This window comes from Suncus etruscus, chromosome 10 (genome assembly GCF_024139225.1).
Source record: "Suncus etruscus isolate mSunEtr1 chromosome 10, mSunEtr1.pri.cur, whole genome shotgun sequence".
NCBI lineage: Eukaryota > Metazoa > Chordata > Mammalia > Eulipotyphla > Soricidae > Suncus > Suncus etruscus.
Genome location: NC_064857.1, coordinates 74,942,284 through 75,014,372, shown reverse-complemented (window position 1 = coordinate 75,014,372; position 72,089 = coordinate 74,942,284). Strand labels below are relative to the sequence as shown.

Sequence of the window (72,089 nt, the reverse complement as noted above, 5' to 3'; positions counted from 1 at the left end):
GTTGACTGCATGCCAAGACAAATGCTCTACCACTGTGCTATCTCTCCAGCCCTTCCTTGGTAATTTTTTAAGAATGCAAGTGTCTATTGCAACTTGTATTTTGACATGAATATCTTCTGTGGTGTGTGCTCAATTATAAAATCAGTATCCTAGGGTATTGTCTGGAAAGGAAATTTATTTTAGTCGTAATATTGGTTCAGAGATGGGTAATCTTAATTATCACTAAGTGATGACTTCTTGCCAATAAAACTGGAAATCAACATTCTAAAAAGCAGCACATCAGTTTTATTTGCTGAGAATAAAAAAAGAATTTATAGCTTATTCTGCCAAATCATTATTTCACAATCTCAGCAACCATAGCTTGCATGTGAATGTTGTAACTTGTTTGTCTATTCTATATCTTTTCTGACTCCTTCCTCAAAAATATTTGTCACATCTTCTATGCTAGCATACCATATTTTGAAACAAGTGCAGCAACTGGCCAGAATGTGGAGAAAGCAGTGGAAACCCTCCTGGACTTAATAATGAAGCGAATGGAACAATGTGTTGAGAAAACTCAAGTCCCTGACACAGTTAATGGTGGGAACACTGGAAAACTTGATGGAGAAAAACCAACAGAGAAAAAATGTGCCTGCTAAGCTCTAACTAGGAAAAATTCATCCAGAAGTTCACCCAGATACTGCTTTCCTAAGGAGAAACCACAAAATTATTGTTGAGTTGAACATGCACAATGGCATGTCTTTCTTTTTCTGCCAGAAGTTTATTTTAAGAAGCCAGACTAGTAAAGAATGTTCAAAAGAGTTGACCGGTTAACTCTGAGACCTCTCCAAAAAGAGCAAAGCTTTCTTTCCTATTGGGATCTCACCATTATGGATTCCCAACAAGATCATCTTATAAAGAAGATAAGTATATAAAAATCTATACAAGAAGAAGTAGCAGTTTTAAATAAGAAAAATTACCTAGCTACATTGAGAAATGGATAATGTAGACATATTATGTATGTGAATAGTTATTTTTAAGATTTTATTTTCTAGTTATATAAAATTTGATCTATATGTTTAGGTTTGCATTGGGGAGAATGATAAAATAAAAATGGATCTATAGTATAGAATACTTTTTGGCTAATTAAGAATGATATCAACACATGTATCCAATAAGATGTATTTGAGTGACTAAATTCTTTTTATGGTTATGAGAAAATGAGTGCCAGACTTCTGCTTAAATATTGAAGATTGAATGATCATGCCATTTTTATATTTTATTGACAGGTAGACAAGTATCAGACTATGTGAATATGTAAATGGCATATTATAAGAGAAAAAACTCGGAAAAATGGAATTTGGGGAGTATGGCCTTTGGACTATTGAATGAAATATATCTGCTACACAGATGTCTAGTTTCTTAGCCAAATATCACTCAACCTAATTAGAACTTGACATTATCAACTGGGATTAAGAGATAATTCCAATTGATAATTTTGGGAAATGGAGCTTTCCATTTCAAAACAAACTGTAAAAATAGTTCCATGTTCAGTTTCACTTTTATTTCTTTTGGTCAATGGTGAGTCACAACTAAACATTAAAGTAGCTATTTATTAAATAGCTCTCAAACAATATAGTTAGTCATTTAGATGAAGAAAGTGACTTAGCCTTAATTTTTTAAAAGAAAAATGGGTTGGTGGCATAAGATTAAGTGTCTACTAGCTGTGTGTTTCTTCATGATTTACAAAAGTATTTTTGAAATTCTTAAAAGCATATTTCTGCTCTCCAATCCTCATGCACCCATGGTTTAAAATTACTTGTAAAATGCAGATGTTTGTTTATAAATAAACAAAAATGATAAAACACAATAATGATGGATCAATTTTATGATCATTCTGAATTTCCATGTTATAATTAGTCATATAATAGTTGATGACATACTATATCACACATATTCATTTTTATCTTTGTTTCATAAAGTAAAATATTTCTGGTTGAGCTATATATAATCTATATATACATATATAAATATATATAAAATGTTTGTGTACTGTTTCTTATTTTACCAAAAGTGTAATCACTTTATATTTTCACATAAAGATTGCTTTTTCTTTCTAAAAATGATCACAATAGTATTTTTATTGACCTGTTTTTATTGTGTCTAATCTAATAACCTATTAGTTTTGATATTAATTTCTGATAAACATAAGTCACCCTCAGCAAACTTTGTCAATAAAAAGCATTGTACTTTAAGTTTCCTCTTTTTGTAAGTATTTAATTTTCAGTTTAAAAGTTTCTCATAAGTTTTTGCCAATCAACTACATTTTTATACTCTGCAGATTTATATACATATTTAAAACCCTATATTCCAATATCTCCTTTTACTTTTTCTTACTACCCCTCTGGAATTGAATTACTTTATGAATATAAGACCAGGGGCTTATCTATTTATAATATTCTAACAAATACTATGACCAAGCAATGTGCCATGAATCAGAGCAGTTTGGAAGTTTTGATTAAATTAACACTGTGTAATTCTCAGCATAAAGGGCTCAATTCCTGAGTTTCTACTGTTCCATGCCAGTATCTAAGATGGATCAGGTTTGGGGTCAGCTTCCAGTGGTGTTTTGTGACCAGGTGCCAGTTCCATGAAGATGAAAAGCTATTAGATAACTTTAAAGGTTTTTCTCCTTAAAAAGGAAAAGGCTGAGGATATGGCTTAGTGTCTGAGCTTGCCTTGGAAGCATGAAGCCCTGGGTTCCACCCCTAGCTCTGCAAAAATGAAAGCAAAATCACTAAAAGAACAACGAACAGTAACAAAATGGTTTAAACCATGCAGCATTAGGTAACTCAAGGGAATTTCACAAGACTCAAATTTTGATGCTCCCCATATTTCCATAATAGGTATTTTTAAAGCCTTTATAAAAAAAAACCCTAGAGGTATTCTATTTTGAATTTGTATTTTATTTCTATTTATTTTTCAGTTATTCGATTTACTGTTGCTAAGATTATGTAATTGTAAGCTATAGAATAAGTATTTATTGGGAATATATTTGTTTTTTAAAATAGCTTGAGCCTAAAGCAGATAGTATTGATGGCCCATAATTATAGAAAAAGCTTCTATTAAACAATCGTGTTAAGTTATAATCTTTGAAATAATGAAATTTAAGAGAGAGAAGAAAATTAATTTACAGTAGTGTTCTATTCTCTTTCGTTTGTATTTTGGTTGCTTTTCTTCTGCAGAGAGATACTATAGGGAATTAAGCATTTGCTTTGCATGTGGACAACCTTGGCTTGATCCCTGGTGTATGTGATACACATATACAGCATATGGTCCCTCAGCACCACTTAGCGTGACCCTGAGCACAGAGCATGGAATAATCTTTGAGCACTTTTGGGTGTGATCCAAAACAAAAATCTTTGATTATGATGATACATACCCATTCTAGATAACCCCAAATTTTATGAGCCATTATTGGAAATTCGTCCTCTAATTAATTTGGAGTCAATTTTCCTATATAATTCAATTTTCCATTTTATATTGTATTGGTGCCATGAATATATGTATTACTTTAAACCACTACTGCATGTATCTAATAAAGATGTGCTTGATAATTTCCAAAATACTTTAATAATCATACATTTCTTGTAGAAATATTTTTAAATGTATATGAAATTTTTCGCTGATATCCAAACCATTTTTGGAGTGTTTACACTGGTTTGATGTTTACATTGTTCTAACAGTGCCTCGGATATTTCTGTGATCAAATTTGTCTCTAATCATATAGTTTATTTCCTATAATGTGTCAAAGCTTCCCAGAGACATTAACACAACTCAAGTTCTTCTGATGTCAACAAAGAATTTAATTTTAAGGATATCACTAACATTTTCTGATATGAATAGATATAAGGTTGCCTTTTAATGTAAAAAATTAAAAAATCTTTAACTATAATAAAAATAAAGAAAAAACAATGTTTGTCTTGGAATGATGAATGTGTATAAAATAAATTATCAAGAAAATACGGTATATTGGGAATTAATTTTGTGGGTCTCTAGATAACACTTGTAAAAATTTTACAAATCATATCTATAAACAGTTTCCATCACCACTATGTTACTAGGCATATTTCAAAGAAAACTAAAACTTTAGGGCCAGAATAATAATACAGCAAGTAGGGGACTTACCTGGTTACCTGGTCTGTGATAAACCTGGGTTGGTCAACCCAGCATCCTATATGAGCCTGTTAGGAGTGATTCCTGAGCATGAAGTCAAGTAACTCCTGAACAATACCAGATGTGAGCCCTCTGCCTCAAAGAACCAGCGTTTTATACAGCAAATAGTTTATCTGTTGTTTTTAACCAGATGGGCCATTGTATATATCAGTGGTGTCTTTGTTGTAATGCTAGTAAGTTTTTTTTTTCTTCATTGAACAAGAGCTTTATGGTCTCACAGGGAGAGAATTTGATCACAGAGGAAATAACTATGTTACCAAATAAATAAACATTCCTTAAAATTTAAATAGATTCCACTAGGAATCAGTAAGTTTTATGAAGTTTAAATGTATTTTCAATACCGGAGTAAATATAGAAATTAAAGTGAAACAGTATGTATAATAGCTACTGTCCATAGTTGAAGATAATATAAAGCCCAGAACCTTATTCTAAGATTGTTCACCATTCTATATCTAGTCACTTTAAAGAGGGATGTATATGCTTTTTGGTGTGTGTCACAGACACTTTCAACATAAATCTAAAACCTTAACTGTTAAAAATAAAATTGAAGTTTTGGCTTCCTAAAATACTCTTTAAAAGAAATATCTGAATACTGATATTAACCAAACTGACAGAAAAGTTGTCTTTCATCATCTACTACCAGACTTAAAAGCAAATATTTGAAATATTTTAGGAAAAAATTCGTCATTTTTAAAAATGACAAATGCTATTATATCAGGAATAGTATGGAAGAATTAACAATATGTTCTATTTTCTTCTTGATCTTTGTACAATATATATAAACATATATGGGAAGTGTTGCATTCTTAAATATGGAATATAATTGTAGAATATTATCTGAGATGATAATATTTCAATATTTTATAAAACCATGAAGATTTTTATCTTATAAAATATAACTGAAAAACTCATTGCTAAACATATAGGGAATTTTATAAATTACCTTAGAATTTTGGTTGGAAACTGACCACAAAGGAATTCGTAAGCAAGAACTATAGAATTGTTATAAGTTGTCTAAATAGAGTTCTTATCAAAGGCAGAACAAGATTTATTTTTAGGTAGAAAAATAAAAAAGAATGATTGGGACTAGAGAGATAGCACAATGGATGTTTGCCTAGCACATGCCAACTGATGTTCAATCCCAGCATCCCAAATGGTCCCCCCAAGCCTGCCAGGAGTTATTTCTGAGCACAGAACCAGGAATAAAAACCAAAAATATTTATTAAGGGAAGTGATTTTTGTAACTTGAAATGATTCATGTCAAGTATCATTGTATCATTCCCATTATTTTTTATTTACTAAATGGAAGTTTATACATTTAAAATAAAGCTAATAAATTATATAAATTATAGAAACACCAAATACAACATCAAAATTGGGGTAATAGAAAAATTGTATTTATGCTATTAGATAAATTTTTCTCATAAATTTCTTTTTGAGGAATTTTTCCTGGGATAGCATCAAGTTTCTGGGCAGTGTTATGTTTGCCAAGTTTAATCTATGAATTAGAAAATATATAGAAATAATTTTATATAGAGAGAAAAAATAGACACTATTTCTTCAAACTATATAGAAACAGAACAAAAGAATTAGACCAAAATAGTGGAATTATATAAAAGGTGTCATTAGGGTGAGAAATACACAAAGGAGTTGTCATTGTATTGGGTCATTTCAGTTTGTTTCTTGGCTCCTTTTATTTTTCCCAGAGGGTCATAGAAGTCATGATGAATATCCTTCAGTCATCAGCATTCAAGTATCAAATTAGCAAGTTCTTTATGAGCCTGTCTTTAACCTAACAGATCCCTTATTTAACCAGTGAATAAGTCTATTGGCACACAAAAATAGTTTAGCAAAGTATTAAAACATGCTTATTTTTACTCTTCTATTCTCCAGGAATTTGCCAAATGCTCCAGGAGAGAAAGCTTGTATTGTAGAAATACTGTAAATAGAAAGAACAATTAAGAGACCAAAGATATTTTACCAAATATCTTAGTGGCTTTCTCTAATTTGGACTTTTTAAGCCTTTCAGTGCCCAATAAGGTCATTGCCAAGCTCAAAGAAAAAATATGTAAAAAATTGGTTTGTAAATCATGTGCTACTTCATAAACAGATACGAATTGTAAGCTAAGAATTTATTAAAAATCATAGTCATATTTAAATCACTTGTGAAAAGAAGTGTCATAGTGAGAATTGAACACTAATTTTGGTAGAAATCTTAAAAGGTTTAAAAGAATATAATCAACTTGAAATCATAGTATTTGACTGGACAACATTTAATATATGTCAAATGATTGGCAAAAATAAGTTGTTTCATTTTGTATGTCATTTGTTTTTCTTTCAAGACAGTATATTAAATGTATATTCTAAACAGAATAGTAAAACTTGGGTCAAAAATCCCTTTTGTACAAGTAGGACTGTTGTGTCCAGACTCTTAATTTTAAAAACTGTATCTGAAATTATTTAAGAAAAGGAAGTAATCTAGCTTTATGTGTCAAAGTTATACAGAGTTCAAATTTAACACTCAATCAAGTGCTGCACTGTATTCTGATATTTTAAGTGATTTTATCCTAAGCACGTTTGATTGTTTTGTCTGTCATCCACATTGCTGTTTTGTTAGTGCTGTAAATGTAACCTGAAACATTAAACATGAAACCTTCATTCTATGTGCCCCTGAATGAACTGGGGTGTCTGGCAAACACTGTCAAGACATTCTTTTCTTGTACCAAAGTTCTAGTGTTTTTAGAAATTATAGCATCCAATGATTTTGTGGTGTTTGGGGTTTAAATATCATGATTGAGAACTGTACTTCAAATATTGCTTCTGCACACTTTTCAAATAAAAATTCATTTTTATTAAGTATACTGTATCCTGAAGACAACCTTATTTCTGGGACGAACATGGGGAAAAGAAGAACATTCCATGTGCATCAACATGGAACTAGTGGCACATTTCAAGATGTCTCCATTAGGAAATGAGAAATAAGTGATTTAGATTCAGCCCAACAATTTTCATTCATCTCTCCAGACCTTCTTATTTGTTTTATATTTAATAACTAGAATTTCTAAGAACATTTTCTAATAATTTTGAATAATACATTTATTAAATTAGCAATTAACATCTTAACAATGGTTCACGGTACATAACCATCTCCACGTAGAAGTTACTTCTTCCCCATAACGAGATGTTGAGGCAAGGAATGGATATCTGCTTTACTCATGGCCTGGTGAAAGGATCAATGCTCAAGGCCAATTCATGACCTCATGATATTCTTTGTGAAGTTCATTTGCAAAGCTGCTTTGCTCCCAGTCACTCTCCCACCATATGCTCTGTAGATAGCCTTTTCCAAAATAATAATGCTTTCCATATAGAGACAAACAACTCTCCCACTGCAAGCAAGTCAGTTTTTGGAACTGTTATCTGGACTTTCCTCTTGGTAGCAGTAGTGGATTTCACATAGCCAAAGTATTCTGCCCCTTGGATTCATCTGAAATGATTCAAGGTAAGTCACTAGAATTTGCCTTTCTTAGTGGTTTCTTGGAACTTTCAAGTGGTCTCAAAATGTTCCACATAGAGAAAAAAATAAAACCATTTGAATGTCATGGCATGTAATAATAGGATCATCTTCTTAAAACTGCATGTTGTTTATTTTGTTCACAATTCTCTAGACCAAAGAGGTTTTTTGTTTTTTTTTAACATGGATTCCTACTTATATAGAAAGAATAGCTGTAACAAGAGCATGAACACTGCTGTTCTCTGAGAAGTTCATTTAGTGATTTGTGCTATTATTTAGGAAACCAATCCACTAATAATTAATCCCTTGGCTAATATCTAGTATGTGATAGGTTCTAGAAACCTGTGATAGTAATTTGATTCTTAGAATGCTGCTAGATTTAGACCATCAGTCAGATCTCTGAGAGAATAACTCATTTAGACACAACTACCAAACGGGTTTGCATAGCCTGTGATTGCATTTACCTGGACCCATTTCCATTTTGAAACACTTCTGGTCACTTACCCAACATTCTTCCTATCTTTGGTCAAATGTTACCTTCAGAGAGAGATCTAATTTAAAATTACTATCCAAATTAAATGTCCATTTTATAGGTACCTTAACTGAACTGCTAACCCAATTGATTTTTCTATTGCAACCATAGTCTTGCAACCCAAGTAAATCCCAAGCCCTGTTTTTTGCCTTATTTTCCTTCACAGTTCATAGAATGTTTCTGAGATTATACTCTATGCATAATAATGGAATGTATTTTCATAAAACTAGATAGTTATTAGTCCTGGCATCTAGAACAGTGTCTTACAAGTAGAATGAACCCATAAATATTTGTTGAAAGAAATGATTGACTCCTGTATTCAAAATTGCCATGTTGATTTAGAATAACAGTGGTAAACTAAAATGTTATTGATACTTTATGAAGCAAATATTAAAGTTGCACATGTTATTATTATTTATTTGAGGGACATTCCAAAAGGTGCTCAGTAGTTCCAGGGCCTGTCCCTGATTCAAAGCTTTGAATACTATATTCAAGGATACAGTGATATTCAGATCCAGATTGTTGGAAACTATCCAGGTCACCACACCCTTTCCAGGGGCCTCTAGAATCACACCTGGCAGTGCATGGGGGCTTCTGAGAGACTACCTAGTGATGCTTAGGAGACTCTGCAGTGCAAGGATCAAGCAGAAATTGGTTGCACTCAAGGCACATGCCTTAACCTTGTACTATATCTTTACCTCCATAAATCATACAATTTGATTAATGTCATGGGGCATATCCATGATACCATGATACCACTGATCCCTTTCACCCTTTCACTAAGTAAACTTATTCATTGAAGTGTATATAGTATTTGACTGTGGTTTGTTTATTATGCAATTGTATTCCAATACTTGACTATACTGTGTTCACTTATTCCTTTGGAGATGGGCATACCTAGCAGTGCTCATAAACTATTCCTGTCTCTGTGCTCTGGAGTTATCCTGGCATTGCCTAGGAGAACCAAATGTGGTGCCTGGGGTTTGAACCAGGGTCAGTTGGATACAAGGAAAGCATTTTAGCCCTTTCTATCACTCAGGCCCTACTGACATACTTATTTTAATCAGTATTTGTATTTTGATTTGGCTGGTACAAATAAAGGTGACTTAAGAATTCATGTGTGAATCTTTTTTTTCTTTTTAAAAACTATATTTTTTATTTAACCAACTTTATTACATACATGATTGTATTTGGGTTTCAGTCATGTAAAGAACACCACCCATCACCAGTGCAACATTCCCATCACCAATGTCCCAAATCTCCCTCCTCCTGAATATTTATGTGAAGCTATTATATTATATCTTATCTGTGAAATCGATAAATGGAATGTATAGGTCATAAGGGAGACATATTTAACTTTAAGATGTTGCCTGTTTATTTTTATATTTTTCAAAATAGTGTTAGCAGGGCAAGAGATAACACATCAGATAAGATGTTTACCTTGAATTTTTGATGGCTGACCCAGTTTTGATCCCTAGGATTCCATATGGTTCTACAAGCATCTCCTGAAGTGATCCCTGAATGAAAAGCCTGGAATTAAAGCCTGAACACAACTGAAAATGGCCCAAAATAAATCAAAAGAAACAAACAAGGAAAATAGTAGTAACATTTTTGAATATTTACCTGTGGATATGAGAAGTCAATTGCTCCAAACTCAGTATAGACAAATTTTTAAGACTGTGATTGCCTTTACCTGGACCCATTTATACAATTATGAGGCATCCTTCTATGATTTTAATATTTACCTAATAGCAAAATATTAAGTATGTGTAGTTTGTATATATATCTTATTTTGTGAAAGGACTCTCCAATCATTTTGCTCCTACATTTTGTTGATCATGCTAAGGAAGAAGAGAAGTAAACTGGTAAAGATAACAAACTGCTTTTTCCTAGAAATTTTAGTTTTAGTGTCTTGTATGTAACATACTAAAGTATATTGTAATAATTGATGCTAGGATATTTTCCACCATATTGGCATATTGCCCATTTTAATGAATTATTGCTTATCATGTGAAGAAAGAACTGATGTTCATTATTTCTCATGTAAACATTTCTAGTATTTCTGATACCATTTGGAACATTTTTCTTCCCCCATTAAATACCCTTGAGTCCATCTGCTGGAATTATTTCTATTTATTATAGCTGTGTTTATCTTTTCTTAAAAGTCACATTGAAAATATGTTGATTTTGATCATTTTTAAAGGACCAGTTTAACTTTCTTTTCATTTTATATTGGCCTTTGGGCCATTACTCGCTATGCACTGAGCTAATTCCCTGAAATGCTTGGGGGACTATCCTGGCTGTTCCTGCCTATAAAATATGCACTCAGTCCATTGAGCTACTTTTCCAGTCCCTGTTTTTTTTTTTTTTGTTGTTGTTGTTGTTGTTTATATTTCATTTTTATTTGTGGGGGTCACCTCCAGCACAGTTCAGAGCTTATCCTAGGCTCTATACTTAGGGATCACTCCTGACACAACTCAGGGGACTATATGGGATGCCAGGGATTGAAATTGTGTTCATTATATACAAAAAAAGTGCCCTACAGACTATACTATCTCATGGTCCCAGGTTTCATAGTTTAACCTTTTAATTTTTACCTTATTATCTTTTATTAATATTTTTGAAAAATTTTATCAATATTCTCTACATCAATAATTATATGAAAATTAAATAAAAAAGAGAGATTTTTGTTTTAATTAGTCTTTCTGTCACTATTTTGGCCATATTTCTCCAATACAATGCTTAAGTGCTAAAAGTAGACATATTTATCTTGTCCCTGATATTAGCCAGAAAGGAATTATTACTTTTTTTTACCAGGAGTTACAATAACAATTCTTTTCTTATAAATGTTATTTATCAGGAAGACCAAGCATTACTCCTAAATTTTTATCAGGAACAAGTTTTGAATTTTGTTAGGTAAGTTTTGTTTATCAAAATGATCACACACTTTTTCTTTATTATCTTAACTTTATAATAGCAATTGATTTTCATATCAAAAGTCTTACATTGAATCCTAACTTCTATAATTATACTAAAATTTAATCACTTGTGAGTATGTACTTTAATAACAAAAAAGATTAGATATGATTGTTTAAATATTTATTTTATCCTTAGTAAGTCCATTCAAAAACTAATAAAAAGGAAGAATGAAAGAAGAAAGGAAGGGAGAAAAAAGAGTTCTAATGATTATTTTATTAATTGAAGAAATTTTCAGTTATAGATAAATTTGCCTCAACAGTGATGAGTTTATTGTTTCTAGATCAGAGGAAAGGATATACTTTTCATGTGAAGAACTAGAAAGAAATTTTAGAAGTGCATATGTTGTCAATTTTGCAATGTTAAATTTTTTTTCAAATTTAGAATTAAAACATAGTAGATTATTTTGTTAATTTGGACTGTGAGAAATACAGCAGTGTCATAGACTTTTAAATTTACATTATTCTGCTTTTGGGCCACATGCTGTTGAAGAAACCAGTGCTTTCTCTTGAATACATACAACTCTCTTTCCCTCTCATTTCTCGTTTTTGTTTTTTGTTTGTTTGCTTGTTTGTTTTTGGGCCACATCCAGTGGTGCTCAGGCGTTTCTCCTGGGTCAGCTGCATGCAAGGCAAATGCCATACTGCTGTAGCATGGCTCGGGCCTTGGTTCTCACATTTCTCTAAGAAAATTTCTTTAAACTTTCTACTTCACTAACATAATTTTGTCGCACATTGGTCTGATGAAAATCCCTTAGGTTTATAGGTGTACTACATGAGGCCATTCAAAGTTTCATATTATTATATGGCATGATGATTTTAAAGGAAACTAAGAGATCATTAAGTGAATGGTGAACTTTCCTACTAATTACAAATGTTTAATGCTGAGTTTGTGACCTAATTTCCCAACAAATGTGCCAAAAATATTCTACCAAAAGTCCTCAAGGTAGCAGAGTTATAAAAACAATAAACATAAAATCATTAGATTCTTATCAGGGAAACTTTTCTTAACTAATTTTGCATAAGAGTGGTTCAACAGGTGAAAAGTCAATTCATCTCAGCAAAATATTTACTTCCTTTTTTGTGGGTAGTGGTTGGTTCTTTTATTAATGGTTTTAAAAGTTGAATCATCATAATATACCCTTGCAAAGTTGTTCATGATTGAACTGTAGTCATACAATGTTCCAACACCCATCTTTTCACCAGTGTACATTTCCCACCATCAATGTCCAGTTTTCCTTCTACAACCTTTTTTCCCCCAGCCTTTCGCTATGGCAGAAATCTTTATTATCTCTATTTCTCTCTCTTCCTTTTTTCCTTTAGGCATTGTGATTTGAAATGTTACTAAAGGGATATCATGCATACAACTTTACCTCCATTCAGTACCCAGTTCTTGTCCAGAGTGATCATTTCCAACTCATTGTTGCAGTGGTCCCTTCTTTATCCTAACTACACACTTTATGGCAAGCTTCCTACCAAGAACCCAGTTCTTCTGTCCCTCATCTTTATTGTCCTTTCAGTATTATTGCCAAACTATGTTGTTTTTATACATATCCCACAAGTGAGTGTGATCATTTTATGTCTGTTCCTCTCCCTCTGATTCATTTCACTTAGCATAATTCTCTCCATATCAATGTCCATCCAAATGCAAGTAGATTTCATAACTTCTTTTATTCTAATAGCTGAAGAGAATTCCTTTGTTTAGATATACATGGTTTCTTTATCCACTCATCTGTTCTCATTAGGTTGTTTCCAGATTCTGTCTATTGTGAACAGTGCTGTAATGAACATAGGTGTGCAAGGTTCCTTTTCTAACTTGTGTCCTTGGAGCTCTTTAGTATCCCAGGATGGTTTTGATAGGTCATATGGAAGCTAGTTTTTTGATAAATGTCCTTACTGTTTTCCAAAAAAGCTGGACCAGTTTACATTCCCACCAGCAAAAGTCCCTTCCTCCTCATATCTGCACCAGCACTGAATGTGAATGTTCTTGTTCTTTGTGTGCCAGTCTCTGTGGTATAAGGAGATATCTCATTATTGTTTTCATTTACATCTCCTTAATAACTAATAATGTGGAACATTTTTCTTGTGCTCTTTGGCAATCTATATTTCATTTTTGAGGGAATGTTCATCTCTTCCCCACATTTTTGATAGGATTGAATACTTTTTCTTGTTAAGCTCTACCAGTGCCTTATATATCTTAGATATTGACCTCTTTTTTTATTTTGTTTGTTTGTTTTGTTTTGTTTTGTTTTGGGGGGGGTTACAGCTGGCACCACTCAGAGCTTACTCCTTGCTCTATGCTCAAAAATCGCTCCTGGCAGGCTCTGGGGACCATACGGTATGCCCGGATTCGAACCACCGTCCTTCTGCATGCAAGGCAAATGCCTTGCCTCCATTCTATCTCTCCGGCCCCAGATATTGACCTCTTATCATATGAGTAGTGGATATATGATCTTTTCCATTTCATGGGCAATTTTTGTATACTGGTAATCTTTTCCTTTGAGATATAGAAGTTTCTTATTTAATGTAGTACCATTTGTCTATGTTTGATTCCACTAGCTTGGTCATTAGTATTTCATCCTTGAAGATGTCTTTAGCTTCAATATCTGGAGAGTTCTGTCTTCGCTTTCTTCTATGTAGATTATGAATTATGTAGATTATGGATTATGATATCAAGGTTTTTAATCTAATTTGATTTTTGTGCATGACATTAAAAAGAGGTCTGAGTTCTTTTTCTTTCTTTTCCCCCTTTATTTTGGCTTCTGATTTTAACAGGATAATGCAGAGACCTATCAGGGAAATTTTTAATTAAACTGTCAAAGGAGTGTTTTAATAGACAGGAAATAGCACATTAAATGCCAAGTAAGGAGATGGTAGATAGATCAATAGCCATATCAAAAGACTGAAGTGCTTGTTCCACCATTATCAGATAAGCAAATAACAACCAATTACAGTATCCACTCTGTACTTGGAAATCATAATAAGATGATCTGCTTTGGAGGGTTGTTGGGAGGATTAAAGTAATTGACACAGGAAAAATAACCTTAAAATTATTACTTATCAAAGCCAGCTGCCTTAAACACTATTAGATTCTGTTCCTTAAAAACTAATAAGCAATAAAACATAAAGCAAAAAATCCAGTTACACAGCATTTAAGTAATATGGTACTTTAATAAATTTATAGATGCTTTAATTTAATAGCTAATTGTATTTCAATAGTTCATAGACAATAGTAATATTAATGTACAACATTGTAAAGCTTGAAACATCTTTCTGGAGAAAAATTTTTAGGTTTACAGCAGATAGGAAGATCAGAAACCTAAAGGTGGGCCCGGAGAGATAGCACAGCAGCGTTTGCCTTGCAAGCAGCCGATCCAGGACCAAAGGTGGTTGGCTCAAATCCCGGTGTCCTATATGGTCCCCCGTGCCTGCCAGGAGCTATTTCTGAGCAGACAGCCAGGAGAAACCCCTGAGCACCGCCGGATGTGGCCCAAAAACCAAACCAAAACAAAAAACCCTAAAGGTAATTTTTCTTTAGAATGATGAAAGTATCCCATATTTATTTATAATCAATGATTCCAAATCAATGATTCACCTGAAACATGTTCCATTTCCTGAGTATGTTTACATTTCTACAAGTTAGAGTTTGGTACTATTTACAGCAGTCACAAATTCTACCTGCAATAAAGGCATGTATAAGCACCAAAGCCCCTGTTATATAATTATTATTTTAAGCATTCAAATCTTTCTGGTTGAAGAAGCCAAAGCAATACGATAGTGGGTAATGTCTTATTGAACAAGGATGACCTGGGTTCATTACCCAGAATTTCATATGATGCCTAGGCTCTCTGAGAGTGATTCTCAGAAATCCTAAAATAAACCCTGGGCACTACTGGATGTGGCATCCCCAAAAAAATTAAAAATAAAAACCAAAATTCAAATCACCCAAAATAACTTTCTGCCTAAAGTTAGCAGCTACTACTGTTTTGAACACATTTTTTGTGTATATTTATGTGTTTTGTGTGTGTGTGTGTGTGTGTATGTGTGTGTGTAATTCATGGAAACAAATAGCTGACAATATTTTCTTTCTTCTTTGTCAATATTTGACCTACATAATTGAATATAAAGAAAAGTAAGTCACTCATCGAGTAATTACACCTATTTATGAGATATAAAAATAAGATAGTGGGGCCGGAGAGATAGCACGGAGGCAAGGCGCTTGCCTTTCATGCAGAAGGATGGTGGTTCAAATCCTGGCATCCCACATGGTCCCCTGTGCCTGCCAGGGGCGATTGGGTGTGACCCCCCCAAAAAAATACCATAAAAAAATAAGATAGTATGGTAACAGTATTGAGACAATAGAGATGAGGGTCAGGAAAACCATTTTGTAGCAGAAATCTTGTCACAAATAGTGGGGGAGTGCACTTAAGGCAGAAAAGGGGCCACTTTGATCATGGTAGTTGAAAATGACCACTCGACAAGAACTGAGTGCTAAAAGGAGATAAACTGATAGGCATAATACCACTCAATAACACAAACCAGAGTGTCTAAAAGGAAAACAGGAAGAGAGAGAAAAAAAGAGAGAAAAAAAAATGTCTTTCTCAGAGGCAAGCAAAGGAGTGGGCAGAGGGGAGAGGAGAAGGAAACTGGGGACATTGGTGGTGGGAAATATACACTGGTGAAGGGTGTTGTACATTGTATGACTAAAACTCAATCATGAACAACTTTGTAACTGTGAACAAAAACAACTGTATTATAAACAACCTTATAGCCATGGTATCTAAATAAATAAATTTAAAACAATAATAAAATAGTAGAGCACTAGAAAAACAAAAATAAACATTAGTCACTAAGGCAGAGTCATAAAGTACATGATGTTTGTTTATGTAAGGGTTACCTCCAGCATCAAGTGTTCAATCCCAGAGCAACTGAAGACCCACAGATTCCTAAAGTTAGTGAGAGTGATAATAGTCTAACCTTTAAACTGTTTTGTGGGTTGGAGAAATAGCAAAAAGAAACTACTTCACTGTACATGATTCATAAAGTATAACTCTCACTAATAATGAGTCAGTCAATGTACTTATTATGGTAAGGTCTTATTATTCAGAGGTGAACTTTAAAATATATCATTTATTCATATATATAGTTTCCCTTTGTATGCATAAACATAAAACACTATAAAAATGTCAAAGTTAATATTTCTTACCCAGTCTCTTCAGAAAAATATTACAAAAACATTTCAAATTTTGACTTTTAAGTGTAAGCAAAAATCATCTCCTATCATGAGAAAACACCTGGTTTCTTCATCCATTTAAAAATGTTGGAAGAAAAGATTTCTCCTTTTTGAATATATATATATTCTTCTGATATTTTTTGAAGTTATTTTCCTGGAAAACTACTTATCATAGTAATTATCTTTACATACTGGCATCAAGCCATGTTGACATCTAAGTTCAGGCAGTGTTTCAGGGAATACATAAGATGTACAGAGTGATCTTTCCCATTCATATATCAGCCAGTCAATTCATTTCCGTAGCTTGATCATCATTGAATAGGGGGAAGAGTTTTCAGTCCTCAATCCACTGTGGAAAAGAGCATACAATGACAAAAACCCAGCAGCACTTCTACCCGAGAGACATAGTAGAATAATGCATTCAGCGAGCTACACTGAGACAAAATGCAGAAAGCAAGAGAATGTGTGCCTATGTTTGCCATTCCACTCAGTGAAGGGGTGGGTACACCCGAACATCTTGGAAGTGAGAAACAAATAATCTATTCTCTTGGTATGCATTAAATCCCTAGGTTTCTCATAGCTTGAGTTTACCTTCTTGCTGTGTATGCTTCTAATGTTTAAAACTCAATGTGTGTGCATACACAGGCATGTAGAATCATCGATATACACACCTCAGTATATGTATATGTGTGTTCTGTTGTCATTGTTGTTTAGTAATGTCCTATCTCTAGCATGATCAACTTCTTCTGATCAATGAAAGAAATATCTAATGTTCTAATGCAGAGGAATATAAAGTTTACCTCAGAGTCTAGAGATATAAGTTATAAGTATATATATATATAAGTTATATGTATACATAACTTATATATATATGAGTTATAAGTAACTTAAGATTTGTTACGATTAATTTTTTGTTGGTTTTTGGGCCACACCCAGTGACGCTCAGAGGTTAATCCTGACTATGCACTCAGAAATCACTCCTGGCTTGGGGGGGGGGGGGCATATGGAATGCCGAGGGATCGAACCACAGTCTGTCCTAGTTCAGCCACATGCAAGGCACACGCCCTACCACTGTGCCACCACTCTGGCCTCTGTTAAGATTAATTTTTAAGTGTACATCGGGTACCTTATAGAAGATTTTTATATTCTAATGTCCTCAGAGTACCACTGTGTATCAGATAATCTAAAGATACCAAATCATACCACAATTTACATAATCAAAGCAGCTACCAGACCAAATTTCATTATATCAATCCAGGAATTTCTATCCAAAAAAGTCACATACCAAAGATTATATTTTCAAAAGTCTATTACTTCAAGAAATGTCTTCAATTTACTTTCCCCAAGTCATTGAGAGGGGCAAAGGTCTTTAAAACCAGTAGATCGGGGCCAGGAAGGTGGCGCTAGAGGTAAGGTGTCTGCCTTGCAGGCGCTAGCTAAGGAAGGACCTTGGTTCGGCGTCCCATATGGTCCCCCCAAGCCAGGGGCGATTTCTGAGCGCATAGCCAGGAGTAACCCCTGAGCATCAAATGGGTGTGGCCCCAAAACCAAAAAAAAAAACAACAAAATAAAACCAGTAGATCATGAACTGTTAATTAATGGCAGCTAAAAAATTAGCCTCAGAGCCAAATAATACTGTGCATAAGGTACTTGCCTTGCACACAATTGTTATGTAGTACCACGTAAGATCCCCTGATGAACACAAGAAGTGATCCCTAAGTGCAGAGCCAAAAATATTCCCTAAGCATAGTAAGGTATGGCTCCAGAATAAAATAAATTTAAAATATTGGCCAAAAGTGATTATCTTCAACATGGACCATTCTGTCTCAACCAATATAAGTATCCAGTGCTGCCATAATTATAGTACTGACACACTCCCTTCTTCGCTTCACTTATACTTCATTTTCTTTAGAGTTAAAAAAGACTGAGAGTGGTTATAATATCTCTCACACACTAGGGAAACAATAGCTGGTTGGGAAACAAAAAGTATAATGGAATCAGAGATATAGTACAGCAAGCAAAGTGCTCGCCTTGCACAGAGCCAACAAGGTTTGATCCCTAGCATGATCCCCCAGTATGGTTCTCTGAGACTTCCAGGAGTGATCCCTAAATGGAGAGCCAGAAATAAGCACTGAGCACAACCAGGTGTGCTCCCAAAACAACAAAAAGAATGACCATCTTATTAACTCTTATGAAGTCATATTTGCCTATGCTAAATTTTCTACATACTCCACAAAATTATATTATTTCTCTTGCTTTTAACTATGATCACTTCACTTCTTTAATACTTCTGGGGCTTAATTACTCTCCTTTTTTGTTTTTTGAGGGGGCCATACCCAGCTGCACTCAGAGATCTGTGCTCAGAATTCACTTCTGACAGGCTCAAGGGATCATATGGGATTCTGGGGACAGAACCCGGGTAGGCCATGTGCAAGGCAAATGCTTTATTCGCTGTATAATTGCTTAGCTTCCCTAATTTCTCTTCTTGATTAAAAGCTGAAATATGAGTGACCCTACAACTGAAAACTTATCATGTGGGAGTTTGAAGATATTGGAAGATTCATGCCTGATAGTTGTCTCTCAGTGTCCCTCTATACATCACAAAATGAAGCACTGTTGCAGAAAATTTTGAAGAATATGAATTTCTGGACTATTGCTTAGACATAGTGGGCCTGATTCTCCACCGCAGGCACTATGCCGAAGTCAGTTCCAGAAAATGGTTTCTGCTCTAGTGGGACTATACTGGGTAATTAAAAAGCTGCTGGAACAGTAAGTTTTTAATCACTTTTTAAATGATTCATGTAATTACAGACTATGTTTTTTTAAGTGTTCATTTTATAGGGAATTATGGAAATCAGATTTGTGTTCAGGATCTTCTTTTTTAATGAAATGTCACTTCAAATTCTGCCAACATTAAAATGTGACTTTGATGGTTTCAACTACCATTTCTATTGCTTTAGTGGGTCATTATCATTGCTTAATTCATTCATTATTAGGTAGTTATTGAGAACACTTGTTCTTAGCAATGCAGAAAATAAAGTCAAACTCAAGAAACTACTCCTGCCCTCTTGACATTTCCAACATTTATGACATATTTGATTTGAGATACAGATATGAGAATTTAAATAGATATAATTTATGATTTAAATGCCCATAATGGCACAGAAAATATGAAAATAAAAAAGCAAGGACAATAGAGGAGATGGTCTGTTTGGAGAAAGCAATAAAGCCAAGATCAGGCTTGTTTTAAGGCAATAAAGAAGGAAAATATAGGTATAAATTTGTTCCTTCACTTGTTTGTTAGATTTTGAGGATTTAATGGTAAACCAAATCAATACAATTCCTTTATTTACTTGTTTTGTCTTTTGGATCACACTCAGTGGTCTTCAAGGGTTACTCCTAGCTCTGCACTCAGGAATCACTCTTGGTGGGCTCAGGGGACTATCTGGGATGCCAGGGATTTAACCAGGGTTAGCCACATGAAAGGCAAACACCTTACCTACTATACTATTGCTCTGGTCCAACACAGTTCCTATTCTTAACAAACTGAGAGACTGTAAACAAATGAAGTCCTAAGTATTCATCCTATTTCTCAAGAGTGATGCATGTCAATGTTTGTAAAATTTCAAAAAGAACATAAAAGCAGAGGGCGAAGTAAAAGTCCCTTACCGTGTTGAGACAGCCTTTGAAACTGTAGTTTTAGGAGTTTCACACCAAAGGGCCACCTTGGACTTTAATTCTTTATTCTAAAGTTGAAAAAAAAGTTCAGAGATCACATAGCTAGTAATTTATTAACCACAATCTTAATGCTTCTGATCAGCCCACTTCCTGCATCAATTCTTGGCAGTATATTTGTTGTTCCCAGTCATTTTTCTAGGATACAGAATATAGCCATATGAGAGTTACTGTTATCTTTAAAATTAAATACACACCTTAAAGCATGCATATTTCACCAAGGAATTCGTCTTTTTTAGTCTATGAGGTTCAGCACTTAAATAATCTATATTCTGTTTTATGGTTTTATGTAGGATAAAAAAATTCTATGAGAGAACTACATTAAAGAATCTTTTAAAAGATATCTATAATATTGAATATATGTTTATCTTTCTGCTTCAATCTCTTAATTAAAGGTTTTTGCTAAAAAAAATAGTTAATTATGAAGACATAGCCTATACCAGGACTTTTGCCAAGAACTTTCCCAGCATTCTTTTCTTCACTAAAAATTAAACTCTGCAGGAACTTTGATTGTCATAAAAGAAATGAGGCTGATGAAACTCAAATTAATTAGATAAACTGTCTCAAATACCTCACTTACAGAATTGATATACATTGGTATGTAAACACAGTATATGAAAGACTGAATGAGAAATTTATGACCTTTTTACTGCAAAATGGTTTTTTAGCTTTAGGAACTAGTCAAGATGACTTATATTCTATAAATAAGCAAATGGTAAACTCCAGTAATTCAGTGATTTCCAAAGGTTCCAGATAATAGAAGAAAAAAAATTGCTATGAAATTTGTCAACAGTTATTCTATCCAGCCATTGATGCATCATACACCCAATGAATGATACAACTTTTCCATGATGACAACACAAAGCCAGGGGCAGAAGAAATTTGATGAAGAACAATAAATTATAGAATTGTGACTGGAGCAATAAATAGTACAGTGGGTAGGATATTTGTTTTGCATGAGACAGACCCAGATCTGATCCTAGGTATCCCATATGGTTCTTCGAGCCTGCCAGGAGTGAATTCTAACAGAGCCAGAAGTAATCCCCGAGTGCCACTGGTTGTGGCTCAACCCCCAACAACAACAACAACAACAACAAGATTATATAATCTTCATTTTATAGTATACAAGAGAAAAATCACTGTGAAGGTGATGAAAGACACATGTAAAATAAGATTTTTTAAATAGTAAGGGAGGGAAGAAAAGATATAAGAAAGTAAATAATGAAGAAAAATGCAAGGGAGCCATAATTCAGTAGGTAGCTATTTATTACTAAGGTGTATATTCACTGTGATTGATTTATTTGTGATATTCATAAGCATAAGGTGACTTAATCTAAACTTTAAAGGAAAGGAGATTCTTATCATATAGAAAATAGTCAGAAGGGAATTAATCTGAACTTTGAAGAAAAGGTAATTCTTATCATATAGAAGAGTCAGAAGGGAAAACCAAGGGAACAATTAGTTAAGTATGATCCTGGAATAAATCCATATCAAAATCTGGGAAGTTGTTGGACTTACTAAACCTTAATACTCCACCTAACCAACTGAATCAGAAACCTCAATTATCATCATAATATTTTTAAGATACTTAACAGATGATTGTTATCTGCTTGAGTTATAGAAGCATTGGACTTAAGTAGTAACTTTCATTTTAGATTTAGTATTGGAGTTACTTGAGAGCATTTAAAATCTAGAGTCCTACCCCTAGAGATTCATTTTAAGTTAGTTGTAGTCTGAATTTAGGAGCTTTCAATAGGCAATTTGAATGACAATGAAGATGGAACACACTGGTGTAGAGAAAGTAGGGCCAACATGTGGATTTCTCTCCTTACTCCTCACCATCAATTCTGAATAATACCTAAATGGTGGGGCAAAAGTTTTCACACAAATTATTTTACTGTGACAGTACTGTGACAGTACAAGAGCTAAACACTAAGCTTTTGTGCAGGAAGTGTGTACTTCAAACTTGGCTAGATACTCCAAGAATAATATAGTAAATTGTGTCAAGGGTGAATTTAATACGTAATCCAAACAAGGGCAGGCACATATCAGAGGCTAACTATTTTGCTTAAAAAAAAAAAAAACAACTCTGTTCTATAGTAAGTTTGAAGTGAAGAAGCAACTTTAAACATATTGGTGTACTCACAATGAATATATTGAAATTAAAAAATGGTATGTAGCTGAATAATTATATGAAAACTGTTTCCATTTTTTTCCAAAATAAGCTCCTAGTTTCCCCCGAAGATTATGATACCAAGCAATACAAGAGTATAGTAGTCATGTTAGACTGCCTTCACTTTGATTTATTTCAATTTCCACTTTCATGTATTTCATATATAGGATTTATGTATTTATTCTTTATTCATGGCTCTTTTAGTTTTTCACTGTCTATTCTACCTATATGCATGAATTTTATATAACATCATTAATTCACAAAACCACAAAAGCATATCAGAACATGTCTGCCATAATTATGACTATCCGAGTATAATTTATTGACAGTTTTCCAAAAGAAGATAACTTTTACACATAATTTGCTATCAATATAGATTTGGAATTAAATTAAAATTTAGGGATAAGAGTGATTATCTAAAGTAGCATAAACTTAGAAGCTTTAAAAAGAAGTAATTTCTGAAGATGCACTTCTGTCTAAGCAAGTCATGAGTGAAGAAGCTAGTAAGGCATAAAAACTCAGATGAATTGCAGAGTTGCAGATCAAGATAATGAAAGCAATGGAAAGTCAGGGGGAAACTAATTTTGGTGACAGTAAGTGAAATTTTCTGGTAATAAATAAAAAGAGATTTAAAAACTATTTTAATAAATTGGGCTGGGTCAGAGTAGTGGTGCAAACAATAAGGCATTTGCCTTGCCCACGCTAGCCTAGGATGGATCGTGGTTCGATCCCCTGGCATCCCATATGGTTCCTCAAGCCAGGAGTGATTTCTGAGCACATAGCCAGGAGTAATCCCTGAACACCACTGGGTGTGGCCAAAAACAACAACAACAACAACAAAAAAAATGGGGCTGGAAAGAGTGCATGTGTATAAGGAACTTGATGCAGATGACTCCTGTTTGTTATCCCCAGCACCACATAAGGTCATGGAATGAAGTGATTCTTGAGCATGACTGTATATGGGTCCAATTCCCCCCAAATTAAAATTTTCCTTCTAATAAAAATTATATAGTTAATCAAAACATTTCATCTTACTTATGAAGGGAAGGGAAAAACACTGCTAGGCTTGAGAGAAAATCACAAGAAAAAGCTTTTGTTTCTATGACAAAACAGAAAATAAGGAACATTTTAATATAACAATTTTGACCAAAAATAAAAAAATTATATATATTATGCTGAAGACTTACACGCTATAAACACTGTTTTCTAAATACACACATTTATATATTTCACAAACACATATATTCCCCCAAATACATACACATACTTATTTCATCAAACATAAGTAGATAATGGGGGACTGGAGTGGGGGACATATATTTCAAAATCAATTAAAAGCAAATGAATTTGAGTGATCTTGAATACATTTCTTAACTTCTTTGAATCTAAGTTTTCTATCTTATGCAATGTAGTAAAAAATAACCTCCTCCCAGTGAAGAATTGAGGATTAAACAAAATAAAATATTTAGAGACTGGAGTAATAGCGCAGTGGTAAGGCATTTGTCTTGCATGTTGCTGACCCAGGACAGACCTGGTTTGATCCCTTGCATCCCATATGGTCCCCCAAGCCAGGAGCGATTTCTGAGCACATAGCCAGGAGTAACCCCTGAGTGCCACTGGGTGTGGACCAAAAAACAAACATACATATATAAACCAAATATACATATATATTTATATGTAAATATATATTCAAATATATAATTTAAATGTATATAAATATATATATATACACATATATATTTAGTATGCCCTAAAACTCTGCTAGCTGCCTGATTTTAAAAAGGGATTTTAAAAAAAGGGTTGTTCAAGTTTCGGTGATAGTTTTTCATAAACTAAATCAGTTCTCCCAGCTATTTGATGAATTTCAAAAATGGCAGTCAGTAGCATCCCCTGAAGATATTATCCCACTGTTAGAGCTTCATAATGAAGCATTGACTAGGGAGAGGCTAGACCTAGGCTTGCCTTCTGATGCAAACACTTTTCTGGCTCTACTATTACCAGGTCAAAGAGAATCTCAAAGAAGCCTTTCCTGACTTCCAACTGTGTCACTTTGTTCTACCCTTCTCAGAGTACTTATTTCTCCTTTGATATTTACTTACTTGTTAATGTGTCATTTCTTCAAGTTGTCTTCAATAAAAGTATAAGAGAGAAGAGTTCAGGAACACTCTGTTCTGTTCTTCACATAGACCACTCACTTATAAGACTTCCTGGATTATAATAAACACTCAACACTAATTTTTTTAAAAAAAAATTATATGGTATAAATTATGCAAATGTGGCTAAACAGTAATAACTTGCTAACTTGTGGACCATATACTGAAAATGATTACTCTGTTCTGATCTGCAGCCCTACATGGCTAGAATTGAGTTCTAATAAGAATGATTATGAGCAAATTTCAATTTCAGTCCACATAGAAAGACATTGGCATATGTCTCCTCAAGAAGCAAGTTGTTTTTTTTTTGTTTTTTTTTTTTGGTTTTTGGGTCACACCCAGCCACGCTCAGGAGTTACTCCTGGCTCTATGCTCAGAAATCACTCCTGGCAGGCTCAGGGGACCATATGGGATGTCAGGATTCAAACCACTGACCTTCTGCATGAAAGGCAAACACCCTACCTCCATGCTATCTCTCCGGCCCCAAGAAGCAAGTATTCTTAAAAAATGTGATGAACTAGAAGTTTTACTGAGTATTTAATAAGATGTAACAACATCAAATTTAATTAATTTCCCCCCAATCAAGAATTGCTCATTCCCAAAAGGATGTATGCTTATACACTTACATTCATTCACATATATATCTGAATTTCAGTTACACAGATAATACACCTACTTAAACACACTCGTAAATGTTGTTACTTGAAGACTCACATTGACTGTACACACACAAATATATGAATATCCACTCTTACATAAACTATGCAGTAGATTTACTCCTTACCTGGGCTTCAAGTATGCTAACTTTTTCTTTCAGATTCTCAATTTTTTTATCTTGTTCTTTTAAATTACTTTTTAATCCTTCCATCTAAGAATTAGGAAACACAATTGAAAATCATGTCAGACAGCAGGGAGTAGTTTGGTAAGTCAGAAATTTTGTATGTTTTTGTGGTCAAATATGTTTATCAAATAAAAACTAGTAAATCCTAAAGCATTAGCAGACTTGGGAGAGTACAGAAAACAGCAGGACACAATGGCATCTGGGGATGAGAGCATGCAGGTGATGCTATTAAATATTTAATCTTTTTGAAAAAAATCTGTTAAAAGCATATTCACTAGAGAGTATTCTGCTGAAAGTTCCCTGTCTACTTCTTAGGCTCATTTTTCTACCACTTTTATCCTATAAAAGCAGAGGCAGTGGATAGGACAAAAGACCCTTGTCATAGAGAGAAGCTCCTTAAGACAGACATCTGGTCAGCCAGCTGCATAATGAGGTAAGGACACTTTGCTTTGGAAGAAAGTATCTGCCAAGAAGCAAGTAAAATTGGAAAGGAAGATTGATGAGATAAAGAACAATGTAGAAAGAGAGAGACACATTGATCTATGGCCAAGTGTGGCCCTATCAGCTCTGTCATTGAATATTTGTGTACCTCAGTTTTCTCATTGACAAAGGCAGAATATGCAGACCGCCTAGGTACTTCCTTGTGCTCTGGGGCTATCACTATCCTTGGACCTTTCGGTGACAATCATAGACAATCAAGCACAAATATGACAGTCAGTAAGGCATTGAAGTGTTTAAAAGGATTCAATAGAGCTGTGGTGAGCAAAAGAGAAGGAAGATGCATGTTGATGGAGAAACAGAGGACTGAGGTGAGGGATATGAGTACTGTGGTAGGAGTAGCGTGGTAACATCCTTGGAAAAGATATGATATATTGTAAACCATATTATAAAATGTTCCACAAAACACTGCATTACTTATTGCCCTCAGAGAAAAACTATGGTTTAAAAATTGGTGAATGAGGTATAATTTTAAATCTTTGGAGAATTCCTAGCTGAGATCAATACATATCTTGAAGCAGAGAATATGAATGTAAAAATCCACATCCATTTGGTTGCTTTTGCAGTCACCTCTTCTCTTTCACTTGTTGTGATGTTCTCCCAGAAGAATACATTTATTTTTTATAATAAAACAGTTCATCTCTCTTAGAGAGTGGGCAGTAGCTCTTTATCCGTAACATTTTTTAATTGTCAATAAAAATCAGTGAATATTAACTGAGTTAGAACACTTGAAAAAACAATCATGGAAACATCTACAGTATGGCTCAACACTATGTCCCACTTGTCCTCATTGAGAACAGGATCAACTGTGACAGAGAGACAGGGAGGGCACTGAAAACAAAGAGATCCATAAGATCTCAAAGGGAAATATAAATGGGGCAGGAGTCTCTGTGCTTGTGAATCCAGATAAGCTGCTCCTATGGGTCTTCCCAACTCTCATCTACCTGAGTCACACACTTAACAAATCTCACCTCCTGGATGATGCTGCGCAGGTTCTGGTGCTGGGAATGAATCACAAACTGCAGGTGAGAGATCTGCTCATGGAGGAGGGAAATCTCTGCCTGAAGATTACGGCAACTGGAAAGGCCCAGAGAAAGAGAAGAGAGCTTGCTAATGTGTTACTTGATGACTGTGCCACCATGCTCTCCTCATGTACCAGCCTGACTCTTGTGAGTGAAACACCCTTGTCCCACTAGGAAATGCATACTATGAACTTGACTGACAGCAATACAATTCAAAAGCACCCTCTGGACACTTGTGACTTTCCCTTTCACTTCCTCCCACAAAGGGTCAAGTTTATTATTCAGCTGAAGTTTTTACATGTCAAAGCTGTCTTGCCGGGGCCGGTGTCTGCCTTGCAAGTGCTAGCCAAGGAAGGACCATGGTTCGATCCCCCGGCGTCCCATATGGTCCCCCCAAGCCAGGAGCGATTTCTGAGCTCAAGGCCAGGAGTAACCTCTGAGCGTCAAACGGATGTAGCCCCCCCCAAAAAAAAAGCTGTCTTGCCTCTAAACATCTAAACACCTACCACCCATTGGAATGCAAAGAGAATTACAAGGATATAGAAAAATTATATCAGAGGGTAAAAGACAGAGACTACACATATATACTCTCTCTGTCTCTCTCTGTCTCTGTCTCTCTGTCTCTCTCTCTCTCTCTCTCTCTCTCACACACACACACACACACACACACACACATACACACACACACACACACACACACATTTCCAGTGATATGAATTAGGATTTTTCAGTATATCATCTGTGTCATTTTTTTCTTCCTACTTTGGCCAAGCAAGAAAAATTAAGAACATTAATTCCCCACTAATATTTTGAGTCAGTATCTACTATTGTTTACAATGTTAAATAAATCCTAAGTCAGTCAGTCATTCCAAAAGTCCACATAGCTAGACTGTTTCTACTCTTGCACAAATTCTGAGTGCTAAGAGGCAGTGTTCATTGTGATGAAGTCACCAAATTTGGAAGCACCTGACTTAAAAAAAAGTCATACCAGCTGTCTTAGCTTAAGTGTAATAGAATTTTTCTACCTGTATTACTTTAAAAGATTATATTGTCAAAAGCTGTGTTTAAAAAAATATTAAAGCATGTTGGGTTATTAGTCAAAATTTGCTAAATATAGATGAGAGCATTAAATTTTCTCATTTGTGGATTTCATAAGCTTCTTTTCCAAGTGATAGAAAATCCATTGATTGGATTTATCAGGCAATTACATGTCCAAGCAAATCTTACTTTGTTGGCATGTTTTACCTCCATTTGATTAGAATGTATGTCATATATGTTCTTATTGCCTTTTAGATGTTCTTTTGTTTGTTCTTTTGTTTTTGTTTTTGGGTCACACCCATTTGACGCTCAGGGGTTACTCCTGGCTAAGCGCTCAGAAATCGCTCCTGGCTTGGAGGGACCATATGGGATGCAGGGGGCATCGAACCATGGTCCGTCCTATGCTCGCGCTTGCAAGGCAGACACCTTACCTCTAGCACCACCTTCCCGGCCCCTAGATGTTTCTTCTGGAACCACTTCCTGCTGCATTTTTAACGACTTACATGAAATAATGTGTTTCTCTTCAATAGAATCGTAGCTTCTAGGGGCCAGCGAGGTGGCGCTACAGGTAAGGTGTCTGCCTTGCAAGTGCTAGCCAAGGAAGGACCGCAGTTCGATCCCCCAATCCCCCGGCGTCCCATATGGACCCCACCAAGCCAGGAGCTATTTCTGAGCGCTTAGCCAGGAGTAACCCCTGAGCATCAAATGGGTGTGGCCTGAAAAACCAAAAAAAAAAAAAAAAAAAAAGAATCGTAGCTTCTAATTGTGGCAAACTAGAAACTTAAAGAGATAAAGTGAATGTACTTTTGTAAAATAAGCTTTATACAAGGTAACATGTTAATATTACTTCAGCTCACTCACTGTTTCAAACAATCCATAGCCAATATATCCCAGGCAAGTCTGATTTTAAGTGTGCAAATATAAAAGTTTGAGAGTTCATACAAAACTATAGATCATGTCCTCATAAGGAAAAATAATTTACCCATCATTTTATTTCACCTGAATTACAATAAACTCATTCCACAGATTGCTATTAAAAAGCTGGTCTCGGGGCCGAAGAGATAGAATGTAGGTAAGGCATTTGCCTTGCATGCAAAAGGTTGGTGGTTCAAATTCCAGCATGCATATGATCCCCTGAGCCTGTCAGAAGTGATTTCTGAGTGTAAAGCCAGGCGTAACCCCTAAGCACTGCTGGATGTGACAAAAAAAAAAAAAAAAAAAAAAAAAAGCTGGTCTCTTCAGCAAATGATTCTGATTAAGGTAAAGATTCATATAAAGCAGAAAGTTTATTCTACTCTCACCTCATAATACCTATAGATTACACTTACACTGTGACTAAAATTCAAGACCTGAAAAGTACAAGAAGAATCTTGGTGAATTTGGACTAGAAATAGTTTTAATATAATGTGAGACAAAATTATAAAGAAGAATAAATTTGACTAGAAACAGTATTTTAACTTTTAGAAATCAATGAATGTGAAAAGAAATTTTTCATATTATTAGTTACACAAAGAACAAATGAAGACATTATATTTTAAATATATAAGGAGGAGCTGGAGCAGTGGTGCAAGTGGTAGGGTGTTTGCCATGCACATGCTGACCTAGGACAAGCTACGGTTCGATCCCCTGGCATCCCAAATGGCTCCCAAGCCAGAAGTGATTTCTGAGTGCATAGCCAAAAATAACCCCTGAGTGTCACTGGGTGTGGCCCAAAAAACAAAAAAAATATTAAAAAAAATATATAAGAAATATATATATATATATATATGTGTGATCAAATAGGACAGAGAAGCAGTAAAAAAATAACTTCGAAAGTGACTTCAAAAAGCACATCATCATAAAAAAAAGCTACTCAAATAGATGGTAAATATACAAAGATGCTGAACAGCATTAAAATTCCAAGTACTGTAAATTAAAAATCACACATACATACCACCAAACAACCATAAAAATAGATAAAATTTGACAAGACTGAAAATGCCAAGTCTTGGCAAAGATTTAGAGCAACAGTAACATTATATTTATGAAAATCAATCAATGTGATATACTACATTAACGGAATGAAAGCCAAGAGCACATGATCATCTAACAGATGCAGAAGCAGCATTTAACAAAATTCAATGACATTCCATTGATACTCTCAACAAAATAAGTATCAAATAACTTATTTCAACACTTTTAAAGCCAGATAGGGCAATATATAGGCAACCTTTTAATCAATGGGGAAAACAAACTTTTCTTCTAAAGTCTGAAACCAAGTAAAGAGGCTCATAGAGCTACTCAACATACTCCTGAAAGTCCTAACTAGGAAACAAGAAAAAGAAAAAAAAGACATCCAAATTGAAAGTGAAGAAATAAATTATCTCTATTTGCTTATGATATGAACACAGGAACTCTAAAAACAGCACTAAAAATATTGGAATTTATGTAGTTAGTAGAGCTTTATGTTTCAAAGGAAGACACAATAATTAGCAACATTTTAATAGCTTGATAACAAAAAAAGGAAATTTAAAAAGGAAATTAAGAAAAGATCTTATTTAAATTATGTCACAATAAAATATACTTAGGAATTTGCTTAACCAAAGGAGAGAAAGACATAAATAAAATTATAAAGCACTAATTAAGGAATTTAAAATTAAATTTTCTTTATCTAAAAAAAGAAAAAATAAAATAAAAACTACCATAGTTTAGGTAATAGTGTTTATATTTATAATATTGATGTGCAACATTACTGTACACAACCACCACCATTAATGTACTCAGAGTCCCTGTCTACTGTTCTTATGTCAACTGTAGTTCTATAAAGGATGAAAGTTTTAGAAAAAGAAACAAATCTAAAGACATCTGTATTTGTGAGTTGGATAACTTCATAGTTAAAATGAGCCAAATCTCCAAAGCAGCCTACAGATACAATGCAATCTCAATACAATCTTCTACAGAAATAAAAATAAATCATAAATTACATGTGCAATCACAAGAGGTCTCCAGCACAAAGCTGAAGACACAACATTTTCTAACTTTTAAGTACAAGATAAAGTTGTATGGATCAAAGAGTTTGGAACTGGCATAAAAATGAACATATTTGTCAATAGAGCAGAAGAAAGAATTTAGAAATACACTCAATAATTTAAATCATTAAGACCCAAACATGAAGTTAAGTGATCTTTAACAAAGATACCAAGAACAAAATTGGAAATATTAGTCATATATACATTGCAATAGGAGAGGCTGAAACGATAGTACAGCAGGTAGAGCATTTGCACCAGCCAATCCAGGTTGGATCTCCGGCATCCCATATGGTCCCCTGAGCACCACAAGGATTAATTCCTAAGCAGAGAGCCAAGAATATCTCCTGAGCACTGTTGGGTGTGTCCCAAGAAACAATATGTATATATAAATACAAATGTATATATATATATGTATATATATAATTGGATATCTCTTACCAACTCTCCCACCAAATAATACAAAATATCAATTAAAAATAAATTAGGGACTTAAAGAGAAAACTTGAGATTATAAAATTCCTAGAAGAAAATAAGGAGAAAGTTGCTTGGCACTGGTCTTAGCAATGAGTTTTGGATATGACACTGAGTATACAAGGCAACAAAGGCAAAAATCAACAAATAAAATAATTTCACTTGAAAATTTTTCTGTAAGGAAGCAGTCAGCAAAGTGAAACAAAACCTATGAAATGAGGAAAATATCTACAAATTTATTTCTCCAATAAGATTTCATATACTGTATTTGTGACTGATTCATTTAATCAGTACCAAAGTACTAAATAAATCCAATTGAATGCATATAAGGAGATACTTAAAAGAAAAAATTCAAATAGCCAACAGATATGTGAAAAGGTGCAGAATATTTCTAATCAACAGAGAAATGCAATTTAAACTTAGAATAAGATGATTTGATCTCACACCACTTAAAATGTTTACTTTCAAAAAGATAAGAATCAGCACAGCAGTAGGCAGTAGGGAATTTGCCTTGCACACCACTGACCCATGATGGACCCAGGTTCGATTCCCTGCACCCCATAAGGTCCCTCAGCCTGCCAGCCTGCCAGGAGCGACTTTTGAGTGCAGTCAGGAGGAACCCTTAAGCACAGCCAGATGTGGCCCAAAAATCAAAACATATATATATATATATATATATATATATATATATATATATATATATATGAATTAGCAAGACTTTGGAGAGAAAAGAAACTTGTGCACCACTGGTGGGAACATAAATTGGCGAACATATGAACATCCCTCAAAAAATGTTTTAGAATGCTTGCCTTGCATGTGGCTAACCCAGGTATAATCCCAGTACTTCATCTGGTTCTCTGAGACCCACTACAAATGATCCCTAAGTACAGAGCCAAAAGTAAGCCCAAAGCACCACCACATGTGTTCCCACACATACCCAAAATTAAATTTATCATTTGACCTAGCAAACCCCCTTCAAGATAAGTATTAAAGGAATACTTCTCAGAGCTGCAAAAAGATTCCGTTATCCTTATGTTTACTACAGCATTATTCACATAGAGAAATTATGAAAATAAAGGTCCTTTGATACAGAATGTCCATTCTGGTGATGCTAATTTAAATTGTATTGTATTTTTGAAATTTTCTATGGAGATAAATCTCATCATATAACAATAACAACAATGACAACCACCCTAAGGAACAAGATTTTCTGGGTCATCCTAAAACAAAAGATCTTTTTTTACTTTACTGACTAATAGTATTTTTATATTTTATGAATATTCAGGGCCAGCCTGCCTCTGCAAAGCTTTCCAAATTCTTCCTTATTGTTTCCAGGAAATTTCCAAGTCAGACTTGGACTATTTTTGCTTCATTCTGCTTTTCTCCTTCTCTTTTTTAGTGAACAAATTTTGAATTTTAGCTCTGGCTGAGGACTAGATTCATGTCTACCGTCAGTCCTCTGTCCTGAACTCATCTTTCCCTAGTCTGGTAAGGTTATTTTTCAGAGACAGCCCATTTCTTCAATCCTCTAAAAGTTCTCCATTTTCCTGCCCTCTACAGATGTTTCCTTTGCTCTGTGGATTTTCATTGTGGATTCAAAGTCCCTTTTGAACTTGACCTGGAGTGCTTGAAAATGGTTATGACAGAAACTCCTTTACAAAAATAAAAGAAAGAAGGGAACGGAGCAATAGCACAGCAGTATGTTGGCCTTAATGCAGCTGACCCTGGACAGGCCTGGATTCGATTCCCGGCATCCCATATGGTACCCTGAGCCTGCCAGGAGCAATTTCTAAGTGCAGAGTCAGGAGTAACCCCTGAGAGCCACCAGGTGTGGCCCAAAAACCAAAAAGAAAAAAAAAAAAAGAAAAGCAATGTAGTAATACAGTTCAGATAGCATCATTAATAGCAAAGAAAGACACAGAGGACATGTTAACACATTACTGAACCTTAAAAGAATTAATGCTCCTACCAGTCTCCCTATAACCCAGCAAGATCTGCCCTGTTACCCTACCACAGCAACATGAGGAAGAGGGTCAATAAGGAAAGCTAAAGTGTAAGAGGGAGCATCATGGCTATTACTCCTACATCTCCTTCCTCCTGAATTTTTACTTGGCCAGTTTTGATGCCTGGGTATGGGAAGTTTCTAAGAGTGGGGAAGTACATTTGCTTTGGGAAAAATCTTGCAAACCTTTTAGCATTTGTGGTGTTAGGCTTGAGTTGCAGTAACTGCTTCTCCAAAGTCAATTTTCTTTCTAGCAGTGATCTTTTTTCCTAAGAAGAAAAAAAAAATTCAATTTTTGCTTATTTTTCACATTCCCCCACCTCCACCACATGCGTGTAAGACATTCTTGAAAACTGTTCATAAAGATGCCTCTTGTAATATAAAAAAATATGCTTGAACTAAAGAACTAAATTTATATGACGCTGTTAAAACCATCCCAGGTTGAATCCTGCCCCAGCATTCTCCTGCAAAGTTTCAAGTAGTTCAGAGACATGTCAAGACAAGTTGACGTTTCTCTTCTTATCCTCAGAGAATTCTTACTGCTCTTCCAGTCCACTGCTGAAATATAATCAGATCAGTAAAATTCCACCCACCTCTCTTTATCCTGCTCCAAATACAAAGTGCCTGCTCAAGGCATTAGCTGCACCCATACATAGGACACCTCCTTTTTTCCTCTATGACACCAAATGGTTGATATCTAAAGACACTAGAGCAATTGATCATATGCTTACATGACATCTATTACATAGAAAAGAAGTAAATGTATTTCACAGAGCATCTGTCTATATGTGATAAAATCACTTCATAATTAGACTACACAAAAAATATATAGCTAAACAAAGGGTAGAGAGATAGATACAGTTGGGAGGGGTTTTGCCCTGTACATGGTTAACTTGGCTTTAATCCCTGACATCCCAAATGGTCCCTGAAACCACTCTTTTCAATTTGATAAGAGACATGTTGATGTGTTTGAAAGGTTATTTAAAGGTATTCCTGCTGCAATATTTATAGAGTACTATACATGGCAGTGTTATGCAGCAAAAACATCAGGACGATTTTGCATATGGAGTGACCTACTTTGAGAACTCGTGACTGCATAGCTTTTGCCAAGATTTTAATTTCACTGAACCTTATCACTATGAAGAAAAATGAAGACCAGGAATGCAGCTCAACAAAAAATAATAGGTCTGTCATGTGTGAAGCCTCGGGTTTGAGCCTCAGCATTATAAAAATAAAACCTGGAATTCAAAACAATGGCTTGTGTTTTTAATGGCATATGAGCACAAATGTCATTTATATGTCTTGTGGCAATATAACCATGTCTTTTTAATGACATATTAGAAAACATAATTTAATGACATACTAGGGGCAAAAGACTGTATATAGTCTTTATAAAGTTTTGGAGATACATATCTATGGACCTGCTCTTGGTGAGCAAATCTTCACAATGAGATTCATACAGGCCACACAAGTTAAGTATTCTGCCGTGGCTACATCTCCAGTAACTAGCCTGAAATCTTATAACCTTTAAACGATAGAAAGCAACAATATACCAACTTCTCTGGGACAGTGTTTTCTGGAAATAATACTCCACCCAGTGAGTGAACCTAACCTCTATGGAACTAGGGTTCTCCTACCTGTGGGTCATCTTGGAATCCACACTATGTCAAGCTAGGGCCAATCATGTTAACAACCAGAATGATTAAGAATGAGGATGTTGTTTATGTCTACCAGCAGAGGCACTAAGAGCATACTACAAAGGATTGTGGACTGGTAACTAGAGGACTATGGAATGATCCTTGTTCCCACTGTCCTCGTTTCTAAAATGAGGAGCAGGAACAAGGTGGTCTCAAAAGCACATTTGAGCTCCACACTACTAAAATCAATGGCACTCTAACACAACTAAGATGACACAGAATTGCAGTGCTGGTAAAAGGAACATATGCCACATGTACATGCTCTTACTGGGTGTTTTTGCTGGCTTATCACTGTCTCTGGAATTCATTCTCACTGCATTCCTGATTAAAGTGGGCCAGATGGTGAAGGTTTTAAGTAATGTGTTCATTACCAGACCTCATACCACTAATGGCTATTTACTGGAGCAGTGGCTTGTTCAAGTGAGTAGAAAATGAATCCTTCTCCAGGGGGCACCCACAACCAGGGCAATATTTATCAACATTTGTTATGGATGTTCGTTTTAAATTTTCATTGACCTTATAGAGCAGGTCTTTCGCCTATGTAATCAAAAGTCTAGGACTCCTTCTCTGTCAGTCTATGACATACTGTCCACCTTCGCCAAAGATATTTTTAAAAAAATCCTTATCATACCCTGTATTTTTGGATCTCCTTCAGCCACAATGCTGCTAAGATTAACCTCTTGCAATTTTATTTGATTGTGTTTATGTTCCATAAGTGGAAAGAAACTACAATTGTGTACATTGCTTCTCCATTGTGTCCCCATATGCCTCTACTGAAAGACTCACTCTAGGAAGTCACTAAACTGGATAGAATATTCTAGAAGGTTATTCTAAGATTTGCAGCACTGTGGGCATCTTAATTACTCTGTCACAGAGGCCCTAGATGTAGACCATCATTATGGCTCAATATCATGACGAATACTCGGGCACTACTTCTTAACTCTATCCTAAATCACTTTCTGGGAGTACATTCCTATACAATAAATATGGGGCCCTGTAGGAAAGGAAAGAATATAAGGAAGAGTTGTTTGAATGCCACATAATCTATATATGCCACACTTAAATTTCTAGGAAAGGGGAAAATGTGTTTACAAATTTCTCTCTAGACCTGCCTGACATAAGAGAGTTGGCCAAGGAACTAACTGGTCTGACAATTAGACTTTAGAATTCTGAGCTGATCTCACCTTTAACAAGGGTTCCTAGAGTCGCACAGACAATGAAATGGATATACAGTCAAATTCACTGCTCATTTGTCATTTCAGGAACTAAGAGCTGTCCACTCAATCTGACCCAGTGTTACTGGATTTGAAGTGATCAGAAACCAAGCTTAAATTGGGTTATTTGTTTAAACAACTCAATTTACTGTCCTGAAATGTGATTTTGAATCACATTTCATGTTTATCTTGGTTTGTTATTTATTGGAAGATAATTCTTTGGGCCAGAAAAATAGTAAAGAGGTTAAGGATCATTGCAAGCTTGCAAATGCCGCCAGATTGACACCCCTCGTTCCAAATGGCCCTGCTGAGCATCATCAAAGATGCAGTCCTGGAAGTATGCAAGTGCCACTCAGTGTGTGTGTGATCCTAGAGACTCCAAGTACCACTAAGGTAGCCCAGTAATTTTCAGCAGCTCAGGCCCGAGCATTTGAGTACCTGAGTATTGTTATGCCCCTGTATTAAACTTCTGGATCAGCTAGCTGAGTCACCGGAAGAGATCCTAAGCCTCCTGAGTACTATTTGAAAGACTCCTCACCCTACTCTCAAGAAAAATCTTTATTTTTTTAATTATTTTTTTTAATTTTTATTTTGACCATATTGGCTTACATATCTTTCACAGTAGTATTTTATGTACATATTAGCATTGAATCAGGGAATTTCCATGACCAAATTTGTCCTCCCTCCAACCCCATTCCCTTCCTGCCACCCATATCCCACACCATCATCCCCACCCCCCAACCCCCCCCCCCCCGGCTGCTAGAGTAAGTGGTCCCCTCTGTGTCTAGCTTACTATTAGTGATCATATATGTGTTTGGTCCTGGTAATCTCCCATGTTTCCCCCTCTATTTGAGAGGCAGAGTTAGATAGTTCAAGTTATGTGGTTTTGTTTGAATGAAAGAAAAGCAATAGAATGGGGTAAAAAAATCAAATAAGCTGAAAATGGGCAGAGTCCTTCTAGAGGTTTTCAACCTCAGTTTGAGAGAGGACAGGAAAAAATTAATTGAAACACCGCAACAATACAGAAAGAAATATCAAATAAAATATCCAGTGAGCACTACAGCAATAAAGACAAGCACCACACATTAGTCTCGGAAGAAGAAAAAAGAAAAAAAGCACAAAATAATCCTTTTCCACTTATATATTTATTGATTGATTTTTTTGACTTCTTTATTTTGGTGTAAATATTGAAGAATTAATTTTTAATACTATAAATTATTCATCAAAATTTTATGGATTATTTAAAACATCAATCATTAAAATAAATTGCCACTTCTGGCCTAGAGAACTTTCTAGCTCAAGGGTTAGTATACAAAAGTATACTACTCAGGGCTGGAGTGATAGCACAGTGGGTTATTTGTTTGCCTTGCATGTGACTGACCCAGGTTTGATCCCAGACATCCCATATGGTCTCCCAGGACTACCAGGAATGATTTCTGAGCACCACTGAGTGTGGCCCAAAAACAAACAAGCAAGCAAACAAAAAACCCTCTGTGATCCACTGTATTCCTCAGAGATAGGTATATACTATTATTGCTGGGTTCAATTATGTTTTGGCTTATCTAATTTCCATAGGTTACTAATAGGATCTTTATCAAGATTACCAATTCATCCAATAAATTAAATCTTGGGAAATATTTTAAATGAACCTAATTAATTTTGACAAGAAGCTGAATATTAAAATGTTATACTGCTATAGTAACATTCTAGAATACTTTTATCCAGACATTCTCATAAAACAAAATAAAAGCACAGAGACACATTGGATATTTATATTAATTACCTAATTGATATTTAAAATATTCATATTGGCTACTATATTAATTCATTAAATTTAAATTACCTATATATTAAATTTATTTATTAATTTTTAAATGTGGGTAAATGAGTAAAATGCCTACATTGGTATTATATTAATACATTAAATTTCTTGGGCAATATTTACAATGCCTACAGAATCTACCAATTTATACTTGCTTTGCTACTAAAACTGCTATTACTCAATTTTAATTCCAAATTCCAAGACAATTATATTTATGTATTCACCTTTTATATACATATATAGTGTCAATTATTTAAAGAATGCATGAAAAACTTAATAATTTTATTCTATTACTTTTTTTCTAAAGTTTTGCTTTTGCTTTCTGGGGAGTGTATTAATGTGGAAACCACATCAGGAAGTGTTCAGGGCTTTTTGCTTTCCTGGCTTTATGCTCAGAGATTGCTTTTGGCAGGGCTTAAAGGATCAAATGTGGTGACAGAAATAAAACCAGGGGTAGCATTATGAAAGGCAAGTTCCTTAACCGATGTACTCTCTCTTCACTCCATTTTTAAGGTTTTCATTGATTTAACATCTTCTAATGTGAACTTTGCCTGTCCCTGCAGCCATATAAATTTAAATTTAAAAATATAGATTTCAATTTGAAGATATAAATGTAAATTTTTAAATATAACTTTAAGTTCTTACAAATCTAAAATATAACTTTAAATTCTTACAAATTTAAAATGGATCTGGGTGGCCAAGAATGGAAATTTCATGTATATATAGAAATATATAAATGTTATAACTCTTCTGCTTCCATTTTCATGGCTCTCCTTTCTAAGCTACATTGGCTAAGGGGAAAGGTGTCAGACAATGCTTATGTTGTAGAACTCGTAGAGAAATATCAGGAACCACATTAAAAATCACTATCAATGTGTAAAGGTAAAACTAACATTTAGGAGAAGTAAATAATATATTTGTTCAATGTTATATTATTTATTTTAAATTTGTTCTCTTCACTTCCTGCCCTTACCCTGTTATGAAGGAATACTTTTAATTATCAGAGACTTACCTTTTCCATTCTCTGTACAAGGTTCTCTAATTCTGTGATTTGATTATGTTTTTCTTCAAGCTTTTGAGCAACTTGATTCAGACTTTCAACGTGCTGTTCCAATTTCTGTTCTTTTTCAAGTTTGATAACCTTTGGTTAGAAATACAATCGTCAACTATTGTTTCTATGAGACCTATATGGATACTATTGCCCTGTAAACACTTTTGAGTGGCTCAAACTTAAGTAACACACACGTTTAGAATTGCTTTTTCTGAATTAAGTGTTTCCTTCTAAATAAACCTGATGAACAACAACTATATAAAAATCAATGAATAATGAGCAAAATATAAATATTATTCCAAGACTTTACATGTGTTATCATAAAGCTTGTCACTTGAATTGGTATTAGAGAGTCACTAAACTAGAAGAACAGCATTTTACTTTTCTAAACAAAAGAGATTTAGAATCAAATTAAATTCTTATATGATCAAAGAAACATTTTTTAACCAAAACATATAAGCATAATAATGATCTCCATCTTCCAGGCCATATGGCAGACATTGTGCTAAAGGTTTATGTCAGAGGTATAAGAGAATGGCTCAAAGGACTACAGCCCATGCATGGGATGAAGCACTGGGTTTGGTCCTAGGCACTGCATGGTCCACTGAGACCTTGAGTGTACCCATATCTCTTCTCTGTGTGACTAACAACAAACAAAATAAGACACCATGGAAAAGATTCTGTTTTCACTCTGGAGCCCAGAGGCTGCATGTGGGAGTGTGTCAGATGGCTTCTAACTGGCAGGTACACATGCATCTGAGAGTGTTTTAATAGAACTAGCAATTTTATAACTTAAAAAAGGCACTTTGCCTCCCTTGAAACCATCACATGGGCATTCCTGGCACAACTCTAACCTAGGGCCCCCTAGCACGCTCTAGTCCATAGAGAAGACACCATTTCTGGGCACTGTAAACTAAGAACCCCTGGTTCAATGGGGATGGATATGCAGAGATGGTGTTGCACTGGTTAATCTGAACCGAGTTACAAAATCTCTTACACAGGGAAGGCCTCACTCTAGAGATTCCATCCCTCATTCTGGCTCTGAGCCTGCGTCTGCATGCCTGGGAGCTTTACAACACCAAAGTCTTAAATGAGATCAGTGAGGTCATGACCCTTGCTATCTCCATCGAAGCTGGCAGATACCTAGCACCCTCTCCAGCCTGCACCAGCTTTCTGTGTTTCAAAAAAAAAAAAAAACACATACATGGGTATTTTTTAACCTCTTCTACTTCTAGGAAACATTGGTTGGAGTATATATATTTCAGATATTGAAGCAAAGGTGCAAGTTAAAATATTTATATATAAATATGAACATATTTGGTGTATCTGTATTCAAAAAAGTAATATAGATTATACGGCTATAGTTATCAAAACAGCATGGCACTGGAATAAGGATAAGTCTATTATTTTAAGTGTCTCAGACTAATAAGTAGTCTCAGACCACTGGGTTAGAAATGAGTACCCAAAGGGGAAAAAGTCCCAGTTCTATAGTTAGCTAATTTTCTTCAAAGGAGCTAAGTACAATATAAAGATAACCTCTGAAAGAAATGTTACATGGAAATTGTGTAACCACATGCAAAATAAATGAAATTAAATTTATCTATTTATAGTAGAAGGAATAGGGAAGGAAGGAGATTGAAGAGAAAATAAAGAAGTAGATGAAATTCTGTAAGGGTAGAGGGCAGTCTCATTGAATATATTGGCAATGAACAGCCCGGTATTTCTATATATTTGAACCACGAAACCAACAAAATTGAAAGCATAAGATCCAAACTACAGCACCCAGATTTTGTAATGTGCCTGTCAAAGATGTAGGCTGAAGAGGGGGATATTGGTTGAGGGAAGTGGGCACTAGTGATAGAATTAGTGTTGGGATATTCTATACCCAAAACTCAACTAAGAAAGCTTATAAATCATGATGCCTAAATAAAAACACAAAACATAAAGGCAAAATGTTAAAACATATTTTAAAATATCTTGGGGCCAAAGAGATATAGTATAGTGGTTAGGGAGCTTGTCTGGCATGTGGCTGACCTGTAATCCCCAGTACCCAACATGGTCCCTTGAGCATACCAGAAGTGATTCCTGAATGCAGAGCCAAGTAGAAACCCTATGCACTGTCAGATGTGGTCTCTACAAAAATCTTAAATATGCACATACAAGTATAAGTAATTTTTTGTTTCTTTTAGTTAATAAGGGTTAGGAAATATCCAGCTTGCAATCACTAAATTATTGCCTGGCCTATGAATGATATGCTAGAACTAATTGTTCAAATGGCCCTTGGAAGAACAAAAAGGTTTCCCACCCTGGCTTAATATAAAAATAACTATTCTAGAATCAAAATATATTTAAAGAGTGATTTAGTCCACCTCTTTCATTCCAGACACAAGGAGTCTCCTAGGGCAAATTCAGTCTGGGTCTTCTGGGCATCTGTGCCTGGTGTTGCTGGACCAACACAGAGTTCTAGGCATATGGCCCAGTGCCCCTACCAGGTATCTGCAATGCTCTGGACCGGACAAGCAACACTGATGCCTGACAATACCTTTGTGCAGGTAAAACAAGAGTGGGGGGGTCACAGTATCAGCCTCTCTACCCCATGGCTGATTTCCACGTGAATAGAGCTTGGTTCATGTCTAATCTCAGAGTCCAAAAAGGAAGCAAATCCTTCACGACTGCGATTTCCCAGCTGTGAGCGTGCATAGTACCTGCAGCTGTTGCTGACTGTCTTCATGCTTCTTTTGAATTTCTTCAGACTGAGTTTGATAGTTTTCAAATAATCTCTGGGCCACATTTCTCAGAGCTGCTGCACCTGCTTCTCTGGAGGCTTCCAGCTAGGAAACAAAGGTCAGTGTGCATGTTCTGGCATTTCCAATGAAAAGGGTTAAAGGCAGCACAATTTAAAAACTGAGACTGGTAAGCCACAGCTTGTTCCTTTGCAGGCAATGGACAGGGGGAAAGGACAATGATGTATCAAGAAAATGTAACCTTCCCGTCCTATTTTGTGGCGCTGACACTTAAGGGGATTATACAGGCTTCCGCTCAGCAATGTCCTGCTCATCTGGATCCCACAATCTGGGTCTCTGTGGAGCCCTCTCAGCTTTGCAGACATTTTATCAATGATTCCACAACAGCAATAACAAATATTTTCCTAAAATATTTTCCCAAGTAAGATTAATGTACTACAAACATTAATCCTAATGCATTATGAATGTTTCATGGATTTAACCTAAGGAAATGACAATATCAGTCTGCCTTCCTCATTTTAGCACTGCATATAAAATAAATCCCAAAGGGAATATTCAAATACGTTCAACAATAAATAATCAAAAAAAGAGATAGTTAACTACATGTTCTCTAATTGATATATTTGTTAAATGTATAAGCACTTTAAATATTTATTTGAAACGTATAAACAATCCTTCTAACAAACCTATTAATTGGAGACCCATTCTTGTACAAATATTCATCTGGCATTCATCTTCACAGAACTTTTTAAATTAAAAAAATATTAGAAACTGTCTCAAAAATAAAACAGTGAGATTTAATTTGTGGAATATAATCTTATTCTTTGTTTTTTGTTTTTAGTTTTGGGGACACACCCAGCAGTGCACAGATGTTACTCCTGGCTCTGTGCTCAGCAATCACTCTGGGCAGGCTCAGGGGACCATATGGGATGCCGGAGATTGAACCCTGGTCCATCCCAGGTTGGCAACATGCAAGGCAAATGCCCTAACACTTTGCTATCACTCCATCCCCAATCTTATTCTTTATATATGCACCTATATCTCAATTTATAAATGAGTGTGGAAATTTGTCTGCTTTAACATACCATATTGGTTCAAAGGCCCAATATAAAAGATCAGATATTTTTTTTGGTAATAGTGTTACCTTTATTTTCAATACTTCATTCTCTTTGTTCATTTCTAAGAGTTGTAGATCTTTTCCTTTCATCTTCTCTATGAGCAGATCCAGACTGCAACAAGAGGGATCCAGGTTGGAGTCAGAGTCTTTCTCCATGTTTTGATATTGCTGCAATAAGCACACATGAAAATCACAGGCCTGACTGCAAACAATGTCAGCAATAATGGCCTATCAGCATTGCACATATCAAAGAAGGTTCACGCCAATACAGACAAAAGAAATCTTTGAATCTCAAATATCAATGAGGATTCTAAATGATTCTAGCTAGCTTCTATACTTGCTCAAATATGAATTGATTCGTATATTTTAAAAAGGTATAAGTATGCCTATTATAGCTTTTATATTTCCTATAGTTTAAGTTAATCATTAAGTCCTTGGGAAGAACAAATAATAACTATAAGAATCGTTTTTAAAATTTAAGCTTTAGACATAAATGCATTTGGATGTGAGCTGCATTATAAGTAAATGTGAGCAAACCTAGTATAATTATAGTTTATAATAGTCACTCTTCAATGATGCTTCCTTGTATTTATCCCACAATAAATTTCTATTATTTATATATTATTATTATTTAATATTGATGCCATATCCAGTTGTACTCAGGGCTTGCTCCTGGCTCTTTGCTCCTGGTGGGATTTTTTGGGGGGGTTAAGGAAGGTTAGCATACAGAGCACTGGGTATCGAACCTGGGTGGGCTGCATGCAAAACAAATGTACTATCTCTTAACTCTAATAGATTTCTAATCTTAAAACTGAATATTACTGCTATAAAACTTGATAAAAAAAAAACTTCTACATACTAAAATAAATCTTATCTATTACTAAGCACAGTTGAGGAAATTTTGGAAGTCTCCAAATCATCTGCATCAACTTTACACACATAAAACTGGGGACTACTCTGTTTACACAGCAATGAAGAGAGAATCTATGAGACACAGTGACGTGGTTGTCTCTCCTGGGCTTTCCAAAGACTTCAAGACTGGCTGAGGGATTGTTAGATATTGCAAATACTGTGAAAAGTTGACTTGTGCTAAATTATCATTAGAAGAGAGCAAGGAAGTCCTTACAGATCAACTGCACTGAGTGCCTTGTTTGAACTAATCCCAAGACTTTTGAATGAGGCCAAACAGCAACTATTTTAAGAAAACATGCAAACAATTGTGGGAGAAATTATGCAAATTGTGAGAACTTGAGATTGGGACTTTTTGCCAGAGAACAAAGTCAGAAATCAATTACTGATAGATAAGTACAGTGAAAACTTAGAAATACTATTAAGTTCTTTTCTTGAACCACTTGCCTCATTTACCTCTTTTCTTGCCATAAAAATTCCTGACTTTTCTATTTCCAAGCATGCTTTTGGTTTCTACCTGATTCAGTGTATGCCATTTTGCAATTACTGAATCCCAAGTAAACAAGATTTCCTTTTTCCTTTTTAAAGAACACCTTGAGTGCTTTAGTTAACATTACCCACAATGATAATAACTACATGTATACTTATAAACACCTATTATGTTCCAGGTAATTTTTGGATGCTTCATATAAATGCTTTTTTCTGAGTATGCAAATACTAGAAAGAAGGATGTTCAATTTACAGTTGAGGAAAATGAAAAGAATAGAATAAAAATGAAAAGAATAGCCCAAGGTGATACCTAAAATAACTTCTAGAACCCATATTAGAATCTAAGTGTGTTTAACAGAAAATTGGCTAGTTTCTTTACCATGATATACTTATGATATTTATGGAAATAAAAAACAGAACTTTTCATGATTGAGGACGACTCTAACCCAATAACGTTGATGGTGTGTTTATAGGTATGAAGCAGATGAACAGAAAAACATATTTTTGTCATTAAAAAAATTCTACTGCCAACTATCTTAACTGGTGATCTCTTTCCAGATATTTTGGATATGTAGTTTCTCTTTAAAATATCCAAGTAGATCTCATCAAGTCCATAGGAACTATTAATGCCACCTGTGATTAAGCATTTTATATATGTCATCACTTGTCATCCAAAATAGCAACCAATTCAATCATTACCATAAAATTTAAGTCTATGATATGATGTTATATTTATATCTGAAGTAATAAGAGTCATATATTTTGATAAATTCATTACCTTTCCATTTAGTTTGTGATTTGTACTATTAGGTCCAACTTCATCTTTAAACATTTGATTTCGGATCTTTTCCAGAGTAGTTCGAATCTAGATAGAGAAACATTTTTTTAAAGACACTTAATGTTGAACACTTTTTTTTCTTAATACCAGCTACAGGGAACTCGGATTATTTAGAAAGTAATGTTAGCATACTGATCTTAGATTTAATAGCTATCATAAATCTAAATTTCATTTAGGCTCATATCATTTAGATTGCAGAAAATAAGCCTTTGGTTTATCTCTAAGTCAAAATTAAAAAATAACCTAAATCAATATAATGCAAGGTAATTACCATTTAGCCATAGCATTTGATACTATTTTTTCTATATAGTAATTTGTACTAATTTACTTCTTAGTAATTAGTAGCAAACAATTACTATTGAGTAATTACTATTAAATAATTATTATCTAGTCATTACCTCTGAATAATTACTAGAACACAGCACAGAAATATATGCATGAAACACAAGAGTCAAGTCTTAGCGGCCAATAGAACTGCAAGACACTCAAGATGAATTAATGGATCTACACAAGCTACGCTGTTCACATTTTCCCATATGTTCTAAAAAAACAGCTCCTCATAATATGTAAAATGGCAGACATTATCATCTTAGCTCTCATTAGATTACATAGTGTGTTTTATAGTTATTGCAGGGCCACTTTCAGGAGTTGTCATGATCCAAGGCTACACAGCAGTGTTTAGGGCTGGGCATACAATTATAGTCATGGAATAAATACAGGTCATCATGCAAGCCACTTGAGCCACATATCTGACCCTAGACTTGACATTTTTAATAAAATGGCATGCCAACTGTCACTGGTGAGAGTTACCCTGCACTCTGAGAAGGAATGAGGCACTCAGCAGGAAACATACGATCTTCAAAGGAACACAGCATCAATACTCATGAAACAACTGGGAAATAAAATAAAACAGTAGGAAATTCTATGGGGCATAGCTTGAGACAAATAAAGTGCTGATAGGTATTCTGAGCCCTCCTGGACCATTATTCAATTTTACTCCAAGAGAAAAAACAGAGTTTCATAGCCACAGGAGAATAACTAAACATGTGTTTAAATTTCCACTCCCAAGATTATATTTGGCTAAACTAGTATTGTACCTTCTCATTGTGTTTCAAATAGAGTGTCAAGTCCAACAATTCATACATTAGACTTTATTTTTCCTTTAATTTTTTTAAATTTTGCTTGTCTTTGAATTTCAGATATATAGTGAATCAGGGCCATCCCCACCAGTGTTGACCTTCCTCCACCAATGGTCAAATCCCCTTTGCCCCCTGGACTGCCAGTATAACAGACCCATTTAATTTTAAATAGGTTAAAGTTTGTTAAAGTTTAGGTCTCTAGATTCTATTGTTGTTGATATGGGATGCCTTGCACCACCTCTCTGGCTTGGCTCTTTCTTTTTTAAATGCCTATCATGCTAACAAGATTTTCAGCATTCACATACCTTTTCACACCTGATCTTACCCAAAAGGCCAAGAAGCGATTCACATACCTTTTTTACATATTCAGTTTCTTCAATAATGTGAGCTGATGTGGATTCATACAAAGAAGAACTGTCTTCTCTCTTGTCCTTTTGGGGAAGCTCTGTGGTCACTGTTACAGTTGTCATTGTGAATTCTAGCTTAGGGGAAACACAAATCAGGAAAACTCCATGGAATTATCTGATTTATAGTTATAAAGTATATATTCAGTATAAGCACTATATATTCAATGTAGTAAAAATTATAATTTTATATTTGTATGCATTCATAAATTCAGGAAATTGATAGAAAATGACACCAGCTAAAGTCACCAGTGAGAAGAAATACTAAATTACATAGCTCTCAGATGGTCTATAAGGCTAATTAGCAAAAAATTTATTTTTAATAGTAAAACCCTAGGAAAGCTCAAGTAAAAATGAAGACTGGTTAAATAAAATTAACTATTATTTCTTTAAGGAATATTAGTCAGTGAAAAAGTATGGCACAGAAATATATCATATTGTCCGAAATAAGGATATCCTATTGCAGGATAGGCTTAACTGACATGCTGATTACTTTAAATTAAATTTAGGGCCCGGAGAGATAGCACAAGTTTGCCTTGTAAGCAGCCGATCCAGAACCAAAGGTGGTTGGTTCGAATCCTGGTGTCCCATATGGTCCCCCGTGCCTGCCAGGAGCTATTTCTGAGCAGACAGCCAGGAGTATCCCCTGAGCAACGCCGGGTGTGGCCCAAAAACCAAAAACCAAAAAAAAAAAAAAAAATTAAATTTAAATTTAAATTAAATTAATTCAGTCAACTACAATTTAGAAGAGAAAGAATGATGCTCTGCCCAGTTAATAACTCCCTAAAAGAAAGAAAAAGAGTTTCTCCCTTTTCGTAGAGGAGCAAGACAATCTTCCAGTTCCTGATTAGAACTTTCATGTACTCTTTTCACGTGTAAATAATATTTACAAAATTTAAAAAAAAATTAAATTGTGTCAAGCCTAAAAGGTTTTTTGTCCTATTGTTTTCCTCCCCAATTTACAGCATCTTCCTAAAAGCCACACAAAATGCCTTTTTGACTTCAAGTTCCATATATTATGAATTTCTGTGCATACAAAATTAAATTGATCTTTTTTCTTGTTAATCTGCACATTTTTATTCTGATATTAGTCAAAAGAACCAAAGGAGGTAAGATGGGGGAGAATCCCTGAAATTTTTTTCTACAGTATCGTATTTTATGCTACAAGGGGAAGAAATATGAATAGAAAAGAAAATGTCCAACTTAAAATATTAACGTTAGATATGCAGTTATTTGCTAACATAAAATAAACTAAATGAAAAAGAAAGGCAAAATGTTCAAAAATAAAAAATAAATAAAACCAAAAATGAATATATCTGTATGTCACTTAAGTGGAAAAGCCGCATGAATTATTTAAAGATATATTAAAACACAGATGAGGGAATACATATACAAAGTAGGCTATAAGAACAGAATCACAACAGAACCTTAGACTACACTCATTTAAAATAGTTTATGGACATATTGTCATTGCTATTTTGAAACTACTTCTTTTGTTTATGTATACATGCCTAGGATATCCACCTAATGATGAGGTATGATATAAAATAATCAAAAAATCATTGTCTATAATTACCACATCAAAGGAGGTTTTGGCTTTCCTTGCAGGCTTAACAGGACAGAAAATGTAAACAAGAAAAGTGGATTTAAAAAAAATATCAGCGATATAGAGATTCCTCCAAAAACTGGAAATCGAGCTCCCATACTATCCAGCTATACCACTCCTAGGAATATACCCTAGGAACACAAAAATACAATATAAAAACCCCTTCCTTACACCTATATTCATTGCAGCACTATTTACCATAGTAAGACTCTGGAAACAACCAAGATGCCCTTCAACAGATGAATTGCTAAAGAAACTGTGGTACACAATGGAATATTATGCAGCTGTCAGGAGAGATGAAGTCATGAAATTTTCCTATACATGGATGTACACGGAATCTATTATGCTGAGTGCAATAAGTCAGAAAGAGAGAGAAAAATGCAGAATGGTCTCACTCATCTATGGGTTTTAAGAAAAATGAAAGACATTCTTGCAATAATAATTTTCAGACACAAAAGAGCTGGAAGTTCCGGCTCACCTCAGGAAGCTCACCACAAAGTGATGAGTTTAGTTAGAGAAATAACTACATTTTGAACTGTCCTAATAATGAGAATGTATGAGGGAATTGGAAAGCCTATCTAGAGTACAGGCAGGGGTCGGGTGGGGAGGAGGGAGATTTGGGACATTGGTGATGGGAAAATTGCACTGGTGATGGGTGGTGTTCTTTACATGACTGAAACTCAAACACAATTATGTATGTAATCAAGGTGTTTAAATAATATATATATCATTTTTATTTTGACCAAAGTGGATTACAAATCTTTCACAGTAATATTTTAGGTACATAGTGACATTGAATCAGGGGCATTCCCACCACCCATGTTGTCCTCCCTCCACCCCTGTTCCCAGCATGCATCCCATTCCCCTTCCTTTGCCCCCCACCCCTCTGTGTCTAGCTTGATGTAGATTGGATATCAATTCTGTTGTCATCAGCTTTGGATTTGGTACTTAAGTCCGATCATTTCTTATTTCTACTCAATGTTCACATGACTGTTTTGTCTTGGTACCCTCTATTATTTCTCAACCTCAATTTGTGAGGCAGAACAAGATGGTTCAAGTTATGTGGTTCTGTTAGAAGGAAAGAAAAAAAGGGGGGGGCCAAAATCAAACAAGCAAAAATACGGGAGGAATCCTTCTAAAAGCTATAAATATCAATTTAAGAGAAGAAAGGGAAAAAGGAAGAAAATCATAACAAGAATACAAAAAGATGGCTGGAATAGTTTAGGATACACATAGGTTTCGCATTTCAAGTTTAAACAATATGTTAATGAGGCCTACCTATGTAGGAGGCTATCCTATGTGTATTGTCCGCTGCATCTTATGTATCTCAGTTCCTTTCCTAAAGAGAAACTATCAGTGTGGGTTTTATTTGACATAGATTGAATTAATGAGGAGGAGGAAGAAGAGGAAGAAGAAAGGGAAGAAGGAGAGAAGTATGGAGGAGGGAGAGAGAGAGAGAGAGAGAGAGAGAGAGAGAGAGAGAGAGAGAGAGAGAGAGAGAGAGAGAAGAATAATTTGCCCAAATGTGTTCGATGAGTAGGTCCTGTAATATAAGTCTGTGGTTCACAGTTGACTGTTTCTGTGGTATGAATGATCATATGCTTCAGGTCCTAATAGAGGCCATAAACCAGAGGAAAAGGGTTTATTGGGGTGTTTTATCAAGACATTTTCATAAGAAAGGTGGATTTTTTAATATAATTTTTATTGAGACCAATGTGAATTACAAGTCTTGCACAGATACATTTAAGGTACATAGTGACAGTGAATTCCCACCACCACAGCAATTCCCACCACCAATGTTGACTCACTCTGCCCCTGTTCTCAGCATGTTTCCCCTGTCTCCACCCTTAGCCACCTGGACTGCTAGTGTATCAAGTCCCAAGAAAAGTGGATTTAAAAAAAATCATTGTTGATGTCATGAAAAGCATTTTTAGCATGAGAAAAAAAAATTGCATACAAATTAGAACCCAAAAATGTATCCAGAAAACTGAAAAATTAAAAAAAACTGCAAATCAGAGTACAAGGATTTTTTTTTTCTTTAAGAATGTATAATCTAGGCCTAAACAGTGTCATTTTTAGAAATAAGAGGAATGAATGCTTAAGAGGTGACCAGAAGTGTGGTGCCAGGGAACCATTTGTTAGCAATGCTGGACTGCTTTGGGTCTGGATCAAAAAAATGAGTGAGGTGAAAGTGAGGTATTTATTGTGGCTCAGAAGTTAAAAAACAATATTATTTGACTAAGACAAGAAGCCAACCTAAAGAAGAATGACTGTTGGGACTGAAACATATAAAAATGGTTCTAATTCCTGAAATTATGGCGATACAAGGAAGACCACTATCACTATTACTAACTCTCTGTATCCAATTTAATGGCAATATCACCATTTTCCTAAAAGTAATCCTCAAAGAGGAAATAAGAGAGAAACCAAGCAACATCTACCTTGCCTTTCCTGTATTAATTATGTCTCGTGCGAACAAATAGGCAATGAAGGAAATATTTCTATAAAATTGCAGCTATTAGACCCAAATGGACTGGGAACTTGAAAAAAATCTGTGTTTGTAAATTCTTTCAGAAGAATAGATCTGAGCATCTGTTGTTAGCTAGTCCTAAAGTGCCAGGTGAGAGACTGATGGAGGGGGAATAGTTTAACCTGTGGAGACCCCTGCTCCTCAAGTTCAGCATAATTAGAGGGAAGCAGAGATGATGTCCTCGAGCTGTGGCACAATACAAAGCAAAAGCATGACCTATGACATATGCTATTGAGAAAGTGAAGCTGAATGCAATCAGGCCTCTGGATCTGACAACAGCAAAGCTCTGTGAATGTCCAGTGATAATTGCAACCAGCCCAGCCCAAAGTATATGAAATTTTATCACATTTAACTTCATTTCTTTTTTTTGCAAATAAATTCTATAAAAATGGGGAGAAGCAAAAAAAATATTGCCAAATATTGAGCCTAAACAGACCCATGACCAAATGCAATATAGAAATATTCTGATTCAGGAAAGCAGTTACATAAGGACACATGAAGAAAACTGGGACATTTTCATCCTATCATAAATGTTATTAAATATTCATTATAATTTTGATAGGAGCATAAGCAGAATTATCACTCTTAACAAGATCTTTTCTCTCTTTGAGATAATATAATGCAAGCTTAAAATATGCTTGGATAAAACATTATACTGCATATTCCATACATTATATCTTTAACATTATATGACCTAAACATTACATTTGAATTGCTTTAAAATCTGTTCTGAGGCCAGAGAGATAGTACAACAGATTTCTGGTTCAATCCCTGATGTCCCAGAGGGTCCCCCAAGCCTGGTAGCAATGATTCCTGAGCATAGAACCAGGTGTAAGTCCTGAGAACTGCAGTGTGACCCAAAACAAAAACAAGAGCACAACATAATTTGTTCTGCTATTTACTGTAAAAAAAAAAAAAGTGGGGGGATGAGGCCATTACAAAAGATTAGCAAAATGCAGGAGGTTGTTGAAGGTGGAGGGAGGATGTAGGAGTTCCTTATGCTGCTTAATCTATTTTGCATTAGCTTGAAAATTCATTTTCTGCAACAAATAGTGAAGTATTTAAAATGAAATAGCCATCCCAGGGAGACAGGATTGTTCATTTCATGTTATTGAAAAGGAAACTAAGACACCCATAGGTGATGCTAACTTACCCCAAATCAGTAGAGCTGAAAAGTCAAACTTCTCCTTTGGGAGACCAAGGTTAAGGGAGTTTCCATCACTTTAAGCCTAGCTCTCCTAGTTTCTCTCTCACTCTCTCTTCTCTCACTCTCTTCTCTCTCTCTCATCCACACACACACAAAAGCTAGTTAACATTTAACAATGGAGACCCCTGGCCTATACTATCCAAATAAAAAAGAATTTCCATCTTTGCAAACATCTTTTAAAATTAACTAGCTTCTGGGATAACCCCAAATCCCGCATTTATCCTTTAATCTTCAGTGAAATTGACAAAATATGCCAAGAATTTTCTATTTTATTACAAATCCCTTTGACAGCAGCTCGGGCATCTATTGGTTTCGGCTGAAGCTTATTTGGACAGCCAACTACAGTGCAAATCTGCTCTTGCAGAATGAAAGTGGAAGGACTTTGAGTCCTACAATCCACTAAGTTATACCCTTAGGGCTAAGTGTGTGTCTATAAAGCAGAACACGTGGTCAGGCTGGAGTTTTCTTCACCAAACCATTGCCTCAGTTTAAAATTGGTTCTTATTGCCTTTATAATCATGAAACAAACAAAAAATATCCATAAAAAGAATCACAATGTGACTCATGGAAATATTCTAAAGTCCAGAATTTGACTCTCCAGCAACACATTCGCTTATATGTTGAAGTTGCATCAGAGAAAAAAGAAGGACCAATTTTAATTTTTTAATTTATTTTGGTTTTGGGGCCACACCCAGCAGTGCTCAGGGGTTACTCCCCAGCTCTGTCCTCAGAAATCATTCCTGGCAGGCTTGGGATGCCTTGAATCGAACTTGCGTCTGTCCTGGATCAGCAGCATGCACAGCAAATGCCTTACTGCCTGTGCTATCTCTCCGGCCCAATTTTACATCATTTTAATATTGAATACTCTGATTCCATTCAAAAGATTATTTGCTGGTTTGGGAAAAGAGAACAGCAGGGGATGGAGCAGGATGGTGGGGAAACAGAGGCAAACCAAATAATCTAGGTCTGAGTTGAGTTTAATCCTCCAGTTTAATCTTGGAGCTATAGGACCTGCTGATTGAACAACCTTTTCTTTTCTTTCTAGCTGTTATCTATATGAAAATAAGCAAATAGGAAGGGGGTATCTCATCCCAAAGAAATGATTGCTCTTTTAAATGGACCCCCCACTACACTTGAATTGAAAATTTCTTTGCGTTTCAAACTATATATACACATAGGTAATAGAATAGATAGATAGATAGATAGATAGATAGAGTAGAATAGATAGATAGATAGTGATAGTTAGATAGATAGATAGATGATAGATAGATAGATAAGATAGAAAGATAGGATAGATAGATAGATAGATAGATAGATAGAGATGGATAGGTAGAATAGATACATAGGTATATATACAAAGGGTACATATCATATACACATATATACATAGGTACACCATCAAATTCCATTCTAGGTGCTTTTCACTCCCACCCAAATCAAGAAACTTTTTGTGATCACTAATATATCTTGAAACATCCTTTCTGCTTCACTCACTAATTGGACTATCTTAAACAAATTGCATGAATTTTAATCTAAACCCTTTGCATTTCTTAGAAACAAAATAAAAGGGCAATAACACCTAGAGCTATGAAAAATGAGGTTTTTTTTCCCCAATCCCTGCATTTGTTGAGGACATTCATTGGTCTAGGAACAGTGGTCAGCATTGTTGTTTCTATAAAGAAATCATATTAAATTAATAACTTCCAGGGTGACAAGCTGCCCATACATGAGGGGGAGTTTGTGTCCATCTGATTGCAGACCTTCTTCAGCTCTAGCCAGATGAAATCCAATTCCTTTCTTTCTTCGGTTCAGAAACTTTTGCACCCTCAATCTTGATTTGTCTGAAAAGCCCATGGGGAACTTAAGCTGCAAAGTCCAACTGCCATATGGCATTAACCGTCCTGGGGAAAATCCATCTTAGCATTTTACTTCAGCCAGCAGTAGATTAGGCAGATAAAATTTTCGAAAGAAAACACAATCAGTTAATTAAAGTGAGGCGAGAATTTTATTTGTTTAACGCTAGAGTGGATTGAAGACAGCTTACAAGTAGCTTTGTGCCAGGAAGTGTTTATTCCTAAATTGGGAGCTCCTGCTGAAGAGGGAGAGGATGGCAGATAGGGTCTGGGGGTTGGTTCCCCATGAACCAAACAAACCAGCCCTGCTTTGTTATCTTGAACTTGCTGATTGTTGTTGTTTTCAGGAAACTTTCTGTTTTTTTTTTTGTTTTGTTTTTATTTTTGGGGGCACACCCAGAAACTCAGGGATTACTCCTGGCCCTAGTGCTCAGAAATCACTCGTCAGGAGACCTCTCTGGGGAAAGAGACAGTTTCTGTAACTGAGAACTTCAGAGGCAGCTTGCCCCATTCCAAAGGACCTGACTCTGCCACATTTATGAATTATAGTGATCCTGGCTGAGTTTCTGATGCCTTGTGCCTCAGTTCCCTTATCAGCAAAAATCCACCTAGTATTTAGGTTAGCAAAAATGACAGCATTAAAAATTAACACAAGGTCGCTTATGAGATTAACATGTAGCAAGCCTTTAAAGCACAACCTGATGTATAAATGGTTGTAGATATTTATAGAATGAGTAAATAAAATATGAAACCATTATCTATCTATATTCAGAGCTGGTGAGCAATTTCAAAGGCCCCCCCCCAGGGTAATACTGCAAACCCATTAGAACGTACTTAACTATGAAAGGGAAAACTCAAGAGATTTACAGAGCAAATCTCTGGTATTGGTCTGTTTGGATAATTTATCAATAATTTTTCCAATATACTGAAATGGATGATACAACCATCCAATGAATAGTTTACAATTTACTAAGCAATTTTCACATGATTGTGGACTATAATGTGTGTGACAAGTCACCCATGGTCAGTGTAATATAAATAAATCTACTACGCTAAAGACATAAGAATGACTTTGATACTTATAAACAGATAAGGCATGTTTGGTAGCATTTTCTTGCCCACTTTCATTCACAGCTTGAAGTTCTACTTCCTCATATCTCAGAGTGGGACTTTATTTGGGAATAAGGCCTTTGTAGGTGTGAGTGTGTGGGATTAATCATCCAGCAGAAGAATGACTCCCTACTCTTGGAGGGTGTGGAAAACCAGTGAGTATCCTGGGAAGGGAAAGAGCCCAACACAGAGCCTTTGTGATTAGGAGTAGGAATACCAGACTGGTAACCAGAGACCAAGAGTAATGCCTGAAGGACCAAAACTCACTGTGGTGAGCGTGATCATAGTTGAATTTGAAGACAAAGGATTCTTCCATTTCCAAACAAGTTTTTCTACCAGTTCTATACGTTGCTCTATATTCTTCCAATAGATTCCTTTTCTATTTCCCTAGGCCAGAGTCAATTAATCACTTTAGGTTGTTCCTCAGAGCTCTTCCTGGTTTTAGCACAGTTTCTGAATTTTCATTTTCTCACCTCGGAGATAATATTATTAGATATTGATTCATCCACCATTCACAGTCACTGTCACACAAAGTTTAGATATAAGAAATAACAAAAGGTACAACTGGACTAAAGGACATCAGGTTATATGAAAGTTATAAAAAAAAAAAAGTCCACACATCTCCAGACAGTGACAGAGTTCAAGTATCAAATAGCACACCTGTTTGGCAACTATATTCCATAGCACAATGGTGACATCCAGTGTCAGCTGGCTAAATCTCAGGTGACTATGTTTACCTGGAAACAATATGCAATGTGGCCAGTGGTATGCAAGTTAACACTGACTCTAGGCTTTGTTTTCAAGTAGTTAGTGAAGATTTTTTTATGAGAAGCAATCACTATTAAACCTGTGCTATACATGTATATTTATATCATAGCTAGTGCTAGCAAAGGCTCTTACAGGTGACATAAAAGCAATTTTATTTATTTTAGGGGAAGACAGATTGAAATATTGGTACAACATGACTCATAAATATTTGAAAAAAAATACTCACTTACCAAAATTTTATTTTTTATATTCTTAAAAGTACTTCTTATAACACACTGTGATAAACTAATTTATTGGTAGATGAGAGTGATTCAATTAAGTAATTCAAGTGGTGGGGGGTGTAAATTGGTCTCAATGCCTGAACTCTGAATAACTCCAAATCAATCCAGATGCTTTTATAACTGTTTTCATAGTACAACTATATTATTTGAAACTGTAATTACAGGGGCCTGAAGCAATAGAACACAGCCAAATCAAGTTTGATACCAGCATCCCATAGGGTCCCCCAAGCACAGTCAGGAGTAATTCCTGAGTGCAGAGCCAGCACTGCCCATTGTAGCTCAAAAAAAAATAAAAATAAAAATAAAAAGAAGGAAGGAAGGAAGGAAGGAAGGAAGGAAGGAAGGAAGGAAGGAAGGAAGGAAGGAAGGAAGGAAGGAAGGAAGGAAGGAAAAGAGGAGGGAAAGAGGGTAAGAGGGAAGAAGGGAGAAAGAGAGGGAGGGAGGGAAGGAGGGACAGGGAGAGGAGGAGGGAAGGAGGGGAGGGAGGGAAGAAACTTTGTAAAACAAGTGAAAGTTTCACTCAGTGCTTGATATAGCAACAAACTGCCAAGAGGTTGGAATAAGATGAATCTTCCCAAGTATTGGGAGAATGGGGGAAAGAGGGAAAGGATCTTTCTGTCTTTGATAATCTTCACACTCCTGCAAAGTCACAACTATGTTTCATATTTTATAGATGAGGGCATAGATTCAAGGTGATGATTCATAACTACTCTCTAAGGATAATCAAAAATTCTGCCTATGAATCTGCAGATTCCTCCCAATTACCTTATTTCTTGCTGCACACAGGACAGGTTTCTAAGCCTTATTTCTTGGGCCCAAATTACTTAGAGATTGGGGATTTCAAAGTCAGTCACTGGATAACCATTGGGCATTTCTGCAGGGACCTTCCTCCGAAAGACCAAACTATTTAGACTTAGCTAGTTCAGTCCACAAAACTGTTCTATTTCTCACTAACTGGGATGTTTTCAACTCTTTTGGCTTCAACTTTTTAAAGGAAAAACTTTAAGTAAATATAAAAACATTTTCATATATTTTTAAGATTAAATGGGATAATGTATTAAAAAGTGCTTATTGGAAAGTCATCCACTCAATATCCCAAACACACACATATATTACATATATATAGACATATGTGTCTATATACGTGTATATATATATATATATATATATATATATATATATATATATATATATATATATATATATACTTCTCCACACTGACATTCTCCTCAGTTAACAATTTGACCTCAAAGTTATCAATTCCAAAGTCAGGTATGCTTCACAGTGAAGAAATTATAAAAAAGATGTGGATTTCAATGACATATAACTAAGGTATTTGTTACATTTCTAAGATATCCTTTTGGAAACTTTTTTCATGCTACTATAAGACATGTTGATGCCAGGATTCAAACCACCATCTGTGTGCAAGGCAAATACCCTACTGCTGTGCTATCTCTCCAGCCCAGAATTCCATATTCTTTTTGTTTGTACGGTTGGTTTTGGGTGTGGGGGGTGGGTTTTTTGGTTTTGTTTGGTTTTGGTTTGGTAGCAGTCAGGGGTTACTCCTCGCTCTATACTCAGAAATCACTCTTGGCAGGCTCAGGGGACCATATGGGATACCAGGATTTGAACCACTGTCCTTCTGCATGCAAGGCAAATGCCCTACCTCCACGCTATCTCTCTGGCCCCCAGAACTCCATATTCTGAAAAGTGAATTGTTATACTCTTATTGAGAAAGTAGATAGAAGATTCCTCTTAGTGGAAAGTAAATGGAAAGATATAAATACATAAGAATAGTTGTGATAACATCATTTAGATAACATTTTTGAATTTAGACTGCCATAATTAGTATTCTTCCTCTTTTTCTTCATATTTTCTGGATATTTAACCTGTTTCCATTGCTCATATTTGTCCAATGATACCTAAACTGTCAAGTCGGTGACTATTAAAGCTACAAGGACAGTTTGGGCTGGAAGCAAAAGGGAACCACACTCCATCACCACTTTAACCCACTATAAAGATAGTGGACTGAGAAGTGTTTCATCTTACCAAAATATATGTGATAATGAAACATGCATAGATCAGAAGCAACTGATTTATCCCATTTGGGGTAAAGTCATGATTCTTATACTACATCTCATCATCAACTGAGTATAAGAGCAAGAGTGACATTAAAATAAAAGCCACTGACAGCTCAAATTTAATGGAACTTCTTATTAATGGATTACCATGGCCTGGGAGTGTATCCCATGAAAGTGAGAAGGATAAAGATTGACTTCTAGCCTGGGCTATGCTCTCAGAAGGATGGAATTAGGATGGAAATAATCATTTAAAAAAAAGCTAAAACAGGAGTGAGTTTCTGTCCTTTGGCTTGGCGTTTGGGCGTGCCCCTCCCCCCAGAGACCCCTGCGGGCCGGCTGGGGAGGCCTGAGTGAGTTTCTGTCCTTTGGCTCGGCATTTGGGCCTGCCCCTCCCCCCAGAGACCCCTGCGGGCCGGCTGTGGAGGACTGTGTGAGGTTCTGTCCTTTGGCTCGGCGTTTGGGCGTGCCCCTCCCCCCAGAGACCCCTGCGGGCCGGCTGGGGAGGCCTGAGTGAGGTTCTGTCCTGTTGCTCGGCGTTTGGGCTGGCCCCTCCCCCCAGGGTGGCGCCTAGAAAGGTAAGTTGAGTGACCCGAATAGACGGGGGAGATAGGGAGATAGGGCCAGCCATCTGGACTTGCAGGTGACCTAGAGCAGTCCACCCCCCTGGACCCTGGAGTGGACCAGGGACTCCCCAAGGGCGTGGACAGAGCCTGCAGGGTCGAACTGAGGGAACTCATTCAAGGGAGTCTTGGAGGGGGCGGAGCTCCATTGAATCCCAGAGAAAGGAGGGTGGATTGAGAACTAGGCTCAATAGCGCCAGTAAACATTGTGGCCAGGAGTGGAACTGTACCGCTGACAGAAATAAGGAGCAGAAAAGGGACAAGACCCACTGCAGGAAGGCTGAACTCTAGGTAGCAAAGGGGAGGAGAAAGGGCTAGGTTCAACAAACTCACCCAACAGCCCCTCTAGAAACACCTTCAGGAAGGAGACCAAAGCAGGCCGAAATTAGAAGCCACAGCACTCCAAAACACACCATTAAATACAAAGAATTATGCGTAAATCAAGGAGATCTCTTATAACTGGAGACACCATGACAAGCCCTATCAAGTTTCCAAGTCCACCAAAACGTACAGATCCAGGGTAAGAAGACCTAAAAGCGGTCATGAGGAAGGAAATGCAAGAATTACTAAAACAAATGAAAGAAACCCTAGCAACCGAGTATAAGAAATCCATGGGGTGATTTGGGACTTGGGTGATGGGAATGTTGCACTGGTGATGGGTGGTGTTCCTTTTATGACTGAAACCCAAACACAATCATGTATGTAATCAAGGTGTTTAAATAAAAAAAAAATTAAAAAAAAAAAAAAAGAAAAAAAAAAAAGAGATTTTTAATTTCAAAAAAAAAAAAAAAAAAAAAGAAATCCATGGACGAACGAATCAGCCAAATTAAAGAAGAAATGTCAAAGAACATGAGAGATTCCATACAAAAAGAAGTGAAGGATTTAAAAGACAAAGTAGCAAGCCTTACGAGTAGAAACACAGAGTTGGAGAAGCACATCGAAGAACTCGAAGGAAAACTGCAATCAAAAAATGATAAAGAAACCAACAAAGAAATAAAAGGCAAAGCACTGGAAGGAAAAATCCAATATCTAATGAACAAGGACAAAAGAAACAATCTAAGAATTGTGGGTATACCAGAAGGGGAGGAAATAGGGAAGGGGGAAGAACAGGTGGTCAGGGAGATAATAACAGAGAACTTTCCCACCCTCTGGAAAGATAATTCAGGACAAATCCAAGAAGTCAAGAGAGTCCCTAATAAAATAGACCCTAATAAACCCACACCAAGACATATAATAATCCAAATGGCAAAAAACAAAGATAAAGAGGAATTCCTGAAAGCAATAAGGGAGAAAAAAACCTCAAGTACAAAGGAAAGGACATAAGAATCAAACCAGATCTCCCATTTGAAATAATTCAAGCAAGAAGACAGTGGAATGACATATTTAAACGACTGAATGAAAGAAATTTCCAACCCAGGGTCCAATACCCAGCAAAACTATCATTCATATGGTAGGGCAGACTAAAAACATTCTCAAACATGAGCGAACTTGAACTATTTGTACAAACTAAGCCGATCCTAAGCGACTAACTCAGAGACGAATTACACAATCCAAACCCCCGATTGTAACAACAACCACTCCACACAATACAACTGCACAACAGTCCTCTCCATCAATAATTTCCCTAAATGTTAACGGACTAAACTCTCCAATTAAAAGACATATAGTAGAGAACTGGGTTAGGAAAAATAAACCGGACTTCTGCTGTCTGCAAGAAACACACCTACAGTTACAGGATAAGCACAGGCTTAGAATAAAAGGATGGAAAGTAATTATTCAGGCCAATGGAAAACAAAAAAGAGCAGGGACAGCCATTCTTATATCAGACCAAATTGTATTCAACCTCAAGAAAGTGATCAGAGACAAAGAGGGTCACTACTTACTGATCAGGGGAACATTAGATCAAGATACACTAACCCTGGTCAATATCTATGCACCTAATGTAGAGTCACCAAAATATGTGAGGCAACTACTGGCAAACCTGGAGACACACATGAAGGGAATTGTGATAATAGTAGGGGACCTCAATACTCCATTATCACCACTGGACAGATCCTCCAAACAGAAAAATAGCAAAGAAATAAGAGCTCTAAATGAAAAATTAGAAGATTTAGGGTTAATAGATTTATATAGATCCCTCCATCCCCAGAAAGTAGAATATACATTTTTCTCAAACCCACATGGAACCTTCTCCAGAATCGACCATGTCTTAGGATACAAAGCCAACTTATATAAGACCACAAAGGTAAGGATCATTAGAAGTACCCTTTCTGATCACTATGCAACAGAGCTTATAACTGATGTCAAGAAGAAGCAATGGAGGAAAACTAATACCTGGAGATTAAACAACATGCTGCTTAACAACAGCAGGATCAAAGAACAACTCAAGGAAGAAATAAAAAGATTCCTTGAGACGAATGACAATGAAGAGACAACATGTCAAAATTTATGGGACACAGCAAAAGCAGTAATTAGGGGGAAACTCATAGCAATACAGGCCTATGTCAAGAAACAGGAAAATAACAAAACCAACAGTTTAAAAGATCACCTCAAAGAATTGGAACAACAGCAACAGAGAAATCCAACCACAACCAGAAGGCAAGAAATAATAAAAACCAGAGCAGAAATAACAACATAGAAACTAAGAAAACAATACAAAAAATCAATGAGACCAGGAGTTGGTTTTTCGAAAAAATAAACAAGATAGATAAACCATTGGCAAAACTCACCAAAAAAAAGAGGGAAAACACCCAAATCACTAGGATCACGAATGAAAGGGGAGAGATTACAACAGTACCCCAAGAAATACAACATATCATGAGATCATATTATGAACAACTTTATTCAACTAGGCTAGAGAACCCACTAGAAATCGACAGATTCTTGGACAAACACCCTCTTCCAAGACTGGAAAAGGAAGATCTAGACAGTTTAAACAGTCCAATCACTTCAGAGGAAATTGAAGATGTAATTAAAAAACTTCCTAAGAACAAATGCCCAGGTCCAGATGGATTTACAGGTGAATTCTATCAAACATTTCAAGAAGACTTATTACCACTGTTCCATAGGCTTTTCCAAACCATAGAAAAAACAGGAATCCTACCCAACTCCTTTTATGAGGCTAATATCACACTCATTCCCAAAGAAGGCAAAGACACCACCAAAAAAGAAAACTACAGACCAATCTCACTAATGAACATTGATGCAAAGATACTCAACAAAATCTTAGCAAACCGAATCCAACACTTCATCAAAAAGATCATACATCACGATCAAGTGGGATTCATACCAGGAATGCAAGGTTGGTTCAACATACGCAAATCAATAAACAAGATACATCACATCAACAACATGAAAGACAAAAACCACATGATCATATCAATCGATGCCGAGAAGGAGTTTGACAAAATCCAACATCCTTTCATGTTAAAGACACTCAGCAAAATAGGGTTAGAAGGTACCTTCCTTAAGATAGTTACAGCTATTTATGAAAAGCCTACAGCCAACATTATACTTAATGGCGAGAAACTAGAAGCATTCCCACTAAGGTCAGGAACTAGACAAGGCTGTCCACTCTCTCCACTCTTATTCAATATAACCTTAGAAGTCCTAGCAATAGCAATCCGACAAGAGAAGGGAATCAAAGGAATTCAAGTAGGGAAAGAGGAACACAAGCTAGCTCTATTCGCTGACGATATGATGATATACATCAAAAACCCTAAAGAGTCCACAGAAAAACTTCTAGAAACAATCAACCAATACAGCAAAGTGGCTGGATACAAAGTCAATACACAAAAGACAGTAGCGTTTTTATATACAAACAATGAAGTTGAGGAGAGAGAGATTAAAAATACAATCCCATTTAAGATAGTATCAAAAAATATCAAATATCTAGGAATCAACCTTACAAGAAAAGTGAAAGACCTATACCAGGGAAACTTCAAAACACTTCAGAAAGAAATTGAAGACGATCTAAAGAAATGGAAGAACATCCCATCCTCATGGATAGGTAGAATTAACATAGTCAAAATGACTATCTTACCCAAACTGCTATATAGATTTAATGCAATCCCTATCCAAATCCAGGCACAATTCTTTAAAGAAATAGAACAATCAATTACAAAATTCATCTGGAACCAGAAAAGACCCAGGATAGCCAAACACATACTGAAAAATGAGAAGTTGGGAGGCATCTCCTTACCTAACTTGAAACTATACTATAATGCCATAGTAATTAAAACAGCATGGTACTGGAACAGAGACAGGACCTCAGACCAGTGGATCAGAACAGAATTCCCAGACATAAACCCTCAGATATACAGCCAACTAATATTTGATAAAAGAGGCAAGAATATGAAATGGAACAAAGAAAGCCTATTCAACAAATGGTGTTGGTACAACTGGAAACTCACATGTATGAAAGTGAAAATCGACCCATATCTCACTCCTTATACAAAAGTCAACTCAAAATGGATCAAAGACCTGGAAATTAGACCTGAATCTATAAAGTTTATCGAGAATAAAATAGGCAGAACACTCGAAGACCTTTATATCAAAAGGATCTTTGAGAATGGAGCACCAATGGCAAGAACGTTAGCATCAAATATAAACAAATGGGACTACATCAAACTAAAAAGCTTCTGCATGGCAAAAGAAACCCTACTTAACGCAAGAAGACAGCTAACAGAATGGGAAAAAATCTTTTCACTTGATATATCAGATAAAGGGCTGATATCTAGAACATACAAAGCGCTCAGAAAGCTGAGCCCCTTAAAACCAAATAAAACCATAAAAAAATGGGGAGATGAAATGAATAGACACTTCTCTGAGGAAGACAGAAGGATGGCCAACAAACACATGAAAACATGCTCACCTTCACTCATCATCAGGGAGATCCAAATCAAGACAACAATAAGATACCACCTCACACCAGTGAGGTTGGCTCACATCAAAAATAATGGAAACAACTTTTGTTGGCGAGGATGTGGTATGAAAGGAACTCTCATCCACTGCTGGTGGGAATGCCCCCTAGTCCAACATCTATGGAGAAAAGTCTGGAGAGTGCTCAAAGAACTCAGAATTGAGCTGCCATTTGACCCAGCAATTGCTCTCCTAGGCATATACCCCCAAGATGGAAGGACATTCATTCCAAAATACGTATGCACCCCACTATTTATTGCATCAATCAGTATAATAGCCAAATCTTGGAACCAACCTCGATGTCCAACAACAGATGAATGGATCATTAAGATGTGGTATATATATATATATATATATACAATGGAATATTACATGGCAGTTAGAAATGATACAATCACAGACTTTGCAGCAACGTGGATGGACCTAGATCATGTTATGTTAAACGAAGTAAGTCAGAAGACAAAAGAAAAATACAGAATGGTAGCACTATTCTGAAACACCTAGAACACATATTTTATACACAACTAATACTTAACAATCAAATAACAGGGTTTAACATGGTAGAAACTCCGAACACTGTAATAGTCAACATATACGTGGGAGCAGTGTCCAAAATACATGAAAAAGGAATAATGCAAAATTTTGATTACACAATATACCATAAAGAAAACAATAACAATAGAAATGACAGCATAGAGAGAACAGGTAGGTAATCAGACTTCTACAACAAAGGCCCACAATAATCCCTTGGAGTTCGTATACAGGAACACAAGTATAGAACACCAAGGGAAATCACGGACTGCAATGGCAACATACCATAACACTACCTTTTAATGCCTTTATCTTACTATATTTTAAATAATCTCTCAGCTTTTCTGTCCACAGGCGCCCTTGGATACAAAGGGCGGACAAACTAAGGTGGCAATTCGGGATACCACACAGGATACCATACCTTGCATGCACTACGAGATGGCCACGAGAAAACTCTTTAACATACACTTTATCTCTAGGTAATACCTCCATTTAGGAATTGAAGCACGTGATCATTCAGATCATCGAAGCAGTACCTGAGACGTACAGACTTAAACCACAGGCTCGATTCTTCGAACACTTTTAATTAAACCAGCATTCCCTTGCTATTCTCTCCTCTCTTCTTACTACTTTTCTTTTCTTTTTTTTTTCTCTCTATTCTGCTTATTACTTTTTTCTCTTTCTCTTCCCCTTTTCTCTCTAAGGTATTTTCTCTTTTCTCTTCCTTTATACCCTTCCCATATACCTTCCCCTTTCTCCCCTCCGGAAATCCAACTATCCCTTTACCCCTCAATCCCATCCAGATCTTCCACCATATTAAAATTTTTCACCCTCAGTCCTTATTCTATTAGGCATCAAGATCGACCTCCTACTCAACGAACCAGTACCCTGCACTCAGGCGAGGGGACACCCGGATAAACCCACACCTTGTCTCCTGAAAGAAAAGACAGCCAACTCCCCTATGGACTCATGCTGCGAGGCCCTCCCTACTAACTCTCCCTAACGCGGACTGTTCCTTGAAACTGGGCCTAGCTCCAAAAGTATCCCCAATGCAAGAACTCTTCCAAGACCTCCCTGCTGCAAATTTTAATAATCTGAAAAAATTGTAATCAAATTCTTGTCGTTGATTTCTCCTTTCAGTTCATGATTGCCCCCAATTTAACATTTTTTTGCCTGTTTCACTAGTTTATCTCCCCCATTGTTTTACATTTGTTTCTTTAGTCCTAGTACCACTGTGTTTTGGTTGTTTTAATGCCTAAATTGACTGTTAGATCAAAAATTGCCTTATTACCTCTTAAATATAATCTTGTGTCTCTCCCCGCGGCAGTACAAAAATCAAACACTGCCATCACCCTAGCCTTATTAAAAGGCCTAGGTGTTATTGGTGTAAGCACAAATATTTATTCATTGGTTCATACTCTAGAATCTGCTAATGCCTTATAACTCTTGCTAAAAATGTTTACAAACTTAAAGAAGTTTACACTACTGTTGATTTCCTAGCAAAGAGTGCAGAATAACCGCCGTGGTTCAAAATTTAACATTTTTTTTGAGGGAGGGGGGAATTTGTGTCATCCTTAGAGTAAAATGTTGCTTTTTAAAATAAATTCGGCTTAGCTAGAGATAGCATTCAACACATAGAGGATAATTTAGTAAATAGACAAAAAGATATAGAGCAGAGTGAGAGCTGGTACAAAAATTGGTTTTCTACCACTCCATGGATAACAACAGTGCTCCCAGCCTTTTTGGGGCCCTTCATTGGCTTTATGTTGCTAGTTTCCTTTGGTCCTTGGGCTTTTTGCAAACTCACCACCTTCGTAAAGAATCAAGTGGATGAAGCAACCAGAAAGGACTCAAAGGTTCTATACCAACAACTATGCACCTCAGAAGACCAGCTGACACCTGACATCTCCCCTCCTGCCAACTCTCCGCCACTTAAGTTTGAAGTTATCGAGGAGCTGGCGCATAGACCTCAATCTGTGCCTTGCCAAGCTTTGGAAACGACTGAATCAAGGGTAGCAGATGCGGTGACTGGAAGCCCCACACCTCTTCACCCAGTGTGGTCAGTCCACCGAGGCACGTCTGTCCCTTCTATATTGTATACTAAACAGGGGGAGATGTGGGAGACCGAGCACCCCACATATCAAAGGAACTCTGAATGAATTTTCCACCGCCTGTCTGATTCAAGCCACAAAAGTTTGCATAGCCCCGAACCAACAGAAAACTCTGCAAATAAATTTAGCTCAGCACAAAGAATCTGGCTTAACCAGATGCCTTAACCTTTCCATGGAACCTGTTTTTGTAACTGCTCTCAAGCATGTAGTTATAGATATGTTTTTGTAAAGTTTAAATTATGATCCTTATTGCTTGCACAAAAGATAGATCTAAATGGAAAATAGGCTAAACAAATAATTGTATTTGCGTAAATATCAATTAGCTATTTGTTTAAGAATTTGCTTCCCCTCCCCCCATCCTGCCAGGTTCCTCTTTATCCTTCCCGCCATCAAAATGTGTTTATGCTCCCATTGGTTAAAATTGTTGTACTTGTACAAATCTGATTGGTTTATGTTTCAATCCTATGTTACTAAAATAGGCCCTGGATTGAGCTATTATGAAAGGGGCCCTTGGGCTACTGTGAAGGTAAGAAGTGCTCAGGCCATGGGGGTATTGTTGGAAAGATGTGTGCAGAAATAATGTTAACCGTATATTAACTTCTGATCCTCAATAAAAATAAGCTATTATAAAATTAAAAAAAAAAAAGCTAAAACAGTATATCCATTCTAATTTTTCTAATCTTTACCAAGTTCAAAATCAGAGCTTACACAACAACACTTATGGAATTGCAGAGTATCCTAACAACAGTGTTTATACCTGGAAGGTTTGATATCTCCAAGAGAAACTGAGCTCTAAAGGAGAATGGTCAACACTTAAAAGGTAGACAATTGACCCTTACTTCCATATTCCATAAATTAAAGATAAATCATTTGCATCCTAAGTTGACAATAAGTTTTCAAATTAATTTAATTCTCTCTCTCTTTTATTTTTTTTGGTTTTTGGGCCACACCCAGTGTCACTCAGTTGTTATTTCTGGCTATGGGCTCAGAAATCACTCCTGGTTTGGGGGGCCATATGGGATGCTGAGGGATTAAACCGTGGTCTGTCCTAGACTAGCGCAGGCAAGGAGACGCCTTACCTCTTTTGCCACCGTTCCAGCCCCTTAATTCTCTTTTTTTCTGCAATAGTCATTATTGTTTGAGTAGAACTTAGAGGCATTAAGAAAGATATATTGAGGCCGGCAAGGTGGCACTAGAGGTAAGGTGTCTGCCTTGCAAGCGCTAGCCAAGGAAGGACCGCTGTTTGATCACCCGGCATCCCATATGGTCCCCCCAAGCCAGGGGCAACTTCTGAGTGCTTAGCCAGGAGTAACCCCTGAGCATCAAACAGGTGTGGCCTGAAAAAAAAAATCTTAAAAAAAGAAGTATCTTCAACTTCATTTTATAGAATTTACTAGTCTTTTATAAAATAATTTCTATAAAATCTTCCTCAATTCGAAGAATTTCTTTAGAGGATATTTAGGACAAATTGTCAAGCACAGTTCCCTAAAAATGCATTTACTAAATAGTCGGCACATGGCAGGGCCATTGAGGATGATGATAATAATGATGTGTGTATATATATATATATACACATCATTATTATCATCATATATATATATGTATGTGAAGATATGTATATATATATATATGTATGTGAAGATATCAATAAAAACCTAATTCCTTTTTTGTTTGTTTTGTTATGTTTTTTGTTTTTTGGGTCATACCCAGCAGAGCTCAGGGGTTACTCCTGGCTCTGGGCTCAGAAGTCACTCGTGGTAGGCACAGGGGACCATATGGGATGCCAGGATTCGAACCATGATTTGTCCTGGTTAGGCTGCGTGCAAGGCAAACGCCCTACCGCTGTGCTATCTCTCCGGCCCCTAAAACCTAATTGTATTAGAGAAAACAAATAGGTAAACTGCAACCTCCCGTGGGAGACCCCCGACCCGCGGGGGTGTGGAAATGAAGGTTGCTAGTTATTAGTGGGTTCACCCGAGCAGAACCGACCTGTAAAGAAGAACTAGAGAAATTAGTAAGAGAAGCCTTCAAGACTGCACATGCTGTTCAAAAGGGGTTTATTGTTGGGGGGAATCAGCTTTTAAGGGCTGAAATACGTCAGAAGGTGTTACAAGTTTTCCACCAATTACAGTTACAAGCATTCATTAGCATAAGCTGGGGCAGGTAATAGGGAGGGGCAAAGAGGTAGACCTGAGAATGTTTTACTAGAAAGCATAAGATTTAAACAGAGTTCTATAAATTATACTCAACAAGCATAAATAGAACATCAGCTATAATCCTAATAACCTTTTGCTAACACAGAGGCAAGTTGCTTTATATTTTTCTTTCTGGCTGGATGTTTTGGGCTGCTTTGAATTACTTTATTTGTCTATTTCCTTTGTTCTCAAGGCATGGGTGCCTTTGGTCACGTGGGTGACCAGATTAGGAATTACTGAGGTGTCTTATGTTCTAGGTTTTATCAGCTAGGCTCCCCACAGTAAACTAAATAAAATAAATAAAATAAAATAGAATATTTGAACTATAAGACCAGTTATGTGTACATTAAAGAAGAATATCCAAAGGACATGTATTAGAAATCAAAAGACAAATGCATGTAAAATAATAAAACTGAATTTTCAGGGTGAAGTTACTATAATGTATACACATACACACCTCATTTTCAATGAAATACACCCAAAACTTACATAAATCTTTTCTTGTGATGTTACTTTGATCAAAAAGAACACATCTGTAGCTGGTCAGCCATTCAAGATTCCTATTTCTAAGAGAAAGAGAGAAAAAAGTCAGTTCTTCAGCAGTTTTAGCTCTTTTAGGATTTGTGCACTACACCAATAGGACAATGCGCCATAGGCACAGGACTCAGTAGTTTGAAGCACAAGTTCAATTGTTCATAATTTTTTGGTGTAGTTCCTAAGACAGTCCCTCCACCCCCACGTGAGGGAGAAGTGGAATGCCCTCCTTTTCTGGAATTTCTCTAAGAGTTTACACTAGTGTGGGTTAAGTACAAAAGCAAACAGTTGTATCAGTTTCCTTCTCTAGTGCATGTATGAAACTACAGCCAGACAACTAAAAGCACACACATTCAGGGGCACTCCCTTTTCAAAGTATCCTTTCATGGCATAAAGCTATACATGAGTCATGCTTTATATAGTGAGTATGTGACTAAAATATGTCATTGAGGAGGGCACATATTTGTAAAAAGTATTTTAGCTATCATTATCATCTTAGACAATCAACAAAAGCCCCCACCTCAATACTTACCATTTATGAAGAAAGAAATATAGCCAAGGAGTAAGAAACATAAGCAGTAAGAAACATAAGCGTATGTTTCTGACCATCAAGAATTAAATATCTTCTGAATCCAGTCCAAGTTACTAAATGACTGAGTTTCCTGTAACTTGGAATGGGTTGAAAACTAGTTTCATGAGTGTTTCAAAGAATAATCCCAGCTGTGAATCAGGAAATATCAATAAGCATGCCAGGAATAGAGTTTTCATAAACATCAGGAGAATTTGGCTACTGTCAGTTCTTTTCAAATAATGACGGTTGTTGAACCTAAATATCTGTCTAATCAAATACCCTCCAAGTCTTAACAAGTATCCTCCAAGCAAACAAAGTCTAGCACTGCCTTTGAGTGGGTGATATTAGTTGACAATAAAAAGGAGACAGCTATCAAAGTATGTTACAGCCAGAATCATAAACCTAAATAACCCTGTCCTGGGCCCGGAGTGATAGCACAGCTGTAGGGAGTTTGTTTTACATGAGACCAACACAGGATGGATCCCAGTTCGATTCCCAGCATCCCATATGGTCCCCATTGCTTGCCAGGAGCGATTTCTGAGCGCAGAGCCAGGAGTAACCCCTGAGCACCGCCAGATGTGGACCCAAAACAAACAAAAAAACCCTGCACTATGTGGAAAGGGTTAGATTTTACAGACCAAATATTGTGTGATTCTGTTTGAATGAAATATCCAGAAAAATCAAATCTAAAAATACCTAAAGTAGAGTTGTCTGAGTCTGGGAATAAGAATAATGAGAAAAAGAAAAAAAAAAAAGAACAAAAAAAGAGATCTTTTTGGCATAACAAACATGCCCTAAATTTAGATTGCGGTGATAGCTGCAAAAATCCAAAAACTTTCTAGAAAAGCACTAAACTGTATGCTTGGATATATTTTATGGTGTATGGGCTATAAGTCCAATAAAGCAACTTTTAAGAAAAACAGCAAGATAACTGAAATAGAGTCACTCTTTCCATCTGAATCATTGAAGTTCAATTGCTATAATTTAAAAAGAAAAAAAAATAACTTGATAGATAGAACTTGCTTAATTTGAAGTTTCTCCCTCATTGACTGTTCCCACGCTAATAAATTGGCATCTTCAGTTTAATTTTTTATTTGATTTGCATGAAATTGACAACCATTTAGGTTTAACTTCTCATTATTTCAAAGTATGAACCCCTGAACACATGACTCCCAAATTCTTCTCCAATGTAAGGAAACAAAAACAAACAAACAAACAAAACTGCTGGCCTATTAGTTCCTTTACAATGGAGAGAAACCTGACTATGTAAATCAACGTTAGAATGTAAGAAAATGGCAGTCACTGTCAGAACTGAGAGACAGTAGCTGACGTCTAATTCTGCTTGGGAGTGGTATGCAGGATTCCAATATTGTGCACTTTTGCATGAGGCCAGGAATGTGTTGGTTTTAAACAGAGCTGTATCCGATGTCCACACAGGACACGGTGCCTCATAGGAAGTCTTGCAAGGTTGATGCTTGGTAAATCTGGCAGGATTGATGGTCCAACAGATGCTGGATAAGTGCAAAGATCCACAATTGCCTCCAATATTTTCTGAAGCTGAAAATCCACACATTCAAGTCTTTGTTTGTTCTCCACACCCACATAGGTGATAGTTGTTCTTCTTAGCAAAACGCAAATCCACTTAAAGGTGTTAATAACTTGATAGCAATGCTTCCCTATTATAAGATTTAAGCCATAAATGTTCATTTAAATTTTATCTAAATATCTGTTTTCAAGAAAAACATTGATTTTTTTTTAAGGGCTGGAGCGGGTAGGATGTTTACCTTGCACGTTACTAATCCAGGTTCGATCCTCCGCATCTCATATAGTAGCACCACCGGATGTGGCACAAAAACAAAAACAAAAAAAGAAAAAGACAGGGCCAGAGCGATAGCACAGTGGTAAGGCGTTTACCTGGCACGCAGCAGACAAACCTGGGACAAACCTGGGTTCGATCCTGGCATCCCATGTGGTCTCCCGAGCCAGGAGCGATTTTTCAGATAACACCTCATTTTATCAACTTCATCTAAGTCTAACTTCTATTTCTCCACGTTGGACAACACTGAGACTAGACACAAGGCCACAGTGTTCAACATGTTGTAGATATTTGATGCTATGCCAACTTTGATGTTTATCCCTAATTCATGAAACCGTAGATGTAAATAATGTAACTAACAGGCTATTTCAAAAGTTTACTGGGAGTTAGCAAAAGATAAGTTACTAAACGCATTTCAACGGATTCTGCAGTAGTTTCTGAGATGATTCACAAAACTGGGAATCTTATTGAAGTCAACCTGGATACTCGTAAGTATAACTAACCTGCTTTAATTTTTTTCCTGT

At 35.9% G+C, this 72,089-nt stretch overlaps 2 protein-coding genes across 3 annotated transcripts in view; one reads left to right on the top strand and one right to left on the bottom strand.

The window, feature by feature from the left end:
* The window catches only part of RAB27B (RAB27B, member RAS oncogene family), a 199,630-nt gene extending 198,297 nt beyond the window's left edge, over positions 1-1,333 (top strand). For both annotated transcript variants that reach the window (XM_049782157.1, XM_049782158.1), the window contains exon 6: positions 449-1,333. In XM_049782157.1, coding sequence (XP_049638114.1) covers positions 449-638 — 190 coding nt within the window. In that variant the 3' untranslated portion in view covers positions 639-1,333. The remainder of the gene's footprint in view (positions 1-448) is intronic.
* A 15,424-nt stretch (positions 1,334-16,757) lies between these two features.
* On the bottom strand, positions 16,758-46,897 carry CCDC68 (coiled-coil domain containing 68). The gene is made up of 10 exons (XM_049782156.1): positions 46,781-46,897; positions 45,229-45,315; positions 43,080-43,220; positions 41,897-42,022; positions 39,153-39,281; positions 33,594-33,676; positions 26,838-26,943; positions 25,312-25,395; positions 20,136-20,212; positions 16,758-16,815 (listed from the first exon to the last, which is right to left on the bottom strand). Exons 1-10 carry the CDS (start codon positions 46,895-46,897, stop codon positions 16,758-16,760), a joined length of 1,008 nt encoding a protein of 335 aa, XP_049638113.1.
* Between the last annotated feature and the right edge of the window lie 25,192 nt (positions 46,898-72,089).

What these genes read in the sequence shown, in the direction of transcription:
- CCDC68 (XM_049782156.1), bottom strand. Translation starts at nt 46,897, where the DNA reads ATGACAACTGTAACAGTGACCACAGAGCTTCCCCAAAAGGACAAGAGA. An exon ending in AACACCACAAATGCTAAAAG is followed by an intron (nt 26,944 to 33,593) that starts GTTTGCAAGATT and finishes GGGCCTTTCCAG; the next exon opens with TTGCCGTAATCTTCAGGCAG. An exon ending in TGCGCAGCATCATCCAGGAG is followed by an intron (nt 25,396 to 26,837) that starts GTGAGATTTGTT and finishes CCTAATTCTTAG; the next exon opens with ATGGAAGGATTAAAAAGTAA.